The 66,082-nt window shown below is 36.7% G+C and overlaps 2 protein-coding genes across 2 annotated transcripts; both read left to right on the top strand.

The window, feature by feature from the left end:
- The first annotated feature begins 7,769 nt into the window (after nt 1-7,769).
- LOC143584239 (tobamovirus multiplication protein 1-like) lies at nt 7,770-15,577 on the top strand. Its single transcript, XM_077066330.1, has 12 exons — nt 7,770-7,949; nt 9,218-9,308; nt 9,405-9,457; nt 9,553-9,645; nt 9,727-9,798; nt 10,111-10,183; nt 11,851-11,896; nt 12,000-12,063; nt 12,195-12,248; nt 12,332-12,409; nt 12,481-12,576; nt 15,523-15,577. Exons 1-11 carry the CDS (start codon nt 7,794-7,796, stop codon nt 12,571-12,573), a joined length of 873 nt encoding a protein of 290 aa, XP_076922445.1. The 5' UTR covers nt 7,770-7,793; the 3' UTR covers nt 12,574-12,576; nt 15,523-15,577.
- On the top strand, nt 13,008-43,400 carry LOC143584241 (tobamovirus multiplication protein 1-like). The gene is made up of 13 exons (XM_077066331.1): nt 13,008-13,100; nt 13,390-13,480; nt 13,558-13,610; nt 13,721-13,813; nt 13,906-13,977; nt 14,429-14,501; nt 14,625-14,670; nt 14,755-14,818; nt 14,937-14,990; nt 15,272-15,349; nt 15,437-15,499; nt 23,457-23,510; nt 42,912-43,400. Exons 1-13 carry the CDS (start codon nt 13,008-13,010, stop codon nt 43,398-43,400), a joined length of 1,323 nt encoding a protein of 440 aa, XP_076922446.1.
- Nucleotides 43,401-66,082: the final 22,682 nt, after the last annotated feature.

Below are 66,082 nucleotides of genomic sequence, written 5' to 3'. Positions count from 1 at the left end.
TCGATGTTATGAAGGACTTTGGTTGGTTTGTTTGCCACTTAGCCTTACAAGTGATATATAAAACTAACAAAATCTACAGCGTTGGAGTATGTTATCTCCCCCTAATAAAAGCGTTTAAAAAGAGTAAAAAGGGGACGTGAAACTCACTGTTTGCGAAGATAACCAAAAAGATCCGAGAAAGGTGTGCGTAACAGAAAATCCTCACTAGTGTTCTAAAAACAAAAACAAGATTTTCTAAGTATTGAACTACGAGTGAGTCCCTAGACTCAACACATACAACTTATGCATGAGATGCGTTTCGTGTTTCGTTTGTGAAATAAGTGCGACTCGACAAACACATTGGTGATAAGTGACACATGTGAACAAGTACTTAAGTGTCAAGTATTAACATCGTTCATTACTAGAAAATATCCCCCACAAGGGCAATTTAGTCAAAACATAGCAAACATCAATCAGTTATGCACTTTTCATGATAATTCAAGTAATTCAGCAGTTAAATTGTCCGGGCAGATTTTCACTCGACAAGATTACTCTATTTAATAAATCCTAACATGTCAAATAAATCACCAAAAATCATCACAGAAGCACACGTGAGTTAGGTTTCTAAAAATATTTTTTTTTATATTTTCATCATATACGTTTTTATCACAATGATTAAATCATCACAGCAAACACACAACAATCATTATCATGCGTAACAGAATGTTATTTGTTACTACCGATTCATGACAAATTCAATTAATGAAAGACCAATTGGGTTAGATTCCTAACTCAAAATATTAACTTCCAGAAGTGGAACCAACCCATTTGGTCTGGTAGTTTATGAGATATACTAATTTCAAAGCAGCCTAACAGCAGGTCTCCCGAATCAGCCTTGCACAACAGTTTTGTAAAATAATAAAAACAAACTTTTACACGTCCAAAATTTACAAACTCAGACTTTTTAGAAACTAGACTCTACCTAGTATATTATAGAATCAACAATAACTTCAAAACATATAATAATCAACGATTTACAGTCGTTTCAACATGAAGTTAAGAATCTGTCCAGCATCAGTTTTCATTAAAACTCAACAAACTAATAACCTTTGCACTAACAATCATGCATGTAACCCTAATTCATCAACAAACAACATATTTAGCACTTAGGGTTTATGATTTACAGGTTAAATCATGTAATTAATTGATAGAATGGATTAGATATGGTGTTTATTTTACCTAATTAGCTTCTTAACTCTTCGATCAAACTTGAAACCGACTTGTATACGTGTGTGTGTGCCTTGTGGCTCGGTCGACGAGAGAGGAGAGGGGAGGGGGGCTGCCGTCAGGTGAGAGGAGAGGGAGAGAGGGGATTAGGGTTAATGTTAATGTTGTTTATATATTAAGATAATATATCATATGTTACAACTAGCACCCTCAAGTTTAATTTAGTTAAATTCTAATACAAACTAATCTTTTTCATCCATAACATGATATTATACATACAAGCACAATTTACACATATAAACGCAACCCGTAATTATACCAAGTACTTGTTTGTAATATTCATCGTTTGTTCACCAACGGTTTGAGTCGACTCGTGTGTGTTTCGGTGAAAGTCCGAAAGACTTCTTGTGTAGTGATTGTCAAGTGTTATTTAAAACCCTAACTTAAATGTAATGAGATATGTGTTACAGTTCGTGTGATCTTAAGTTTGAATTAACGGAGTTCGGATTAACGGAGTTAACCTGAAATTGACGAGTGTCACACTTTTCTGCCCCCAAACCTTTTTGTTTCGTTAATGCTATTCTTTGTTAAACAAAAAATATCATCAATTTACATTGTAATTATCAAAAATATATGTTTTAACGTATATTTTAGTTCATAAATAACATATGTTCTATCTTTATTCTATCAAAACAACTTAATTTTCACCCTCATCAATTTTACAATATAATCAATGTTGTAAAAGTAGGTCTACAAGGCCGAGTACTCTCCGAGTACTCGCTACAAGGTATGGTGCCGAGGGGAGTTTCTTTAACATCTAGTTGGTAACATAATTCGTATTTCTATAATATTAAAGAACGAATATCATTATTTTTAATTAATGATTAACATTTTTTAGAATAATTTAGTGCTTAAAAATGTATTTCTCTTATTTATATTGATATTCATTTATTTTGTTATAAATATTAGTAAACTTATGATATTTGAAATATATATATTACCCAAAATCTAATTTTCTTTATATTTATCATGTCCGAGTACCCCCTGAGTACTCCCTCCATGGGGATCGGCCGCCTAGGGACCGCCTAGCGACTTTTGCAACATTGAATGTAATTATCAAAAACATTTTATACTAGACAAGATCTTTTTTTTTACCTAAAAGCCTATTTTTCTTCAACTTCCGTTTCCCACCTCTCTTAGTATTGATTCTTGGATGATTCATTTCTTCAGATCCCTGTTCTTCACTTCCTGGTAAATCTGCTCCAAACGAATACTCCATTTTTTATTTACTTCACATATCACATAAAATAAAGGTTTACTCATAACGAAGTCCTTACTTATAACATATAACTTATACCTGATTTCGAATCTTCTTCCCGTTGTTTTTGTTTCTGCCCCTTCCAAATATTTGGTGTAGTATCCTCTTCGTACTCCCTCCCATCAGAATTTGTTCATGCAATAATACATTTATATTCTATAATTTTTGAATACCAGAATTTTTATGCATTCTTGTTTTCCTCTTCTCATTTCCCTTTCTTTTTAAAGCTTCCTTGCTTCTCAACTTAGCATCGCCCAAATTGTCTTCGCTTTCTTCAGACTCTGTATTTAATAATAATCCACCCAATAGCTTTTTAGCATGAATATCATTTTTAATCTTATACATGCTACTTTTTAACTTAAAAGTACCTGTTTCTTTTTGTTCATATTTTATTTTCTTCTGACTCTTCTTCTTGTCGGTTGACTCTAAGAAGATCGGATTTCTAATTGTGTTTCTAAACCGTTTTTTTGCAGTTTCTGATTTAATACAACAAAACAAAGTTAAACTATGATTTACCTAAATTGTAAGTACCCAAAAATAAATGTAACTTATTGTAACCTTAAATTTTTCATTTACCTTTTGTTCCCATCTCAGCTCTGCCACATTCCCTCTTCTTTGAGCTTTTCACATATATTGGGTTACTTAATGTGTTTTCAAGTTCTTTTTTTGTTTTTTTAGAGATGCTTCTACTCCTTCTGTCAATAATAAAGTACTTCTTCTTCGATGTGCTTTCTTTCATTTTCTACAAGTAATCCAAAAAAGTATTCAATATATGTGTTCGCTTCAATACATAGAATAAAATCAAAAGCTATTTCTTACATTAACTGTGTGAGGCCAGTTTATACTTGACTAAAAAAACCCTAATAATTCTTTACAGACATTTTTATGTTATTTTATTTTTCTGTTTAATCATTTTTTAAACTGGTTACACATTCACATTATGTAACTTATTAAAAATGTTCAAAACTCTCATACTTTTAAACGTAAACCTCATACTTAAATAGCTTTTTAGCATTAAAAATGTTCAAAACTTATAAAAAAATGTGTTTTCAAGTTAAAAACATTCACATTCACATTATGTAACTTACTTCATGTGTTTTGAAGTTAAAAATGTAAGTTATTAAAAATGTTCAAACATAAAGCTCATACTTTTAAACTTTAATGAAACTCATCTACGTTTTCTTTAACTTTAATATTCTTAAAATTGTAAAAACCCTAAAACTTAAATCGCTATATAAAGATGACCCAAAAATGTTAACAACCAGATGAGCGGAAAATGTTAAAAACCAGATGACTCAACAGATCAACGGAAAATGTTAAAAACATAAACCTAAAGTTGTTATTAACATCTGTTCAACCAAGAGATACTTTTTGTAACTTCAGTTACGCATATGAAAGAAAGTAAACGTACCGATAATTTAGTCGACGTCAATGGAATAGCCTGATATCTCTCAGTCTTCAATCGATTTTTTATTGTTCATCACCTGTGGAAGAGGAAGGAGATGAAGCGGTGATGATAACTTTGTGTTGGAATATATTTTTGTTTTTAGATTGTTGGTGTGGAGGTTGGTGGTTGATTAGACATAAAGTAATGGTATGTGAAATGTCTTTATTACCCTTTTGCAATTATAATATGTTTTTTTAACATAAATAATGTATTAATAATGCACATTTAATCTCAGTCATCCATTATAAGAAATCAATGGTTTAGAGAGGGTTTACATGGTTTTCTTAACTGGAGTGGGTTTTTATTTTAACATTTCCCTATATATATATATATATATAAACGAAGACATAAAAATCCTACGTGTCGCGATGTGGTCGCTCCCCCTTTTTTTGGAGTCACCAGATTTGCTTGATTTTTAGATGGAGGCTTCTCATGCATTTGACCTGAATTAATGGGTATGGGTCTTACCAAACCCAGATATTCCTTAAACGGGTTATAACATCTCATTAAATTAAAAATTGTTCTCACCAAATTATTGATGTAAAAATCCTATAAAATAGGATATAATAAAAATTAATATCTTATCTATTTTAAAAAATATATATCAATCAATCAATCATGCCCAGTAAAATTCCACCGACAGCAAAGCTATAAGTAGGGTCTGGGGAATTTTAAAAAATATATATATACTATTTAAATTAAAAAAACTTATTTTATAGTAAAAAAAATAAACGGGTCTTGGGTCTCATCAAACCATAAGTATATTATTAACTTTCATAAATATTATTTATAATTAAAAAAACCAATTTTTTAGTATAAAAAAATAAACGGGTCTCCGGTCGCATCAAAACAATATAGCTTTTAAACCGGGTTATAACATCTCATTTATTTGTGAAACGATTTATTATCAAACCATAAGTATATTATTAACTTTCATAAAATAAAAAAAATATAAATTCAAAAAATAAATAAATATTAGAACAAACAATATAAAACAACCCCCGTAATACGGGGGATAAAAACTAGTATGTATATATATATATATATATATATATATAAACGAAAACCAAAAATCCTAGGTGTCGCGATGTGGTCGCTCCCCCTTTCTTTGGAGTCACCAGCCTTGCTTGATTTTTAAATGGAGCATTCTCATGCATTTGACCCGAATTCACGGGTATGGGTCTTACCAAACCCATATATTAATTAAACGGGTTATAACATCTCATTAAATTAAAAATTATTCTCACCAAATTATTGATGTGAAAATCCTATAAAATAGGATATACTAAAAATTATTATATAAGTTTTTTTTAAATATTATCTATAATTAAAAAACAATTTTATAGTAAAAAGGTAAGCAGATCTTAGGTGTTACCAAATCCAGATAACTTTTAAATTGGGTTATAACATCTTAGTTATTTGTGAAACCTTTTTATCATCAAACTCTAAGTATATTATAAATTTCATTACAATAAATAAAATTAAACCAAAAATTTAAACTCTACTACTCAAAAAAATAGAGTACCTCATATATATATATTGAATTCAAAATAAGTATATAAGTATTAAAAACGAGTAATGCAAAACAGCCCCCGTAATATGGGGGATAAAAACTAATATATATATATATATATATATATTTGGTATATGGTGACTTAATTAAACCATACATCCTTAAATAACCAATGAGACGAGACTCACTGCCTACATGACAGTAACGTGACATGACATGACGTTTTGTTTTATTTTTTTTGTCATATAACAACCCATTGTCTTCGTAACTTAGTTACTATTACTAAGATAATAATAGAAACAGAAAGATGAGTTGTATGAACCTAGGACACAAACTAAAATTTAGATAGGTGAGTTAATATTTTACGTACAATATATTGCAAAGAAAAGAGTTAGAAGAGATCCTAGGACGGTAAGACCTAGTGAGTGAACATCATGAAATGTATATAACCATTGTAAAAGCTAGAAATCAATTAGAACGTGTTCGTTTCACAGAATGAAATAAAATTGGAATTGGAATTGGAATTTGCATATGATTGGAATTGGAAGGAATCGGATTTGGAATTTGAACATTCCAATAGGAATTGGAATTAAAAGGAATTGAGATTCCAATTACAATTCCAATTCTATGAACCGAACACACCAAAATGGAATTAAGATTCCAATTCCAACGAAACGAACACGCCATGTCATGGGATTTTAATTCCAATTCCTTTGAATTCCATGAATTCTGTGAAACGAATACGCCCTTAATGTTTTGATGCGAAGTTATAAATGATCTAACAAGCCGGCTACCAAACAAGAAATCCATCAGACAACATAAAGAAAGAAAATGTTAATAACTACTATAGTCACATAATATACTTGTATTTCTTTCTTTTAAGTGTTATAAACTGATGATTATATAACCGCTCACTCATTTATCTCACTAAGTTATTAATGTACACCTGTCTTATGCAGTTTTTAATATAAAACTTTTTTTATGGAACGACCAACTAGGTAACGTCGAGTTCTTTGTATGCGGCCCTCATTGGCTAAAGGTAGCCCGAGCCGGCCACGAGTCTAGACGGACAGAGCCCATAGCGGTTAACCTATTGAGGGATTCCCCGGATAAAACCCGACTCCCATGCCCGTCAAACGGCACGACAACAAGGAGTCGGTAAAACCGAGTGAGATCAGGACTTGAACCCTGACAAGCCATGTTCATCCCTCATATCTCACATGTAAATTGACGGTAGCTATTTTTAAAAAGACTATGTCCCTAAAAAAGATAAAATAAAATAAGTATTAAGCATTAGTCACATGATTTATCTAACCATCCACATCTTTTAAAGACAAAAAAAAAGGTATTAAAAAACACACATATTTAAAAAAAGTATACTGTATCATTTATAATATTTGTAAGTAATGTATTTTTGTAAACTTTGTATTGATTTTGAGATTGATTTAACTATACTAATAAAAGAAAATAATAAAAATGATGAGCAATCTCACATTCATTTTTAGTCTAATCTTTTTTCTCATTCATTTGACTTATCCATGGTTAAGGAGCAAAACCATATTAACAAATGGGCTATAATTTCCTTTCCAATTCTCTAATCTCTCGTTTAATTTTACCTAACAATCCATGGGTCATGTATGGGTCAAGATAATTTTGGCAAATGAGTTATAATTTTATTTTTAATTATCTAATTTCTCATCTTATATATTCTAACAATCCATAGGTCTTGGGACAAAACAATTTTGAGAAATAAGTTATAATTTTCATTCTAATTTTCTAATTTTTATCTCATTCATCATAGTTATCCACGGGTAATTGGTCAAAATAATTTATGCAAATATTGTATATATAAATCGATTTTGTAAATTTGAGATTCTAGACTTCTTATTGTTTGTACTATGTATTTTACTTTTACCTTTGATTTTGTTCATTTCTTTCAAATAATGGATCTTTTTATTTTTATTATTTGACAATACCCGTGTAATACACAGGTACAAAGATAATATAAACTTAAGGGGATCTCATTGTCATTGTCATTGTCATTGTCATTTTCTTCCTTGCTCATTTATTTTATTATTTCCTTTGAATAAAGGTCGACATATCCAAAGAATCATACAAGTGTGTTGCAACAAAATATTATGTTGTAGGTGAAGAAGGAAGAAACAATCAATCAATCAATCAATCACACTATTGATTAGCCCCAAGTGTTAGACGAATGAATCCTTAATTTGATCCACAAAAACACGTGTGTAGTATTATTGAGCGTGTTTGTAATTAATCGTTGGATCGAGTAGGGTTTGTATTTTGTAATGAGGAGGCGAATGCTACTGAGCATACCGTCGCCGGAGGAATATTCTTCGATGTTGAGCAGCTGGTGGGATGAGGTTAATGAATCAAGCAAGTGGCAAGACGGAATATTCTTCACTCTCTGTGCCTTTTATGCCCTTGTTTCCATCATAGCTCTCGTACGTCATCTCTCTCTCTCGGGTTGTTTGGGTTTTCTTTCCTGGGAAAAAAAGTGACCCGAGGTGGGTCCACTTCGGCCTTTTTTGGTATTAACTATTTCGGGTCCAGGTTTTTCGGGTATACAAGTTAGGTGCCGTTTGTTTTTCCACAGAGGCACTTCTCCACCTTTTTTGTCTGCACTGAGAAGAGGGCGCGCCGACGTTGGGCTCTGCAGTGTGTTTGTTTTTTCGAAGACGTTTCATTAAAAAACGTATTCCATCAGAACTCCCAAACCCTAATCCCCTCCTCTCTCCACTGCCGCCCAACTCCCCCACCGAACCCCGTCGCTCCACTGCCGCCCTACTTCCCCACCGCTGCAACCCCGTCGCTTGCCGCCGCCTTTCTACCTCCTCTGGTGCATTCCGACTGTATTCATACAGTAAGGACCAAATAGAAACATATAATAATAATAATAATAATTGTTTCTTCCGGTGCTGAATTGGAAGAAGTCAACGTCATCTTCTTCTTCGTTGACTTACCGGAACACAGTACCTGATGGAGATTGAATGCTTATTAATTGATTTATAGTTTATGTATTGATTTGTTATTCTTTTGATTCAGATTGAAGTTGTTTAATAATGTTGTTGATCAATTAATATGTATGTTTCACTCATGCCATTGCTAATTTGCTAACAAAAGAGAAATTATTATTATCAGCTTATTTTAGCAATCTGCAGATGTTAAAAAACAAACAATCTTCTTGTTACAGACTGCAGAGTTTTGGTCCACCTCTTCTGCTACAGATGTTGGCAGATGTGGTTTCGCAGTCTTCTGACATTTTACCTCTGAAAAACAAACAGCACCTTAGTTGGGTATTAGGTTCGGGTTCGGGTTTTTCGGGTTTCGGTTAATCAGGTTAGGGTTTTTCGGGTATACAAGTTAATCAGGCGTCTATTAATTTGGGTTCAGGTTTTTCGGGTATTTAGTACTAATTCAGGTTCTGGTGGCTTTGGTTTCAGGCCGGGTTTCGGGTTTTGGTTATAAATGACAGCACTAGTTTAGGTTGGTCCAGGTTGGTCGGGTTCGGGTTTTTTCGGTATTCACTATTTTGGGTTCAGGTTAATCAGCTTCCAGTTTTTCGGGTATACAGGTTAATCGGGCATCTACTAATTTGTTGACAAAACAGAATTTGCATCTTAATGTTATGTTTGAAGGTTTAATTCGTGTTTGGAACTGTACAACTGATGAACTAGTACTGATTGTTTTGAGTTTGTGTTTGTGATTACAGATTCAGTTAATTAGGATTGAAATCCGGGTGCCGGAATACGGTTGGACAACACAGAAGGTTTTTCACCTCATGAATTTCATTGTAAATGGAGGTAGGTATAAATATAATCTGAAGAGTTCATCAAACTATTATCTTTGAAGATTATCATCTGCATCGTGTAATATGTATGTGATTATTCTTTCTGCAGTGCGCGCCATTGTTTTCGGATTTCATATGCAAGTGTTCAATTTACATCCACATGTGAGCATGCTGAATCAGATTCCAGCTTCAAAGAAAGCGAATCATTAGTTTATTCAAACATTGATAACTGATTATTTACAAATTTTTGTTGTTAGGTTTCCATATGGGTGCTACTCGAAGTTCCGGGACTACTATTCTTCTCAACGTATACTCTCCTTGTCCTATTTTGGGCTGAAATATATCACCAGGCATGTGAAAATCTGAATTTGTATCATCCTTTTTAATCTTAAATATATAATTTTTTGATATGATCTTTTTATGATAATCAGGCTAGAAGTTTGCCAACAGATAAACTCAGGACTACTTACGTGTGTGTTAATGTGGGAGTTTATGTCATTCAGGTTAGTTGCATGTACATTTTACACATTCATGTTTTATTTGCGGTGCAATTGTGATCCATTTACGTATTAATCAGTTGATTTGGTTATGTTTTACTTTAAAGAGTCAAAACAGGTAAAAGAATAGCTCAAAAAGGAAATAAAAACTTTTTTTTCACTTTAAATCACTTAATTCAGGAAATTAGATACTTGAAATAATATAAAAAAAATTCAACAAAATGTGTTTCTTGTAAAACCACCTCTAGAAAAGACCGTTTGATGTATCATTTCGGTTTATATGTAACTATTTATACCTAACATACTTGTTTGTATCAGGCTTGTATTTGGATATACCTCTGGATAGATGACAACAGCACGGTTCAATTTGTGGGAAAAATATTTATTGCAGGTTCGTTTGTTTTAGCTATTGTATAATATCTCAAGCTTGTGTTTTAAAGATCTAAACTTGACCCTTTTCCCTTTCCTTGAGCTTATAAAAAACTGAGTTAGTTTAATGAATAAATTACACTTTTCGTCCTTTAGGTATATAGGAAGTTACACACACCTTTCTTTCTTAATCTTCATTAATCACACGAATCATCCTTTTTGTATAGGGTTTGTCGCACATTTCTTCCTTTCTAGTTCCCACTAACTGACGTTAAATTCTCTTGGTTAGTATAACGTCAAATGACCAATGTACCCTTTCTAATAAGTACACTTTTGACCTCTCAAATTTTACACATTTTTATTTTTATTCACATGGACCATTTATGTAGTTTACTAACATATAGAATAAAATAAAAACCTTAATATTTGTTTTACTAAATATGTTAACATAAATAAAATAAATTTGTATGCTTTTTGCTTGTTATTTCTTTAAAACGTTACTATCAGCCGCAAATTCATTCCAGTTTGTCTAAAAACACATATTTTCCGGTGTGCTTCGTGTGCCAAGTCTTCAACCATAGTTGTTTCTCGTGCATTTGTAACAACGGATCCACCACTCTAACCTCAATACCATCTTTAATGTCATCAATAACTTGTCAAGAACTCATGCAATGTTAATCTTATATGGTTTATTGATGGACTTAAAGATGGTATTAGGCTAGAGTGGTGAGTTTGATGTTTCATGTGTGTGAGCGACCACTATGGTTAAAGACGTGGCACATGAAATACACCGACAAGTATGTGTTGACGACTAATTGGAATGACTTTGTGGATGGTAATAAGGTTTTGAAGAAATACACAATGAATTTTAATCTTCTTCACCTTCAATGATTTTTTTTTTTCTAGATTTCAACACCAATAGAAAATCAAACCCAAGTTGCGATTAGAGAAAAATAAAATGTTGATCGAAACCCATTTATCCAAAAAGGTGAGGGTGGTTTTGGTCCGAACTTATTTGTATTTATGTAAGCATACTTATCTTACTTTGTAATTGAAATATTAAGGGTTTTATTTTATTTTATTATTTTTAATATATTACATAATGGTTTTAACACCAGTTACTGGAAAGGACGAAACACGTGACAAACACTGTACATAAAGGATGCTTCGTGTAAAATGAGAGATTAAGGATAATATGCGCAATTTCTTATATACTTGTAGGACGAAAATGTGTAATTTATTCTTATTTTTTAAAGTAACTTAGATCAAACTTAACGGTTTCCAATGAATTTTTAACTGTTGCCAAACTTTAACATCCCAAAACTGAATGAGTTTGATACTTGTAGCCACAATAATCAGTTTTCAAGATTTGGATGAACAATTTTGCTTCTGATTATCTCATTATTTACGGGTCAAATAATGAGTTTCCATACCAAGCTGCAACAAAACTATAAAATATTTTACTCTTTGCACAGAAAATGTCCTGTTTGGTTATCTTATTAGTTAATTCCTTAAATAATTAGAATTTGCCAAATACTAACATATGATAATTACAATTTCAAACAACACAAACACATCCAAACACTATTAACATGTATTATTATCACATTATCACTTTCAAAACAATCATCCAACCGCCCATCGTAGTCTCGTTATGTGGTTTTAACTCATTCATACTGTGTTCTGCAGTTGTATCATTTATGGCAGCATTGGGATTCTTGATTTATGGAGGAAGGTAAATCTTATAGGCTCATATAAACAAACATTATTAATAAATCCATTCTGATTTTATTTTCTTGTTAACCTCATGAATTGTTTTTTTATATTCAACGAGTTAGATTATTTTTCATGCTGAGACGTTTTCCCATTGAATCAAAAGGAAGAAGAAAGAAACTTCATGAGGTCGGTGCTTTGCTTATACACGTTTATTCCTTATATAAATGTTTTCCACGTATGTATGCGTTGAATGTTGTATCTATTTGCATAATCACCAACTGTTTTTAACTTCATTATGAATTATGCTCATTTCGCAGGTTGGTTCCGTGACAGCAATATGCTTTACCTGTTTCGTTGTAAGATGCTTTGTGGTAAGTTTCTATTGTTTTTCCTCATCTATAAAAATAACGTATCAATTGATAATCATGATTAAACTTAATACTGTTAACTGCAGGATGTTTTATCAGCTTTTGATGCTGAGGTGTCACTAGATGTTCTTGATCATCCTGTTCTTAACTTGATCTTTTACATGGTAAGACTGACACCATAACTTACACGTTTCCCGTTTGACTTTTGTGACTTTGACATTTTTTTGGTCAACAGCTAACGGAGATCTTACCGTCGGCTCTGGTGCTGTTCATTCTAAGGAAGTTGCCACCCAAGAGAGTTTCGGCACAATATCACCCGATTCGTTAGGCAGCATGTTCTTTGTATAATACATGAACATGCAGACATAAGTTATTTGGATTTGGGGTTGCAGGAAACCTTTGTTTGTTGTAATATTTTTGTGGGAAGAACAAAAGAACAACATTATTGTTTTGCACTTGATTGGTTGATTTTTTTCATGGATAACTTAATAATTTTGGGGACATTTTCTGTGTTCATTTGGTTAGCTGGCAATTTGCTATTGTTGAACAAGATAAAATAATTAAAAATGCAATATGTTTGTTTTTAATTGGTGCAGTTAACAAATTAGTTGACTTATACCTTAGATTAGTAAAATAACATTGGTATACAAATGTCCTCTTTCCTCTGCTCCATATCATTCCTACTGCTAGTTTACTCATCATAAACAAGATTAAAAATCCAGATTTCAATCCTAAAATTATATTTTTATGCGTTCGTCGAAGATGTTGGATGGGTGGTTGTCTTCAAGTTGGTCGGAAGATGGGATCTTCTTCACTCTGTGTTGTTTTTATGCCCTTATATCTGCCATAGCTCTTGTAAGCTTTCTCTTTGTGTTTCTGTAATGGTGTATGCCCTGTGGGGTTTGTTTTTAGGTATTCCAAATTGTTGAAGGTATAAGCTAATCTGAGGTAGCAGAAGACTGATTTCAGTCTTTTGATAATTAAAAACCGGTGATGTTCGACCTTTACAAAATGTTTTTGGCATCCTAACCGAGACTTGTTCATCCTATCATAGACTCTATAAACCATATTTGCTATATGCAAAGTGAGAACACTAGGAGAAGGCTTTAGTAATGATTTTTTGTATTCATCTCTGTCATCACAGATTCAGTTAACTAGAATAGAAATCAGATTGCCCGAGTATGGTTGGACAACACAGAAGGTTTTCCACCTCATGCATTTCATTGTACACGGAGGTATAAAATAAAGAATTCATCGAACTATTGTCATCATTGTATTTGAGTAATATGTTTTGACACTGCTATTTCTGCAGCACGCGCCATTGTTTTCGGATTTCATATGCAAGTGTTCAACTTGCATCCCAAGGTGAAAAATGAAAATGGATCATTAGTTTATTCAAACATCAAAAACTGATTATTGCTAGTAGAAGGAAGTCCCAAACATTAAAAATAATAATTACAAAATTTTGTTGTTAGGTTTTTGTCTGGGTTCTTTTAGAAATTCATGGACTCCTTTTCTTTTCAACTTATGCTCCCCTTCTCCTACATTGGGCTGAGATATATTACCAGGCATGTGAAATCTGTAATTTACCATTTTTTTTCCCTTTTAATCTTGTATATGTAAATTTTATGTAATTTTTTTATTTTCTTATAATAAGCAGGCTAGAAGTTGGCCAGCAGATAAACTCAAGTTTACTTACTCTCGTATTAATGTGGGAGTTTATGTCATTCAGGTTAGCAAATTTGATCCATGTACTTATTAATTGGTTATGGTTTACTTTAATGGGTCAAACATCATTTGACTTTTCTTGTTTTTAGTTAAGAAATTGTTTTAGTCGACCAGACTCTTCCACATGACACCCTAACCACACAACGTATTTCCGTCTACATAGGAGAATTAATTTATTAATCTACTTAAAAAGTAGAGAATGGATTTGTTGTGTCAAGTGCCAACATTGAAATATGTTGCGCCAAGGGACACTTGTCACACACCGGTTGTTTTGAAAAAAATAAAAAATTAAAGTCAAGGCTATGTTGTGAAACTTACTTATCAGGAAGGCAATTTAGGTGATTTTCTCTAATAGCTTATAAGGAATTGGGTTCAAATGCTGATTGGGAATTTTTTTTAGGTACTATTTTGATTCGAATTTTATTATTTATATCTAGCGTACTTGTTTATATCAGGTATGTATCTGGATATACCTCTGGGTAGATGACAGCAGCATGGTTCATTTTGTGGGAAAACTATATATTGCAGGTTAGTTTAGTTCTAGTTACGGTTAATATCACAAACTTTTGTTTTAAAAATCGAAACTTGACCCTTTTTTCAAGCTCATAAAACCAAGTTAGTTTAATAAATAATTTGTGCTATATTCTGCAGTTGTATCATTCATGACAGCATTAGGATTCTTGTTTAATGGAGGAAGGTGAATGTTGAAAATCTTATAGGCCTATATTAACATGTATTATTTATTTATTAATCCGTTATGATTTTCTTTCAACCCATTTAGATTATATCACACGCTGCTACGCTTTCCTGTTGAATCTGAAGGGAGGAAGAGGAAACTTCATGAGGTATGTTGTATTATGAATATTGTTATATACTTATATGAACAATGGAAAAACAAATTGTTTTTAGTACAGTTAGTTATCTAAATATTTAATTTCATTATAAATTGTGCTAATTTTGTAGGTTGGATCTTTGACAACAATATGTTTTACCTTCTTCCTAGTAAGATGCTTTGTGGTAAGTTTCTGCAGACCTTCGTCTCCTTTTAACATTTAAAAATGAAAATTATGAATTTTGTAAATAATTAGTGTCAAATACAATAATATTATTTCAATAATACCCTAGTTTCTTTATCAAAAGATTATATTTAAGAGGATATATGTATTGAAAATTTACTTTTAGTTACCTTAACCCGTTTAGCCAAATATAACCTGAGCGCGTCCATTTAAAATAAAGCACGTCGAAACTGTCACCTCTTTAATAGCCATGTCAAATGATAAATCATTTGGTAACTGCAGGGTGTTTCATCAGCTTTTGATTCAGAAATGTCATTTGATGTTTTTGATCATCCGGTTCTTAACTTGGTCTTTTACATGGTAAGAGTGTAAGACACCACAATTCATATATTACAGGTTTCCCATTTGACCTTTTGCTTTTAACGTATTCTCTTTTTCGGTCAACAGCTAACGGAGATCCTCCCTTCGGCTATGGTGCTGTTCATTCTAAGGAAGCTGCCGCGCAAGAAAGTTTCAACGCATATTCATTAGGCATCATATTCTTTGTATAATACATGGACATGGAAACTTAAGTTATTTTGTTTGGGGATATGTCCAAGGTCGACTCCTCGACTGTCGTGAGACCGTTCCCCCTGATGGAATCCGTAAACCCTCGCCCCGTGTCGGGTTCGAACCCGTGACTAGTAGTTTTTAATTTTATTTTATCTCAGCCACATTGATGGATGTTTATATTAATTTATCTTTCAAAACGATTACAATGAAGTGGTGGCAGATAAGCAGACAACAAGCCGTGCCACAAGTAAAAAAATAAAACTGTACGCCTCAATAGTCACTATTGGTTATGCCCATTGGGCTCAGGCCTACTAATGCTTGATAGTTGATACTGCAAACGCCAACCCCCCCCCCCCCCCCCCCCCCCTTCTCTCTCAAAATGTTCACTTATTTCTTAAAACATTTTTTATATTAATTAACTTAAATAAATAAAAACTAAAGTAAATTTATTTTTAAAGAGAAAGAAACACATATAATGAGTATGCATGCCCTTTGATTCATTGAATGCACCCACCCACCCTCTGTGTCATGCATCTTTGCATATCTTTATATTTCTATATATTTTTATAACAAACGAACACAACACAAACACCAAAGACATTGTATGTAGTGGTTGAGGTTTAACCTTTATATTTTCATTTTTAGAACGGCAAACAAACACCAGTGATATAAGAGGGTTTGCAAATTAATAATGAACCCGTTTGACCTCTTTTCCTTTTAAATCTTACATGTTTCACCCGTTAGTAAAACTTAAATGCATCCAATCCATTAAATGGGTCGAAAACTCGAAATTGACACCTCTATGTTCCATTGATTGATAATCAATATTAATCTTAATTTTGTAACAGCAGCATATTTCGAGCATGCTTGGGATTGCTTCTTGAAATTGCTTATGGCTTTTTGGAGAGGCAAAATGTTCAAAATGCCCCTCCAAAAGCACCTAAAAGCAGCTTTTAGGTGCTTTTGGAGGGGCATTTTGAACATTTTGCCTCTCCAAAAAGCCATAAGCATTTTGAACATTTTGCCTCTCCAAAAAGCCATAAGCAACTTCATCAGCTTTTGATGTCATCTGATGTTTTGGATCATCCAGTTCTTAACTTGATCTTTTACATGGCAAGACCCCATGATTCCATAAGCTATAGGTTTCCCTTCGGTCAATAGCTAACGAGATCCTTGATCCCTTCGTCTATGGTTTTGTTCATTATTAAGAAGCTGCCACCCGAGAATGTTTCCACGCATATTCATTTGGCATCATATTTTTTGTATACTACTTGGACAGGGACAAAGCAAGCCAAATGGTACCAGGTACTCGTGCCGACTGCCGAATACATGTTCAGATTCGGTACCAACTTTTTGATGTTTCAAGAGGATCGGTACGGTACCGTACCCAACACAATTATGTATCTGTTTGATACACTCAAACAGGTAAATACCGGTACCAGTACTGAACCGGGCATTTTCTGAAAACATGGACAGGCATGACCAAATGGTACCGGGTACTTGTACCGAACCGGTAACGTTTCAATACCAATGATTTGATGTTTCAAGATCAGCACAGTACCGTTACTAGCACAATCCGGTTCGTTTCGGTACCGGTGCCTAGTTTTCAAAAAAATCAGGATCACAAAATTTGGTGTCGGTACCAAGCACATCCCTAAAACAAGTTATTATGTTTGGTGACTTGAAAATCAGAAACCTTTGTTCACTTGTAATATTTCATGGATAACTAAAATTACACAAGACAATTGCAACAATATTTTTGACAAACCAAAAGGCTGTTAAACCTTTGCACATGGATGAAACTTATATAAAATTGTAAATCTATACTACTTGTTAGTAACATAAACATCCTACGTAGTTGATGTCTTAAACCATACTCATAATATGTGCATACTTAAGCTTCATGACAATAATAGAACTATTACTATTTAGTCACGCCTCATTTCATCGATGGCTGGGGCAGCAAATCTCACTTCTGCAGCCCGTGCCACCACGACTGGTTCATCAGCGAAAAGAGACTTGATAAATGACGGGGTTTTTAGAGGTCGCCTACCCGTCATTTTTGGATAAACGTCTTCAAGAAAATAGTAAACATGTCCCGCTACCATTCCCTGTCACATCAAATACTTTTTAATACATATAGAATTATATAGACGAGTGTGTTTGTGTGTGTGTGATAATTAGAGAATTGCTGGAAACACATAACTACTTATCGCTTACAAAGTTAATAGGCTTGTAAACATACCGAGCATTCAGTGAACCGTGTGACAGTGTTAGGATTAAACGCACACACGAAACCGAACACGACACGAAAGCAATAAACGAACACGAGGATTTAACGTGGTTCGGTCTAAACTGACCTACGTCCACGGGTGGCAACTAGGTATATCTTTATTGAGTGACCAATATTACAAGTACATAATGTTGTTTATATAGAGACTGAACTAGGGTTAGTAAATTATTATGCAAGAAATCTAAACCGGGCCGGGCTTGGGCCCGACCGCCCACACCCGTCTCCTCTTTTGACTTCATATAATAAACCGGGCCAACAAGGCCTACGAACCCAACAATCTCCCACTCGGAGGCCTTGAGTACTCTCGTCTGCACTCCTGATTGTACTTCTGTAATCTGAACATTAAACTTCTTCTAGTTGCCACCGCCTTCTCATCAATTAACCTGAAGGCCCGTTGAAGCTCCCCGGAGCTCCAACACGTCAGTCACGGCTGAAACTGCCCCTGACCCATTCTCTGTCCCTACCGGCTCCCACTGTAACGAACTACCGGATCCTGAGATAACCTGAGAACAAACACTCTCCATATTCAGCAAGTAATTCATTGGAGAGACTTTTACAGCTGGAATACTGGTTTTCTTAATCCACTGTCGACCTGGAACTGTAACTGAAACACGACCTGTGCTCCCACTGTCACGATATCCCCTAACTGATTTAACCTTCCTAGCTCGTTCATCCTGAGTCTTCACTTTGGCTCTGGGTTTGTTACTTGCAAAACGAACCTTCTTCTGCCCACGAGATTCTGTGAACCGGATTTTGTCTTTTACCAAAACTGGATCCACTCCTTTCGGTGACATATCGACCATATACAACGAACCCATTTTCTTGCCACGAGCAACCACGAGATTCCCTTTGACTACTTTCCACTGCCCATTCCCGAACTTAACATCGTGCCCTTGGTCATCCAACTGCCCAACTGAAATCAAACGTTTCTTCAAACTTGGAATAACCCTCACGTCTTGTTAGGATTAAACTCACACACGAAACCGAACACACACACGAAAGCAGTAAACGAACACGAGGATTTAACGTGGTTCGGTCTAAACTGACCTACGTCCACGGGTGGCAACTAGGTATATCTTTATTGAGTGACCAATATTACAAGTACATAATATTGTTTATATAGAGACTGAACTAGGGTTAGTAAATTAGTATGCAAGAAATCTAAACCGGGCCGGGCTTGGGCCCGACCGCCCACACCCGTCTCCTCTTTTGACTTCATATAATAAACCGGGCCAACAAGGCCTACGAACCCAACAATCTCCCACTCGGAGGCCTTGAGTACTCTCGTCTGCACTCCTGATTGTACTTCTGTAATCTGAACATTAAACTTCTTCTAGTTGCCACCGCCTTCTCATCAATTAACCTGAAGGCCCGTTGAAGATCCCCGGAGCTCCAACACGTCAGTCACGGCTGAAACTGCCCCTGACCCATTCTCTGTCCCTACCGGCTCCCACTGTAAAGAACTACCGGATCCTGAGATAACCTGAGAACAAACACTCTCCATATTCAGCAAGTAATTCATTGGAGAGACTTTTACAGCTGGAATACTGGTTTTCTTAATCCACTGTCGACCTGGAACTGTAACTGAAACACGACCTGTGCTCCCACTGTCACGATGTCCTCCAACTGATTTAACCTTCCTAGCTCGTTCATCCTGAATCTTCACTTTGGCTCTGGGTTTGTTACTTGCAAAACGAACCTTCTTCTGCCCACGAGATTCTGTGAACCGGACTTTGTCTTTCACCAAAACTGGATCCACTCCTTTCGGTGACATGCCGACCATATACAATGAACCCATTTTCTTTCCACGAGCAACAACGAGATTCCCTTTGACTACTTTCCACTGCCCATTCCCGAACTTAACATCGTGCCCTTGATCATCCAACTGCCCAACTGAAATCAAACGTTTCTTCAAACTTGGAATAACCCTCACGTCTTTCAAAGTCCAAGAAGTACCGGCTGAAGTTATCAAATCAACGTCTCCCATACCCGTAACCTCTAAAATATCATCATTCGCTAGTCGAACCTTTCCAAAATCCCCAAATTTAAGATTCTTCATCGTTTCACTACAGTGAGTGGCATGAAACGATGCACCAGAATCCATCACCCAAGCATCAACGCTACTCTCAACACTACAAACCAAAGCCTCATCACTACTGACCCCGTCATCTGTGTCGTCTTCTGTAACGTTCACCTCTTTCTTACCATTCGGACACTGATTCCTGAAGTGTCCTTTCTCTTTACAACCCCAACATTCAATATCCTTACGAGTCTTAGACTGACTCCTCTTCCTGCTCCCACTGCCTCGCTGTTTTCCCCTACCTCTACCTTCTGTGACTAGCATATTGCCTGATGATTCACCTGAACTTCTGCGTCTTGAATCTTCTCCCAGAATCAGATCTCGAATCCCATCGAAAGTAATATTTGTAGACGAACTACAAACTGCAGTCACTGTTTGCGACCAACTGTCGGGCAAAGAGGATAATAACAAGAGGCCTTGAACTTCATCATCAAACTTAATGTCAACTGACACTAAGCGGGACAAGATCGAATTAAGATTATTGATATGAGTTGTAACTGACCCACCCTCTTTCATTCTTGTTGTCACTAGCTCTCGGATAAGATAGACTTTATTCGCTGCCGAAGGCTTCTCATACATGTTGGATAGCGCCTCCATCATACCACGTGCTGTGGTTTCTTTCATGATGTTAAACGCCACATCTTCCGACAACGACAATGTAATACAAGCCCTAGCTTTCTTGTCTAACTTCTTCCAATCTGCTTCTGACGACTTTTCTGGTTTTTCATCCTCGAACACTACATCCAAGTCTTTCTGACAAAGTAGTGCCTCAATCTGCATCTTCCACCAACCGAACTTCTGTCCGTCAAACTTCTGTATCGAAACCTTTCCGTCTTCTGCCATGGCAATGACTAAAACGAAAAACTGGATAAAACAGAGACAGCAACACGAGCCTGAACTTAACGATTGTTCTACTGAACTCTGTTAAAAAATCAACCTATTTATACGCAGCGGAATATCGAACTGAAAATCAGAAACTGAAACTTTAAACTGAAACGATAAAACCTGACAAACGCGGTTGGCACTGGTTCTCCGTTTCTTTAACGCTTCTTCTGACTTAAAACTGTTCTTCAACGAAAAATAGGATCTTGATTCAACTATTCTTGACTCATACTTTGCAAAATAGAATCTCGACCCTTGCTTAAATGGATCTCGGGCCCAACAAAATAAACAAGCTAGACCATCTCAAAAAATTAAACAATCTGGATAAAGTTGGTGGCCATTGAACTCCCTTGTCAACAAAATAATATTGTTTTTCCTTGTCTTTTCCTAGTCTGGCATGAATCTCAAGAGAAAAATAATAATACAAACCCTTCTTTTCTTCTCTGTTCAAACGCCACTAGCGGAAACAAAAGAGACAACCTGGAATCGAACAATACGATGCTTACAGCTTTCAAACGGAACCAACAAAAAAACGCAGATCGCGCGGGCTGGGTTTAGTAGCGGCGAAACGACGGCGGAAACCCTAACGGCGATCGGAAAACCGTAGGCGGCGGCGGAACCCTAGCGCAGTAGGGTGGCGGCGGCTGAATGGTTTGGCGGCGACTCGGCTGGTTCAACGTGTTCTTCGCGTGATCCGAACCTAAGCTCTAGATACCACTTGTTAGGATTAAACTCACACACGAAACCGAACACACACACGAAAGCAGTAAACGAACACGAGGATTTAACGTGGTTTGGTCTAAACTGACCTACGTCCACGGGTGGCAACTAGGTATATCTTTATTGAGTGACCAATATTACAAGTACATAATGTTGTTTATATAGAGACTGAACTAGGGTTAGTAAATTATTATGCAAGAAATCTAAACCGGGCCGGGCTTGGGACCGACCGCCCACACCCGTCTCCTCTTTTGACTTCATATAATAAACCGGGCCAACAAGGCCTACGAACCCAACACGTCTTTCAAAGTCCAAGAAGTACCGGCTGAAGTTATCAAATCAACGTCTCCCATACCCGTAACCTCTAAAATATCATCATTCGCTAGTCGAACCTTTCCAAAATCCCCAAATTTAAGATTCTTCATCGTTTCACTACAGTGAGTGGCATGAAACGATGCACCAGAATCCATCACCCAAGCATCAACGCTACTCTCAACACTACAAACCAAAGCCTCATCACTACTGACCCCGTCATCTGTGTCGTCTTCTGTAACGTTCACCTCTTTCTTACCATTCGGACACTGATTCCTGAAGTGTCCTTTCTCTTTACAACCCCAACATTCAATATCCTTACGAGTCTTAGACTGACTCCTCTTCCTGCTCCCACTGCCTCGCTGTTTTCCCCTACCTCTACCTTCTGTGACTAGCATATTGCCTGATGATTCACCTGAACTTCTGCGTCTTGAATCTTCTCCCAGAATCAGATCTCGAATCCCATCGAAAGTAATATTTGTAGACGAACTACAAACTGCAGTCACTGTTTGCGACCAACTGTCGGGCAAAGAGGATAATAACAAGAGGCCTTGAACTTCATCATCAAACTTAATGTCAACTGACACTAAGCGGGACAAGATCGAATTAAGATTATTGATATGAGTTGTAACTGACCCACCCTCTTTCATTCTTGTTGTCACTAGCTCTCGGATAAGATAGACTTTATTCGCTGCCGAAGGCTTCTCATACATGTTGGATAGCGCCTCCATCATACCACGTGCTGTGGTTTCTTTCATGATGTTAAACGCCACATCTTCCGACAACGACAATGTAATACAAGCCCTAGCTTTCTTGTCTAACTTCTTCCAATCTGCTTCTGACAACTTTTCTGGTTTTTCATCCTCGAACACTACATCCAAGTCTTTCTGACAAAGTAGTGCCTCAATCTGCATCTTCCACCAACCGAACTTCTGTCCGTCAAACTTCTGTATCGAAACCTTTCCGTCTTCTGCCATGGCAATGACTAAAACGAAAAACTGGATAAAACAGAGACAGCAACACGAGCCTGAACTTAACGATTGTTCTACTGAACTCTGTTAAAAAATCAACCTATTTATACGCAGCGGAATATCGAACTGAAAATCAGAAACTGAAACTTTAAACTGAAACGATAAAACCTGACAAACGCGGTTGGCACTGGTTCTCCGTTTCTTTAACGCTTCTTCTGACTTAAAACTGTTCTTCAACGAAAAATAGGATCTTGATTCAACTATTCTTGACTCATACTTTGCAAAATAGAATCTCGACCCTTGCTTAAATGGATCTCGGGCCCAACAAAATAAACAAGCTAGACCCTCTCAAAAAATTAAACAATCTGGATAAAGTTGGTGGCCATTGAACTCCCTTGTCAACAAAATAATATTGTTTTTCCTTGTCTTTTCCTAGTCTGGCATGAATCTCAAGAGAAAAATAATAATACAAACCCTTCTTTTCTTCTCTGTTCAAACGCCACTAGCGGAAACAAAAGAGACAACCTGGAATCGAACAATACGATGCTTACAGCTTTCAAACGGAAACAAATTAGGTATTGTTATTTCCTTGTAGATATATTACGAATTAACAATATAATATGTATAACTAATATCACAATTTTTAATTCATCTCAGGTGCAGGTGAAGGTGAAGGTGAAGGTGAAGGTGAAGGTGAAGGTCCAGGTGCAGGTGTACGTGAGGCAGATTTTTGACAAACGAACCCGAACACACGAATGAAATTGTACATAAATAAATGAACAAAACTTGCCATTTTCATTTTGTAAGTGCATTTAGATGCTATTAGCTGTTTGATATGAAACATTGTGTTTAGCTGTTACAAAATATTCTACTAATTGAGTTACTTCAAAAACCCATAAACTTGCAAACCTTGCTATAGATAGAATGTTTAAAGATGCACCATGGCACGCGCCATTAAATATTTAAATAAGCATATAAAACTTAAAAATGGAAACTTATATAAAATAAAAAAAATGGAAACTGTTTAGGCCATGCTTAACGAGCAGAGCCGGGCCAGGCCGGGCCAGTTATGGCTCATCAAGCCGGCTCATTAATTTTTAAAAAATTATTTTCAAACATATATTGACAAATGTAAGTGAAGAAACACAAATCCACCCCTCAAGGTCTAACACGTTAGTCCGAGGGTTATGGTTAAGTATTCCCCACGATGGGTTATTGAAGGAACATGAGATCTCACCCCTCCTGGGTTAGATGGATGTTCTCTTTGGTTTTGGTACACATGCGAACTCGCATCTCGATCTTCTTCTCTGGTTGCTTGAGACCTGCCATGGAAAGAACAGGGGGGGTGGAGGTGACTGCTAAGAGTAAACTCTTTTTACAGATATAAAAATATTGGTGGAGGCCAAGAGTACGTCCAAGAAAGGATCTTTCAAATGAGATATGAAGGTCCTTATATAGGAGACTCCATGACAACCATCATGAACCCTAACCTTAATGGGCCAAGCCCGGTTGGGGGTTACCTCCACAATCCCCGGCCCATTGAGCCTTAGGTAGTAACCAAATAATAACATAACAAATATAACATCTTATGTAATAAGTAAATGGTCGTACTGGGGGTTTGGGACCCTACCTCTACAGTAAGAAAACAAAAGGTGATATATAAGATACACATAATTTATAATAAATAAACTACAAAGATTATAATTTATACACATTAAAACTTGGGTCACAATTTACAATTATTAAAATTTTAGCTTTTCTCTAAACGAGAAGACAAGCGAGTCAGCAAGCCATATGGCTAAAGGAAGCACCAACTGTCAACTTATCACAACGCTTATTCACAACCGTCTATTACTCTTAGCTGCGTTCTGTTGAATTTTTGGTATTGCTTCATAAGATGAGATGGTCAACAAGATTTCACTCATGCTAAAAATTCTTTCTAAAGAGTAAGTATAATTTATAACTGACTTGATACCACTACCTTTAATATTTTTATTGTTATGTCACTGTTTATTTTCTGCAATTATAGTTTAGGAATACCACTTGCTGAAAAAATTCATCATAACCTTCGTCAGGTAATTTCATTATTATATCAACTCAACTTATGTTATATTGTTTGTTTATTAAGTACATATGATTTATGGTTATATATATTCTTTGACAAATAAATTATAATAGAATGCACTAAAACATAAACAAATGGTTGAAATTGTTTACATTGAGTGCAAAGAGAGAGTAGCCATTAATGGTTGAGGATTTAAGAGAGTTTGACAGAAAACACGATTAGATCTTGAAGAGGGTGGCGGGTCGCAAGAGAAAAATTCAACATTTAACTTTAGTGTGTTTGCTTCAAGCAAAATAATACAAACTAGATCCATTTTGGATTAAAGAAGGCATATTATGTTAACTTTTCAAACTAGAAACTTGAGTTTTAAAAGTCAAAAATTGACTTTTTTTTTTTAGGATTGTAACAAATGTAGATAATAAAGACGATGAGGAACATTATTTCAGTTTCAGTCAGCGTATCACGAAAAACATTATTTCAGTTTCAGTCAACGTATCACGAAAAACTTGAGTTCAATAATCTGCTTGTATATTTAAAGGCTATAAACAAGTTGCAACCTAACTATACACACCAACATGATTTGACTAATGTAAAAGTCAACACTTGATATTATGAGAATTCATAATAATAGAAAATGTGTGTAATATTATTATTGTGATTCATAATAATAGAAAATGTTTGTAATTATATGAAATATTAAATTTTATTATTTATGTTTGAATACTAAGAAGGTATTAAAAGAGCTTGTAAATGCTATTTGCAAGTTACAATGGTGTCACTAACACTTGTTATGGTGGTTCATGTGATGATAATTTGAGACACATGGTCAACTGGTGTAGCCTTAGAATAACGCAGTTGATGATCAGAGAATGGAGAACCGAAGTTTTTGGAAAGTCGGAGCGTTTGATATTTGGTCCCAACAAAAGGGAAGCCTTAGTTTGCATTTAGGACCAAGGTTTACCATCAAACCCTATACCAGAAACACACACATATATATATAAACAAACACTGAATTATTGTGAATTTAAAAAATAAAAATTAAAGCAGCTAATTATGTAACAACTGGACTGACTAAAAGATCGGTTAATTTGGAACATTTCACTACTAGAAAACTGAGCATTTGCAACCGCCTTTCCGGTCGCAAATGCTCTTTTGCGACCGTTTTGCGACCGATTTTGGCGGTTGGTTAAACCTTGGTCGGTAATTATTTTGCGACCAACCAAATATTTCTAACCGATTTTGCGACTGTAGTTTTAGTTGCAAATTTAGTGACCGAATTTGCGACTGGATTGTTTTGCGACCGATTTTGTGACCGAACTTTTAGCAACTGACATTGCGACTGAATTTTTTTTCGACCGAAATCGCAACCGAATCCTTTCGTGACCAATTTTGCAACCAAATTGTTAGCAACCGAAATTGCAACCAAACCTTCTCATGACCAATTTTCTGACTGAATTGCTTAGCAACCAAAATTGCAATTGAAATCACTTACAACCAATTTGCGACCAAGTTTTTTACCACCACATGATGTTAAAACTTACCACCAGCTTTTTAACCATCATTTAGGTTGCCAAAGCATTTTACAAAATTTACCGAATTATTATTTTTTGTTCCGTTATTTATAAATTAATATTATTGCCATAATCAAATAGTTCAAAATTCACAAAGCTGAATTGACTTACAAAACTAATAATTCATTCAAAACTAAATATGAAAAACTTATTCAAATACAAGTACGATTAAAAAAACAAACATAGGTACATTAACAAATATCCGAATTAAACTTGTTTACTAAAAGATCGCTACTTAACTGGTTAAATATATTTTTCGGTATGTTCTTCAAATTGAAATGAACTTGCTCTTTCATTTCTTTGTTTGCCTATTTCATTTCAGAATTCGCCTCTCTAATGTCCACACTAGTTTCATCTGATGAGTCTCTTCACTCTTTCTTTTTTTTTTTCACCAGTAAATAATTCTCACTTGTTGCAGCAGTGCAGACATGTTTTCTTTTTCAGTTTTTGTGCCTGTAAGTAATATAGCACGTTAAAACCAAATAATACTCGTTATGGCCCATTAGAATCAAACATAACTCAGTTTGATTATGAACCATTACAAACAATAAACACCAAGTACATGCATATATTATTATTTTTTATACGGTGTTTTTAATGGGCCTACGCACTTACACACTATCTTCATTTTCACATCTAAATGAATGACTTTTGGCTATGGAAACAAATTTATGCCTTTTGGCAGAAAAAAAGATTTGAATATCCTGGCCACTTACTAAACACCATTTTTAATTACCGAAGTAAAGTCATAATCAAGAACTTATCTTTTAATCCATAAAACATTTTACATAAACTATGATAGAGATAACATGATTACGGTTACAATTACAATAATGTTAGCAAATAAAAACAAAGAAGCAAGATTTATCATATAGCACCTTTGACACATGTACAATTGCTCATTACAAAAAACATTGGTATTTGAGACTGAAAATTTGGTCTCTAATACTCACCATTCAGTATCTAATGGTTATTGAGGACTGATTTGTCAGTCCCTAGCCAGTAACAGATGCTTAGTCCTAGATAGTTATTTTAGTAACTAAAAATCAGTCCCTGTTGTATGGCATCAACAAGGACTGAAGGTCAGTCAGTCTTCAATACAATAAAAACCCAGTCTTTAATTTGTTCCACGATACGACGTCATTTCAGTCCCCAAATCAACTTTTTAGTGATCGGAAATCAGTCTTCGATTTTATTATATTTTAGTCTCTAATGTATAACTTTAAGGACCGGAAATCAATTTTCTAAACAAGACTCCTTAGTCACTAATACTTTTATTAGGTTTGGTATTTCATATCAAGTCAGTCTCCAATAAATTGTTTTAAAGATTGAGAATTAGTTTTTGATACCACTTACTTCAGTCTTTAATATGACTCATTTAGAGACTGAAAATTCACAAAATTAGTCTCTAATAACAAAATTCCAGTATTATACACGCTTCCAGAAAAAAAAATAGTATTCAGCCAACTTCAATTTTATATATATATATATATATATATATATATATATATATATAGGATTGATTTCTTTTGAGAACCACTTTGAGTTTTAAGAACTCGAAATAACTCAACCTAACAATTTTTTTTTCGAATTTTTTTACACATGTGTAATACGTAAGTGTAAGTAATGTACAAAAAATTACAATAATTTTTTACACACCGAATCGACTTTTTACAAATGTGTAACTAACGTTTAAACTTGTGTAATTATCAAAAATACTTATTCTCTCTCCTGCTTCATTTTTTACTTAAATTTAATCTCAGTCATATATTTCATATCATTTAATTAAATGTGTGGTTCAAAATTAAGTTCTTAAAGTTGTTAAAACTCATCATGGTTTATATATATATATATATATATATATATATATATTCACAAGTTTATGTTGTCTCTCATTTTAATATTGTTCTTCTCCTACACATTTTTAAGCGTAAGTTGCAAGTACATAAAAGCACATCTTGCCGGCTGTTGTTAGCTGTCACTACCTTTTACTCATCTCACTTGTCTTTCTCATCTTCAACTTGAAGCTTCTCTCTGTTTCTATCGGCGACTCCATAGATGATTGATTATAGGTAGCAGCGGGTCTGTGGCTGTCTATCTAGAGAGAGGGACAAAGGCTGGGTTCTATACAGAAAAACAAACAGACGAGCGTTGTTACGGGCTGGCGATTGACGGATTCCAGTCGGCAAAACGAAGAAGGAAACGATATTTAGGTGGAATGGCGTAGATTACAGGTAAATCATTTATGTATGTTGATTTAAGGTTTGCTTACATTTTGTGCTTCTTGCTTTTCGAATTAGGGCTCCCAAGGGTTATTGATTGCGTTGATTTTTCATATTTATTTCGTGGAGTTAACATGCTGTCCTAGGTAATGGTTTCCAACTTTTTTACTCATATGAATTCAATTGTTAGATTTTGGTTTTTGAATCATGGCTCATGTGGGTGTTGAATGTTGATTTCTTAGATTATGGGTTCAAAAAATTATCTTAGTAAGTTAACAAAGACATTTGGTTTTCAACATATAAAATCGTCGTCTATTTACAAATCTGTGGGTATGTGGTTTTTTGTTGTATAGATATTTTCCAACACCACTCGTTTTTTAAATCCGTAAGCCCAAAATTTGACTTACAAAACAAAATACATGAATGATACTACTATAACTATTTATGAAAATGTAAATATACATTTCTGGTCATTGCAATACAACATTGTTCACTTCAATCTTAAAAAAACAAAAGACAACATTATCACCCAAAAACAAATTAAGGGCATACTGTTGCACCGATTAATATAGAATATATGTTTGTGAAGAAACAATAAGTGACCCCGACAGATTAAGGATAATCTTAGGGTTAAGTAGATGTTTCCCACGAGGGTTAGGTCCGGCAAAGATGGTTATTCTTCTCAACCTGCAAAACAGACACCATAAGCTCGTCGCTGAGAAGGGGGGGGGGGGGGTTCCTCCATGTGACCACCCTCCGGCGTGAGAATCAGACTAGGTTGCTCTGAATATAAGTGTATATAGAGAGAAATAGCTAGAGAGAAGATGATGATACCGTTCCAAGGTGTTGGAGTATTTATAGCCGAAGGTAGGTTTCCAAGCAGGTACGGCCAGCTGTATATAATATTCCTTTTCCACCAACTATGGGCTACGTTCGTGCCACGATGGGAGTTGGTGGGTAGGCAGCGGCTGATAGTGACATTTTGTACTTGAGCGTGCTCCTCCTCGTACTATTGTCAGTGAGCTGTCACCCTGTGATTGGTTCATGGGTTGCTTTTGTCAGATCTTGTCTATTTGTCCATACCTTGGTAGGTATAGTACAAAAGATCTTCTAGAAGCGTACGGACTGGCTCTTTTGGGCGGGAATATTCCTGCCCTGCTCATTCCTTCTTCAGGTGACATTGCTGAAGTATAAGAGTTAGTGCCTTATGCGTGTAGCCTTACTGTTAGTGCGGGTAGCCTTCCTTCTTGGCTTGTACCCACAGCTGCGGGAACAGGCAGGGTACTGTACCAAGGGAGGCTTTCCTGCGGGGACAGCTGGCTTACTGCGTGTAAGGTCTTCATCTCTGAGCATGGTGGGTCCTGCGGATCCAGTTGGTCTTTGCGCAGACGTACCTCTTCAAGGTGAGTCTTGCGGGTCCAACTGGGCTTTGCGGGGACCTACCTCTTCAAGTCCCCCCAGTCCATTGTTCTTCTCATGAATTGTTAATAAGTGAGGGGAACTTCTGGACTTTAAGCAAGGGGCTTTAAAGAGGGGTTTTCGTTTTTTAAGGTTCTCCGTGGGGATTCTTCCCGCGGTTTTCCTAATGTCACTTGCAGAAAATTCCCGACTTTTCTGCCTGATCTTTGGGTACGATGCGGGTAGATGTGTAACCTCTTCGCAAGTCGGGAGCGTTGAGTTTCACTTGTGTAGATTCTCCACGAGGTTTTGGTAGTTTTAGACATAGTGATTAGTTATGTTAAACAACTAATTCCACCTTGAAGCTTCAAACAATCTAGTTCTCAACGTTCCCGCCATGCGGGGGTGTTATTTCTCTTTCCGCAAGCATGGCCCATAAGATCGATCTTCTTGGTTTCAATTCCCTGCAAGTGCTAAGTATGTGAAAGGTTTCGCCTTGACACTGTACCCGCACTTGTCTTATGGTTTCTTGCTTTCCAATGTAAGGGGGTATATTCCCTCTTATTTTTGAATCCTTTTGAATCTTTTTGAAATTCGGAGAGTTGGTGAAAGGATAAGGACAGTCCAAACGGTTGAAGGGACGTTGGCGTCTTCTGACGGTTTCAGGATGTGCAGGAAGTTATGACGACGTGACAGCATGTGGTCAATCAGGACGCTTTTTCAGGCGCGTGGGCGCGAGTTTCATGACACGCGCCATTCCGACATCTGTTGCCAGCTTGCTTTATCCACACGTGTCGCCGTGTCATTGCGCCTGCGCTTTCTCTCTCATCCGCATTAAATTCTTCGCATTCATTGCGATTAGTATATAAGGGGGAGAGGGTGTATTTCGTCCATTATCTTCACTTTACTCTCCTTTTCCTTTTAAGCGATTTCCGGCGAATACTCATCTTTTCCGGCGAGCATTCTCCTGAAACCGCTTTCTTTCCTCAACATTAAAAAATGTCTTCTTCTCATGACCCAGAGGTTAACGTCGAGGAGTCCGACGTTTACCCCGAGAATCCGACGTCCACGTCCGATAAGGACGATAAGAGTACAGTTGGCGAGTGTCAGTGTACTCTTTCTGTCGATGTATACCATTACATCGTCAAGAAATTCATGTTGGAGCCCTATGAGCCGGAGTTTCTGGAGGCCAACCAGACGGTGTACGATGCCCCTAAGGGCAAGATAGGGGTTTACGCTTCGTTCTTCCTATATGGGAATCTAAGATTCCCATTAACGAAGTTTGTATACCGTGTTTTGGAGAAACACGGTGTTCATTTGACGGAGGTGCACCCAATGGCAATTGCTAAAGTTCGCCATTTCGAATGGGTGTGCCGTATTTTGGATATCGAGCCTCGAGTCGACCGCCTGATGACCTTCTATACCTAGAGGTGCGTCCAGGGTTGGTATACCCTTGTCACTCGGATCAAGGGTTTGAAGATCTGTGCTACTGAGCGCAGTCTTCGTTCTTGGAAACGCGAGTTTTTCTTCATTTCCGCTTGTGTCGTTCCCATCGCGATGACGTTCAAGAATGGGAGGGTACTCCCTAACCTTCCGGCTTCCAATTACCAGGAGACGGAGTGGTTCACCAAGATTTCCCAGATTCAGACTCCTGTATATCGCTTCGCGGAGTCTGGGACGGTCATGCTTGGGATGAGTCGCGTGTGGAAGGACGCCGGGTCTGGGACGCCGCAAATACCCATCGTTCTTGAATACGGTTTGAACTATCTTCCTTTTGGTACGCCCCGTCTTTTGTGTTGGTTTAGGGTTTTCCTTCTAACATTTTTATCGTTTTTATTTCAGAAGGGAACAACTTACAGTCGCTCTTGCACCCGCGGGAGACTGGTGGTCCAGCGCGGTTGGGTACTCGTGATCTTGATGAGAACGAGTTGCCCATTTTGGAGAGGAATGCAGATAGGTTCGTAGAGGTCTACCCGCCAGGCCATGACATTTTAAGCGCCACTCGGCCAGGTAAGGAGTTCTTTAATCCTCATCCTCTTCATGCTCAAACTTCTGTTGGAATTCCTCTGATCTTGTCATCTTCTGATGAGGGATCTGCAGATGGGCCTTTTATTGTGAGGAAAAAGAAGGCGGCTGGCGTGAAGGGCAAAACGAAGGTTGCTACCTTCGTTGACCTGGGGAATCACTCTGATTCCGAGACTGAAAGTGAGGAGGCGGCGGGGAACCTTGATGGTGGTGACGAGACCATTGTCTCAGAGGTTGAGACAACGGCTGTCAATATCGAGCCGCCAAGCGTTGCGAAGGTGACTGGCATGAAGAGGCCAGTTTCATCGGGTCCATCTCCCCCTGTCAGGGCTTTCAAGATCAAGAAAACCAGTAAATATATTTTTTGTGTACCTTTTCCGCATTTCCTTCCGCCTTTGTTTTTATATCTTTGGTTTTTCTTTATGCAGGAGTGGACTTATCTGTTTTTGAGGAGAGCGGTGCGGGAGGAAGTGGTTCGGGACCCACGACGATAGGTTTGGTCAACCTATCCGAGGCGATGACCCAGGCGGCTGCGCCTGTTTCTGGTACTGGTTCAGTTGCTTATACTGTTGAAGCAACTGTTCCGGTTATGACGTCGTCTGTCATGGCTGCTGCGCCGACGATGGCGTCTACTTTCGTTGCTGCGTTGGGCAGTTCTACTTTGCCGCCGGACGTCAGTGCCATATTTACTACATCATTCACCGGACCGGCGGTGACTTTTTCCGTGAGCTCATCTGCAGCGGCTGCCACGGTTATGAGTTCATCTCAAATGAGTTCATCTCCGATGGTCTCTACCTCTGTGGCTTCTACGGTGTCACGTTCGGCGTCAACGACTACTTCGTCCTTGGCCGGTTCTTCAGGTATGTTTAGAGTTGGGACCTCTAGACTTACCTCTGTTGATGAGGGGGTCCAATCTTTGCCTCCTTCTCATCTCGTTGACCTCTTGGATGGATATCCTTTAGGTTCGGGTGATGGGTTTAGCGGCTATCGGCCTGTTATCGACCCTACAGGTGCGTGGGGTTACTTTGGCCTGTTATCCATCCTTGTCAATTTTTCCTAACTGTTTTCTGTTTTCACAGTTTCGGATTCCAATGAGGTTTACGCTCCAAGGTGGAATATCCGCCGAGGAACAACTCTCAGGACGGCCGCATACTGCGTCGACTGGGCGCGCCATGCCGCTCCAAGTGGCGCATTGGGGGAGGCAATGGAACCAGGAAGGGAGGTTGTCCACCGAGCTCCGAATTCTACTTGCCCGGATGCAGCCGCGTGTCGAATTACTTTGTCGTGAAAACGATAAGTTAAGGACTACGTGTGGCTTGGAGGGGGCTCAGGTGCGGTCGCTTAGGGAAGAGAACAAGAAGCTTGCCGCCACCGCTGCAGAGAAAGAGAAGGCCTTCAAGGATCTTGAGGCCGAAATGCAAGCTAAGCATGAGGCCCGTTCCAAGGCTACTCAAGTTGTTAACGAACAGCTTAGGTTGGCCAAGGAAGCTACGCGCAATGCGACTGAAAGGGCCTCAAAAGCTGAAGCTGTTGCTGAGCCTCTACGCGCTGAAAATGAAGAACTGAAAGCTAAACTAGAGAAGCTTCAGCAGGCTCATGAGGCTTTGGCTCTGGAAGACGCCAAGAAGTTACAGGAGCTCTTGGACCAGAAGGGTGTGCCTGATCGCACTGAGCGTAAGCTTAAAGGCGTTGAGGAGGCTGCTGCCAAGGAAGTGTTGCTTGCCAACCTAAACAAGAATGAGGCCGAACGCGCCCGCGATCAAGCTCAAGCTACCCTTCAGGAGGCTCTGTCCAATAAGGATTGGCTTCTACGAGAAGCGTTGCCGCAGGTACGCATAGCTCCATTATTCTTTGCTTTTTGCTCGTTTTGCTTTTTATATTTAGAAAAGTTTTTTTTTTGTAGGTTGTGCATCAGATTTTCGTGAACACATCCTATGATGATGCCATGAGCGCAGCCCTCAACGCTTCTCATGAGGATGGAGAGAAAGCTGGTTTCTTACTTGGTCTAGGATTTGCAAAGAAAGGCATCTCGCCTTCCAAATTTCCTCTACACGATGTTGACACTGAGGCTGCCTATGACCAAGCTGTGAACCAGTATGCTGCTTTCTCTCATCCGGTCGTGGAAAAGGTTAATGAAGTTGCTGCTGCTGATGACGGGCTAGCTGTTCTCAAAGCTTTCCTCGAACCGCCGCAGCCGACTGATGGTGCGGGTTCAAGTGGGTTTAGAAGAAGTGGTCCCGAAGCCTGAATCTTCAGAATCCTCTAAGTTGTTAGGATAGATTTGCACTCTTTGTAGGCGGGTAGATACTTAGCCATTTTGTAATGTTTGAACAGCTTTTATCGTGAATATAAATGTTTTGTTAATGCCTTGCCTTGTAAACATTATATGATTTGCTCATGCATATTTTAGTTTAACTTAGCAATTTTCTAAGTGTTTTGAATAAGTTATCCTTTCGACGCGTGTCAGATAATAGGTTAATGTTCTGTTTCCTCTATCATGATTGTGCGGGTAGGATCGTCACTTTCACTTAGTAGGATGACCAAACTTCATCTATATCTGACCTGCGCGAAGGTTTTCCTCATCTTCCCCTTAGAAATTTTTACTGTTTTAGTGTTTATGCGGGTTGTGCCGCTTTCCACACGCAACGACTTACTTCCTCCCTCGCTTATTTATGCGGTGAATACCGGCATATCAGTGTGGTCAGTTCATAAGTATAAAGGTAAGGCTATCAACATCAATGTGATAAGGAGAATCATTTCCATTAGAAGTGGCTCTAGGCCTGTTCGTTACAAGTTTGGAATTTATCTACATGTAGCATCTGCGTAATTGAGCCACATTCCATGTTCTTGGGATGGGGGTGCCATCGAGCCTTTCGAGCCGGTATGCGCCCTTTCCCAGAACTTCTTTAATAATGTATGGCCCTTCCCAGACCGGGGCCAGCTTTCCTGGGCGTTCCTGGTTCGAAGCCTCGTTGTTACACAGTATGTAGTCTCCGACATTGAAGTTGCAGAGTTTCACCCGCGTGTTGTAGTACTTTTGCATTTGTCGCTTGTAGTTCTCTTCACGCGCTGCGGCTAAGTCTCTGCGCTCTTCGGTTAGCATAAGGTCTAACCGTCTTTCCGCATCATTGTCTTCTGGTTGAGTTATGACTCTTGGTGAGGGTAGACCAATCTCGATTGGAACCATGGCTTCAGTGCCATAGGTGAGGCTGAACGGGGTTTCATCCGTGCTTGCTTTTTTCAGCGTTCTGTTTGCCCAAAGGACATGTGGAACTTCGTCCACCCAGCCGGATCTATGCTCCAAGAGTCTTTTCTTTATGCCGTCGACGATGCTCTTGTTTGCTCTTTCCACCATTACCCTGCGGGTGTGCCACTGAGGTAAAGGTGTGGGTGATTTGAAGCTCTTTCAGCCACTTTTGTAGCTTCTGGTCAGCAAAGTTGGTGCCGTTATCACTCACCAAATTCTGTGGAAGTCCAAAACAACAAATAATAAATTCCCAAATAAATTTTTTGATATGTTTTGCGGTTGTTTGGGCTAGGGGTTTTGCTTCTATCCACTAGGTGAAGTAGTCGATGGCTACCACTAGGAACTGAACGTTCCCTGCTGCTGTGGGAAATGGGCCTGTCACATCGATGGCCCACTTCTGGAATGGCCATGAAGAAGTGACTGGAACAAGTTCGTTCTTCGGGCGATGCGTGTTGGGTGCGTAGAGCTGGCAGGACCTACATTTTCTGATGTAGGCCAGCGCATCCGTGTGCATCCTCGGCCAAAAGTATCCCACGTTGTTTAGCTTAGCTACAACTGCGCGTGGACCTGCGTGTACTCCACAGATGCCTTCGTGTACTTCCCTTAGGAGGTAGTCGGCATCTTGGTCGTCAACGCATCTGAGGAGTGGGCCAAGAAAATTACGCCTGTAAAGTATGTCATCAACAAGTTGATAGTTCAGTGATTTACAGCGTATCTTTCTTGCCTATGTCTTTGACTCTGGTAATACACCCGTCGCAAGGTAATTTATGATTGGCGTCATCCATGTTTCCGTGCCGGTTTGGATGACACAAATTTCCTTGTGCGGGACTGATGGTGCTCCAAGAAGTTCAACGCGAATGTCCTTTCCCAAGTGGGTGAAGGCTAACGATGCAAGCTTGCTTAACGCATCCGCAGATTTGTTTTCGCTTCGCTTGATGTGCACAACTTTGCAATCGTTGAAATCGCGCATAAGGGTTTTTGCTTGTGCGAGGTACAGGGCCATTGTGTCGTTCACGGCCGTGTACGTCCCGTTTATCTGGTTGGCTACTAGCATGGAGTCCACGTGGGCTTCCAAGTTTTTCACCCCCATCTTACGCGCAATTCTTAATCCGGCCAAGAATGCTTCGTACTCCGCTTCATTATTCGTACTTGGGAAATCCAGCCGAATAGCGTAAGTGTACTCTTGGCCTGCTGGGTTAGTTAGTTTCAACCCTGCGCCTGAACCTTCGTTGTTGGCTGCTCCATCAGTATAGAGTCGCCAGACATCGTTAATGTCTTGTGCTGGAGAGGGTTGAGCCTCTTCCTGGCACTCTTTTTCCCGCGAAGCGGGGACTTCTGCAATAAAGTCGGCCAAGACCTGGCCTTTTATGGATGGTCTTGGCTTGTACTTTATCGCGTATTCTCCCAACTCAATTGCCCATTTGGCTAGGCGCCCTGACAACTCGGGTTTGCCAAGAACGTTTGCAAGTTTGAAGTTGGTAAGAATGGTGATTGGGTGTCCTTGGAAATATCGTCTTAGCCTGCGTGAAGCCTGTACAAGCGCTAAGACTAATTTTTCCAGGGTGGAGTACCGGGTTTCCACGTCTGTTAAGACGCGGCTTACATAGTAGATGGGCATCTGGATGCCCTTTCGTTCTACTAGTAGGACTGCCTCGGTTGCTTTGTCTGTGGCGGAGAGGTAGAGAATTAATTTCTCCCCCACTTCTGGTGCTGTGAGTGTTGGGAGTTCGACCAAGCGTGACCGAATCTCTTGAAAAGCTGCTTCTGCTTCTGGTGTCCAGCGGAAGTGCGTTTTCTTCAAACAATTTCTTAATGTTGACACGAATGGGAACGACCTATCCGCATGGTTTGCCAAAAAGCGGTTGAGTGCGACTAGTCGTCCATTCAGTGTCTGAGCCTGTTTGATGGTAGTAGGTGATTCCATTTTCATAATGGCTTCGACCTTGTCAGGGTTCGCTCTGAAGCCATCTTTGGTAACGATGACTCCTAAGAACTTCCCATCTTCCATCCCAAAGGAACACTTGCTCGGGTTGAGCTTTATGTTTATCTTTCTGAGCGTGTTGAAAGTTTCTTCGATGTCTTTCAACATTGCTTTTGGCTCGAGGCTTTTGATGACCAAGTCATCCATGTAAACTTCCAAGTTCCTCCCGATTTGGGTATGAAACTCTTTGTCCATCAGGCGTTGGTATGTGGATCCGGCGTTCTTTAGTCCGAATGGCATCATTTGGTAACAAAATGTGCCATCGGGCGTCCGAAATGCGGTTTTATCCTGATCGTCAACAGCCATGTGGATTTGATGGTACCCTTTATACGCATCAAGGAAGCATTTAAGGCGAAACGGTGCTAATGAATCTACCTTAAAGTCAATTTCGGGTAACGGGTAACAATCCTTGGGGCATGCTTTGTTTAAGTCTTTAAAATCTATGCACATGCGCCATTGTTTGTTGGATTTTGGTACCATGACGGGATTTGCAACCCATGTTTGATATTTACTAACGCGTACGATGCCTGCGTCAAGGAGTTCCTTGACTTGGGTTCTACACGCGTTAGCCTGCTCAGCACCCATTACGCGACGCTTTTGTATGACCGGCGCAAACGCCGGGTCACACTTGAGTTTATGCTCAGCCTTACTTCGGGGTACACCAGTCATGTCAGCTGGTGTCCACGCGAAGATGTCAGCATTTTTTTGCAACAAGCGTTTGAGTAAGGTGCGTGTGGGATTAGTGATCGTTGGGCCAATGGTAACGGCCTGGTCAGGGTATTTGCCATTGAAGGCCCATTCTTCTGGCTCAGAGGTGGTTGATTTAGCCATTTTTGGTTTGGGTTTAGATGAGACAGATGCGATGCATACCTGGGGAATGCCCGTGATCATAGCAAAGCCCTCAGCTGTTGGCCATCCCATCATACCATGGACCGAAGACACCACGGCATTAAATCTTGCCATCCTATCCCTCCCAAAGAGAATGTCGTATGTGTGGTGTGGCTTCCTCATTACAACGAAGTCCACGTCTTCTGTGCGGGAGTACTTCCCGTCCGTGAGAGTGACGGGGAAAGATAGGATTCCCAAGGGGGTGTTTGTGCTGCCGTCGAACCCTTCCATCGAGGCGTAAACTGTCTCTAGGCGTTCTTTGTCTTCGTCGTCTAGCTTGTCGAAGAACTACCTATACATGATCGTTGATGAAGCGCCATTATCAGCAAGGGTGCGGGAGGTGATGTAGTGCCCCAGCTGGCTTTTGATGACTATGAGGCCTTCTTTGTTGGGCCCCCCTGGCATACGCGAGAAGCGCACTTCTGCTTCCTTCCACACACTTGGCTCTGTTGTTCGTCGTTTTCTTTCTCTGATGTTGCCGTGAACCATGTGAATGCTGATGTCAACGGGCTTCCGTCCATTGCCCTTGTACCGATTGTCTTTCCTCCCTCCGTTCCTATTTGACGCCACGAGGTGTGTGAGTTTCTCATCTTTGACGAATGTTTCGACGACATCCTTCAAGGATGTGCATTCCTCCGTCGTGTGGCCTTTTGTTCCGTGGAAGTCACAGGATTTGCTCTGATCAGCGTTATGACGCTGTCGGATTATTGGAGCCTTTGGCCATGGGAGTTTCTTGGTGGCAAATATCTCGGTGACGCTTTTGGTGAGTGGCGTCCATCTGGGATTCCGGTTCAACGACTGCATGTTGTCCCTTCCGCCTAAGAGAGGGCGAGAGCTGGATGAGGTGTCAAAGTTAACCCTTGACTGCCAAATACCAAGCTTCCTCTTTTTGTTATGTCGGGCGGTACGGACGTTATTTTCTCTTGTTCTCTGCGTGTAGAGGTTTGTGCTCTGGGGAAGATTTCTACCCAGTTGCTTCTCCGTTTCGGCAAAGCGTTTAGCTGCCGTCATGATGGCATCCCACGTGGATGGCATGCCGTTTTTACCTGTCAACGTGCGGATGAGCTCTGGGTACTCAGCGCCCAGGATGAAAGCGGCGCGAACAAGATCTTCGCTAATGGTGCCCAGACTTAGCTTCTTTGAGTTGAAGCGAGTGATGAAGTCTAGCAAAGATTCGTCTTCCTCTCGGATGCAGTTGAGGATCGTCCATTGCTCTTCAGTATATTTTCTTTGTTGACTGAAGTGCTGGCTAAACTTGTGCTGGAAGTCTGCCCAATCGTAGATGTGGTGGACCGGCAGACGATCAAACCACGCTCTGGCTGCCCCGACGAGCGTCATTTGGAACATGTAACACCATGTGGGTTTCGTCCAATTACTGACGGTTGCCCCCACTATAAATCTGTTCATATGATCGTCCGGGTCAGATATGCCATCGTAAGTGCCTATGTTGGACATCTGTTTGGCACTATTTGGAGCGATTGCTTCTGCAATGTCCCTTGCAAATTTGGACGTTCCCGCGTTCGCAACAGTTGGTCTGAAAGTTTTGGAGAAGTCACGTGGGTTACCCCCCGTGTTCTTTGGTTCGAAGGTTTCATCGAAATTTCTTCTCGAGTGGAAGTCTGTTTCTTTACGCTTCCCTTTCGACTTATGAAGTGGGTTTGCGTCACTGTCAGATTCTTCCCAATCTTCATCCACATACTCGCAATCATTGCTCATGTTGAGCTGTTGTCGAGTGCTTCCGAATTGGTCATTGGCCTGTTGGAGTGAACGTAAACGTTCGTCCAACTCGGCTTGGAATTCTTTCTGACGTGCTTCCGCCCAAGCTTTAACTTGTTCTGGTGTTGTCGGGGAAGTCTCGTCTGTTGTCTCCCCAATTGGGTATCAATGAGTCCCAGGAGAGGATTGTTTACTGCACTTGCCCCGGCTTGGGTAACCGGGGTAGTGTTCGTAACAATCGTGTATTCACCGGTGTTCCCCCCAGTAGCTGGGGTTGTGGTTACCAGAGTTTCTTAGTTACACGGTGGCTTTGGCATCTGAGTAACTTTAACCATCTTTCCAGAAGTTTGAAAAAAAACTGAGAAAAAGAAGAATAAGTTCTAGCTTAATGCACGGATGGCGCCAATGAAGAAACACTAAGTGACCCCGACAAATTAAGGATAATCTTAGGGTTAAGTAGATGTTTCCCACGAGGGTTAGGTCCGGCAAAGATGGTTATTCTTCTCAACCTGCAAAACAGACACCGTAAGCTCGTCACTGAGAAGGGGGGGGGGGTTCCTCCTTCTGACCACCCTCCGGCGTGAGAATCAGACTAGGTTGCTCTGAATATAAGTGTATATAGAGAGAAATAGCTAGAGAGAAGATGATGATACCGTTCCAAGGTGTTGGAGTATTTATAGCCGAAGGTAGGTTTCCAAGCAGGTACGGCCAGCTGTATATAATATTCCTTTTCCACCAACTATGGGCTATGTTCGTGCCACGATGGGAGTTGGTGGGTAGGCAGCGGCTGATAGTGACATTTTGTACTGGAGCGTGCTCCTCCTCGTACTATTGTCAGTGAGTTGTCACCCTGTGATTGGTCATGGGTTGCTTTTGTCAGATCTTGTCCATACCTTGGTAGGTATAGTACAAAAGATCTTCTAGAAGCGTACGGACTGGCTCTTTTGGGCGGGAATATTCCCGCCCTGCTCATTCCTTCTTCAGGTGACATTGCTGAAGTATAAGAGTTAGTGCCTTATGCGTGTAGCCTTACTGTTAGTGCGGGTAGCCTTCCTTCTTGGCTTGTACCCACAGCTGCGGGAACAGGCAGGGTACTGTACCAAGGGAGGCTTTCCTGCGGGGACAGCTGGCTTACTGCGTGTAAGGTTTTCATCTCTGAGCATGGTGGGTCCTGCGGATCCAGTTGGTCTTTGCGCAGACGTATCTCTTCAAGGTGAGTCTTGCGGGTCCAACTGGGCTTTGCGGGGACCTACCTCTTCAGTTTGTGATAAGGAGCTGATAATTTTAACAATTGCAAGTTTGCAACCACCGTAGCTTTCAGATGCCATTATGAGTTCTTTCAAGTTCATCATTTTTGAACTGCGATTGTATTGAAAACAAGACAACAAATTCATTCATGGCTGCCGCGGAGGATTATAGGCAGCATTGGATCCGCGACTGTCTATCAAGAGAGAGAGACCAAGGCTGGGTTCTAGAGAGAGAACCAAAGAGATGGTCATTGCCCCACCAGCAACGACGACGCCGGAATGTGCGGCGCTTTATGTTCTCCGTTTCTCACTTTAAACCTTTTACTTCAACTCGATGGTGAGAATCCGACGGGGTGTTGCAAGCAGCTCCGGCTACCATCTTTCTAAGTTGATGATGATAATTTATCTATGTTCAAGGCCATGATGATACATTGGAGTTATCTGAGCCTACTTAGCCACGATAACTCAGTGATGATGAGCCTAGGTTCGTCTAAGAGGTGTGTTTCTTAAACAAGAGTGTATTTGTTTTTCGTTCTTTCCTGAGTTTTGATTTGTTTCTTTGAAATTTTTTTGTTTTGAGTTTATTTGATGTTAATATATAGTGGCAGTGTTTATCTACATGTTTGTGAAAGGTGTTTGATTTGTACCGTTGTTTTGGGTTTTATGCTGCATGTTAGTTTGGATTAAGATCACCAAGGTTAAATATGACCAGATATTTCACTATAGTTTTGAAGGGACACGAGCCTGACTTTTAAACGGTTATGGGCGATTGATATACTTGACATATACGTTGTTAACAAAACGTGCTCTCGCCGCATTGATATACTTGACATATACGTTGTTAACAAAACGTGCTCTCGCCACATTGATATACTTAACATATACGTTGTTTGTTGGAGTTAATTCCCGAACCGAGTTATGGGTCGGGAAGGTGGGGCCCGTTCGAGCTAATGGATCGATCTCATTAATTATTTAATTATTGCAATTAGAGATAATTATCTATTTTATTTATTAGATAGAGATGGAATTTTATTTAATAGATAAATAGGAGTTTGTGTTTTACTCTAATTGTAATCGAGCCTCTATATAACCCCAAAGAATTCATGTAAGGGTTAAGAGAGAATTAGATCAAGTTTTGAGTTATTTTCTTGATTAATAAAATTGGTGAGTTGTGCCAAATATATTCTCGTGTTTAATTCGATCCGGGCCATTAATTGGCATCAGAGCAAGGATTGAATAACCTCAAGATCGCAAGGGGAGCAGACCAAGAACAACAAGGTTTGTGTTCGAGCGGCGAGACTAGGGGTGCAGTGTTGCTGATCGAACAGAAGGAAGTGTTCGGTTCAAATTCAACTGAACAAGATAAGCAGGAGGGTGATTCAAAGGGACCGAGTATACCTTCTGTTAAACGTGTTCAGAAAGTTCAAAAACTCAACCCGCCTTCGTTGATCGTCGTTGTCGTCATCGGGGTTCTCATCACGTGTTCTGCTTGGTGATTAAACAAGAAACTGGTTTAGTCCTGTTACTGAACAAAGAGAACGTGAACAAGGAAGGAGAGTGGTTTGTTTTCTTTTTGGAATTGTTTTGCAATTAAAGGAGAAAAGAAGTTCTCTTTTGTGACTGGTTGTTAGGTGATAAAGTCAAAAGATATTTGATTTGTTTTTGGATAATTCAAGTTTACACAGGTTACGAAAAATACATAATATTTTGTTGCAAATATATTTTTTGCACAATTTTTGTTTTTTCTTCAAGTGGTATTGTGATTGGGGTGTTTGCGAGCAAACGAGTTCAGTTTTGAAAAGTGGTTTGGGACTGATTTGTTTGTGTTTGTTCCAACGGACTGGAGCAAGGGAGTTCGACACCGTTAAGTGTTTACCAACGGAAGAGAAAAAAGACATCAATGGCGGATGCCGAAGAAAGACTGATAATCCCACCCAAAGCGAACGGGGGATATCAGTGCAGGTTACAAAGCTGAACGAAACAAATTACATCACATGGGCGATTGTGGTGGAAGCGATTTTGGACGATCAAGGATTATGGGAAGTCGTTCAACCGGAAGAGGGCGCGGCTATTGATGCGAAGAAGAATAAAACGGCAAAATCGTTTTTGTTCCAAGTTATGGAAGGTAATATTCTTCTTCAGGTTGCTCAATACAAGAATGCTCGAGAAATATGGGCGGCTTTGAAGGCACAGTTTGTTGGGGCCGAGCGAGTCCAAAAGGCTCGACTCCTAACGTTGTAAAGTGAATTTGAGAAACTCAAGATGGCGGAAGACGAGACTGTTGATCAGTTTGCGGGAAAAATAACCGGTATGGTTTCAAAGGCAACGGGTCTTGGTCACGTATTCGAGCAAGATGTTTTGGTGAAGAAGTTACTCGACGCAGTTCCAGACAAATACTTCAACCTGGTAGCCTCAATCGAGCAAACTGTTGATCTCGATAGTATGAGGTTTGAAGATGCTGTAGGAAGACTTAAGGCGTTTGAGGAACGTTTACGAGGAAGAGAGCGCGCTGCTTCGAAGTCTCAAAGTCAGTAACTTTTCAATCGATCGGAAGGTAGTTACAAAGGTAAATCGTATGATCAGTCCGGTAACCGAGGTAAAGGTGGGTCGAGTTCATGGGAACGTGGAAGAGGCCGGGATACCGGAGGACAAGGATCGTACCAAACCGAGGACGGGTAAGAGAAAGGAAAGACCGCTCCCAGATTAAATGTTTTCGGTGTGACGAGATGGGACACTTTGCGTCCTCGTGTCCGGAACGAAGACGAGAAAATCAGGAAGCAAATCTCACTCAAACGAATGATCTGACAGGTTATTTTAATCTTCATGAGATGGTTTACTTAAACGAAGAACGAGTTAACCCGAAAAGGTTTGAAGCCGAGAAAGTGGAAAATGACACTTGGTATCTCGACAACGGAGCGTCGAACCACATGACAGGTAACCAGTCGTATTTTTCCGAACTCAACAAAAATATAACGGGTAAGGTAAAATTCGGGGACGGGTCCTATGTTGATATATGCGGTAAAGGAAATATTTTGTTAAAATCAAAAAGCGGAGGTGATCGGGTTTTATCCGATGTTTATTTTATACCAAGTTTGAAAGATAGTATAATAAGTCTCGGTCAAGCAACGGAGAACGGGTGTAATGTTCATATGAAGGAAGATTATTTGCTCTTGTACGATGACGAGGGTAAACTTATGATGAAGGTGTTTCGAACAAGAAGCCGGGTTATACACGATTAAATTAACCGTGGGAGTTCTGGGTTATGTTAAGAAATCCACGCCGATTCAAATTAAGTTAAACGATTCGGGAACAAAAGAGGAAAAAGGAAAACTGTTGTTCGCGTGATTTGATGACAAGAATCGCAACCAAAGGAGTGGTTATGCGAGTTCATGCAGCCGAGAGAATGGTCGGGGACAAGGTCATAAAGGAGGTCGAGTTCGGAAGAGTCGAAAGAACAAAGTCATGGATCAAGAGAAGTTCCAAGAAGTGAGGACCAAGATGATGAGGACCAATATGGTTGAGAAAGCCGAGAATGTCAAGATTGTGGGTCAACTTAAACAGAACAAAAGAGACATGTTCGAGGTTAAAGGTCCGTCTATTCCGGTTCGGAAATTAAGGGGGTGATTGTTGGAGTTAATTCCCGAACCGAGTTATGGGTCGGGGAGGTGGGCCGGTTCGAGCTAATGGATCGATCTTATTAATTATTTAATTATTGCAATTAGAGATAATTATCTATTTTATTTATTAGATAGAGATGAAATTTTATTTAATAGATAAATAGGAGTTTGTGTTTTACTCTAATTGTAATTGAGCCTCTATATAACCCCAAAGAATTCATGTAAGGATTAAGAGAGAATTAGATCAAGTTTTGAGTTATTTTCTTGATTAATAAAATTGGTGAGTTGTGCCAAATATATTCTCGTGTTTAATTCGATCTGGGCCATTATTGTTAACAAAACGTGCTCTCGCCGCATTGATATACTTAACATATACGTTGTTAACAAAACGTGCTCTCGCCACAACGCGCGAGGGTCAGTATTCTAGTTTCAATTAAATCAATTGCAAATATACAATTACAAATCTGTTTTAATTTTCTAAAAGCACAATACAAAACCAATATATACAAACACAAATCAAACTCAAAAAATTCTACTAATTTGGCAAGTTCCCATCTAGCAATAAACTATCTGCAACTTTGATTAACATTAGCTCCTCCAAAATATGGAACGTGGGTGATATCTTTAACCTATCACAAAAGAATTTGATTTCAATAGATTAAAAGTCATAATATTGAAGTGGTTAGTTTGGGGTATGTGTGTAAACAAACCAAGTCACTCGTGAGCTACCTGAGATCGACTCACTAAAAAAATCAAATCAATTCGAGCTTAAACGAGCTCGAGCTTTTATTGGCTCATTTATTTAATAAGCAAGCTTGAGCTTCACATATTAAGCTTGAGATGACTCGCAAGCCTAAACGAGCATATATAATTAAAAACATATAAACAAGCCGAACCCGAGCCAAGCTTGATCTTGACAACCTACTTATGAGCCGAGCTCAAGTTAAGAAATAGTTTATAAAGCCAAGATCGAGCCCTCTCAAATTAAAACTTGGACATAAACGAGCTCGGTCTCAGCTCGTTTTCCCCTTATGTTGGTGGGTTTTCAAGTAGTTGAAATTTTAACCAAAGTTTTTACCATGAGCAGACCTTAAGTTTTAAGTTCTACGACTATAACAATTATGTGGCTAAAATCTGTTAATCCAAATAAATTACAAGAATCTCACCTCATGAGCATGACCAATTTGTATAATAACTGTTGAACCAATTATCCAACAATCAAAGTTGTAATGAGAGACAAATCTTTCATTTTGTTTGACATGTTGCTAACCAATTGCAAACACCACTATTAAAATCACATAATTAAATAAATAAGCATCAACATGGTCAAACTGGGTCAGTTGCATCATAAGAAAAAACCTGAATGTTTATAACCCCTGTTGGATGACCATGTTGAGAACTCAAATTATTATTCACAAGAATATTAAAAAAATGAGATTGATCACAACTGAATGAAACATAATTTGGATTTGAAATGAAATTCAAGTATAAATATAGTGATCACACATTAAAAGGAGACTGAGACTAAAACTGAAATCTTACATATTCATCATATAAAACTTCACAATGAGCATCAAAGGCTTGATCCTTTATTTAGCTTTCATAAAACTCCCAACAAATAAGCATCACCTTCATTCATATAAAAATATAAAACTAGGTATAAAAAGTGAAGAGCTCAAACACCAAATTTAAACTCGGTATTGGGAAGACACGGGCGTTGTCGATCCCGGGCATTGAAGTGGCGAGACTATGCAAATTCGGTCGGCTCCCATCATGTTCTTTACGGTACCGTAATTAAACAAAAACAAAACTGGCATTCGGTCGGTTTTTTCATTATGGTATAATAATTAAAATAAAATGTTATGAGTCTAAGAAAAGTCCGTTGGTCTCCGTCACGATGGTTATGATACCGAAACTAATAAAAAAAAAACAAAAAGAAAATTGGCATTCAATCTGTTTCGTTACAGTATCGGAGGTAAAATGAAGCAAAAATAAAAAGCGTGAACGGATACTGTGTCACCAAATGGCCCAATGGGCACTTCGCGACACCAAAACTCTTAAATGTTATATATAGTAATAATTTGGCATGATACATGTACGGTTGGTAAGTTAACCTGGTTACCCAAATATGCATGTCACGTTTACATGACGATATATACCCAACGGGTAATTTGTAAAAACCTAATGGGCGAGTAACTTGTAACAATCTAATGGCCATACTCATTTCCAATACTAAGAGACATTCAAGCTTGAATACTAGTCCCTAATTCGACATGTTTTAAATGCAATAAGAACTGATATTCAGTCCTTAACACGTTCCCTCAAAATTATTGATTGAAAATTAGTCTTGAGGAAATTTTTCCCGTTTTTCCATTATAGAGGAATATATTTGAGACCGGTATTTAGTCTCAAATATGATGTCTAAATATTAGCAACTGATTATTAGTCACTATTTTATGTCTCAAAGAAATGAGTCCATAATACTACCGACAAATAAAAAATCAGTCCTAAATACCAAGTATCTGATACTGCAACATCAGTTCCTCATGCTTTACTCACAGTCTTTAATATGTTTCTTTTATTTTAGAGACTCACAATCAATCACAATGCATTTGAGTAAATTTTCGTTACATATTCAGGACTAAAGTTCAGTTGCCAATAAGTTTCCACCAAAATCTTATATTTCTTAAACACATCCGGGACTGAAATTTGGTCTCAAATAAGGTATCACTGTATTAGAGATTGATTATGAGTCACTAAAATTAGTCATACAAAAACCAGTCCCTAATATTGTTAGTGACTGATAAATCAGTCCTAGATACTATGTATTCGAGACTAATGGATCAGTCCTTGATAATTTAGTGTCAAATGTTCACTTTTTTTGTAGTGGCTTTTAAGTAGCATGTGAAGATTATAAGTAAAAAATCTCGTAGATCTGTACACGTTAAAGCAAACAGGTGGTGGGCATTGGCACGTATAAACCAGAAATAAAAATAAAATCAACACACAAAAAAACGGAATCAGTAAACAAACACCGAAACACAAAATTTAGTTGTAGCATAGTGACAATCTTAGATCTGAACAAAATTTGGAAAAATAAATCAACATCCTTACATCAATCTCAGCAATTACCAAGTAAGAAAATGAAAGGCTTCAAATTACGGTGCGGTGGCGATGATGAGCGGTGACCAGTGTGGTAGTGATGATGACCAGAGTTTGGGTTGTGCGATGGGCATAGAGAGACGCGGTGTTGGTGGTGGTGCCATCTTAGAATATTTTCTTGGGAACTGATTTGGGTAAAAATACAGGGAAATACAAGAGCATCACAAAAACCAACTCATACAAACCGCCACATCATATTTCAAACTTTTCTTAAAATTTTCATTTTCTTCCACAACAACAAACCAACATATCATCACATACTACTTCATATTTAATCAAATATATTGGGGGTGTGCAGAATTTGGGTCGAACGGAAAAAACCCGAAACTAGGACCGAAAATTACCCGAAACCGAACCGATGCTATGTAAACAGGTCGGACTTCGGTTCCTGTATTCCCCAAAGATCGGGTTCGGGTCGGTCCTCAGGTCTGGACCGAGGGTAACCGATATGCAGCTCAAGACAATATAAGAAATATCCATAAACTTCAAAACATACTATAGAAGTATAGAAGTAGAACCTTTAAACCTACAAAGCTTGGTTGTATGCAGCTTTCATTTTTATGGAGAAGGTGTTCCAGGAAGAAGAAGAAGAAGAAGAAGAAGAAGAAGAAGATGATGATGCATAAAGATGATTTTGACTGAATATATATTAAAAGTCTACTTTAATAAAAGTAAGAAACTCTACCCAATCATGGTTTTTATCATTGTTTCTACCTACCAAACTTTAAAACAAACATTTTCAAATATCAAAACTCGATAATATCTTAACTCTCTAAGCGACTTATTTAAATTGTTATAATATTATAATTATTTTTCTTTTTAAATAAATAAAATTTAACAGATTATTATAAATGGTCATGTTAATATTTATTTATTATAATTTTAAATGATAATATAAAGACATAATTTATGTACTTATATAAACTTATGTTGTTAAGAAATACAATTAATCACCGATTAAATTTATTTTTTTAAGTCACTCAATGAATTTTAGATGCTATGAAATTTTGATTTAATAGTCAGTAAAAAGTCTTTCAAAATAAAATAAAGAAAAAAAAGGTTAGTAAAAAAGAAGATTTAATTTAATAGATTTAAGTGCATTGGGAATGTAAACCTGACCGCTAACTTGGGAAGATAAAACAAGAATATTAAACTAGTGGATCTTTTATTTCATCCCTCATCATCCTCATTTTACTCTTCTTTTACTTAAACTCTAGCTGCAAATATGTCCACTGCAAGTACAAGTTCATGGAAATTCAAGAAAAATGTATTTCAAATATCTGTCTCGGTCTTATGCCCCTAACCAAGGAACCGAAACCGATCGAGATCGAAACCCGAAATGCTCAAACAGGTCTGGCTCTCGGTTATGTATTTCATGCATGTGTCGGGCTCAGTTCGGGTCGGGTTTTTCTCGGTTAGGTCCGGTTTCACATCATTGCACACCCCTGAAATATATATAATACTTTTACAACATTTTTATTTTTATAGTTAATCAATTAATATTAATCTTATATTATACCCACAAACCACAGTGCAGTGTGCATCACTCCCGGTTTACTATATTTTTTGATCTGAACCATTTTCCAATAGCATCCCCTTCTATCAAAAAAACAAAATCATCACTTCTCGCTAGAGCTTCAAATTAATGGATGCAAACAGTTGCCAAAGAACAGAAATTGATCTCCCCATAAATCGAATCATGGTGGAGACTGTTTAGTTACCACAGTCACCGCAACCATTCGAAGATGAACGCTCTAAAACTTCATATCGATTAGATCTGAAACCATGGCGGTTGATATAGATTTTGGTGTGGTTTCCGTCGATCAATGGTAAGAAATCAAGATATTTTTTTTTATTTTATTAGATCTAAAGGGCCCACTCTACTTGTTTGTATCAAGTTTGCAGAACCAGACTTTTTCATCAAACTTATGCGCCACAATGGTAAAGTCCGCCGAATCTTCGTCTGCCCCCGGCCACCTGGATTCGGACCTCGGGCAACCCACCCCGTTGTGGATGCTCTAAAATAGGAGGGAAACATAGGAAGGAAATTGTTTTTTCTGAAAATTTAGAGGTGAAAATGGAGGGAACTAGTTTTGTTAAGGAGTTGTATTTTTAGATTTTAATAAATAAGAAAAATATATTTTATAAAATAACTTTACATGTATAAGTTTTTATGAGGTATGAAAAGTACTTTTTATTGGCTGTTCAAAAAAAGGTAGGAAAACATACAACAATCGTTTATCACACATTATGTATACGATCTTTTTGAGTGTTGATTACATATTTGTAAGTAACTTGAATCTAAAACGGTCTATTTCATCGATTACAAATAATTACGTTCAAGCTATTTATCACACTTTATTTGCAAATGGAAATTATAGTAAATCCAATTGTGAAGTGATTTAGGATATTTTCGTAGGCCATTTTAGAATTCATGTTTGATTTGATAAGTTATAAATCGAACTGATTCATGTATACGGTTGATTATGATGAAAACAGAATTGAATGAATTTACAGTTTTGCCACAACGTGTTTGTTGAAATTAGAGGTGTAGGTTGTCTCATACATAATATGCAATAAGTCGTTATTCTATTTTATTGTTTATCAATAAGTTTATATGAATAAGTGTGTTTTTAATCTGTTTGTAAAAAATAACAAAAAAAATTGAGTATGTTAATTAAAAGTATTAAAAAAACTACTAATATTATTCTATGTTTGGGGTCAACGATCATTTGCACATTAAATCACTAACTTGAATAAAAGTTTGGGTCTTAAATGTTTGTAGTATTATGTCATAGACTCATAATGTATCATAATGGATAACAATGGATTATACATGTCTTAATCAATCATAATAGACCTATTATTGAGTCTTAATATATTAGATAAGTTTTATTTAATGTTAATTAGAAGCCACTTAAAGTTCAATAAGATTAGTTAACGGGCTTGTCAACCTAAAATAAGTTTTAATTACTCGTACATGTCTTAACAGTCATCATTAGACTCTTAATAGTCAGGATAACTACTATTATCCAATGATAGGCTTCATTAAGTTAATATTAAACAATATAAAGGGTAGATTAAGTTGTAATGAGACATATTATGTCATAACAAGCTATAATGACTCATATATGTCTTAGTGTGGAGTATTAGGTCTTAATAGTCATATTAGATCATAATCTATATCTATACTATATATAAAGGAGGAGTGAAGGACCTCTTAAATTTTAAAAGGTCTAAATTATTATGCAACTTGTACAATTTTGAATGCATATAATTTTAAATTTTTTAGGTCATTTTGGTATTACATAATATTCACCAACCGTTGTTTCATTTTCATTCTATACTTACAATTATTACCCTTTTGATAATTACAATAATTGTCCTTAAACTTTAAATAATTTTTGTAATATTTAAGAATAGTTACACATTGAACCCCTCATCTTTATCCAAAAAATTGGCAAATTGATTTATTTGTTTGTTTTTGTCTATATCTTTAAATATAATGTGTCTTTTTAAAAACCGAACCTGCCATTACGACGTGCTTATTTTTGTTGACGTTTTGATATAAAAAATTTTCAAAACGAATGTTTAGATTATAATGTACAAATCAATAAAGCATTAAAGTACAACTTATTTATGCAACTATATAAATACATTTTCATTCTCATTCTATATTTACAATAATTACCCTTAAACTTTAGATAACTTTTGTAATATTAAATAATTGTTACTCATTTAACCTCTCATCTTTACAAAAATATGACAAATTTATTATTATTTTTTGTTTCCTGTATATCTTTAAATACATTATGTTTTTAAGAAACCGAACTTACAATTATGACGTGCTTATTTTTGTCGACGTTTGGATATAAAAAAAATTTCAAGCCCGATGTGTAGATTATAATGTATAAGTCAATAATAAAACATTTTTGTACAACCCTATATACATGTATCAACCGAACCAATTAAATAATTAACGTAATAAACTTTTGTAAAGTATTACACAATTAAGAAAACTAACATACGTATAAGTACTGTACAATATATCACCAGATGATTGATAAACAAACATAAACAAGTATCGCATTGAAAATTGTTGTTGCCGCAACATCGCGCGGATTTCATACTAGTGAGGAATAATATATATAACAACATATTCATGTAAAATATACTCCTTACAACCATTATCGTTCATGACTTAATGGACTTTCTTGGGCATATTTGGTCTGAAGGGTTTAACATCCATACTAGATTATAATGATTAATAACATACCATAATCATACATATCTTAACTGCTCATAACTAACCATTATTAACCAATATTGACCCGAACTAGCAACGATCAACCAATATGAACCACGACTAGCCATCATTATTTTCCTTAGTCAATCATAATTGATGCATGACACTTTTTTACCCTGATTAATCAAGTTCCATCAGTAAATCTGCTACCGTTTTTTCAACCATATTAATATTATTTTTATTACTCTTTATATTTTTATTAGTTTTTGCAACTGAAACAATTTATGTTGCTAAATTGTAACCGAGTGACGACCCAAACAATTCGGTTGCTAAATTTGCGATTGATTTAGTTTTGGCTGCCAATTTTGCGACCGATTTTGTTTTGGTTGCTAATTTTCCGATCGAACAATTTTGGTCGGTTAATTTGTATCATCATTTTTGCAACCGAAACAATTCAGTAGCTATATTTACGACCGAAAAAGTTTGGTTGCTAATTTCATGACCCATTTTGGTTTCATTCCTAAATTTAATTTCGGTCGGTAAATTCGCAACCGTTTTTTGCGACCAAATTAATTTTTAGTTTCTCTATTTTTAATACTAGCAACCGTTTTTGACACCCAAATAATTTTGGTCGCTAAATTTTCGACCGAGTAGCGACCGAAATAATTTGGTTGCAAAATTTGCAACCGATTTCGTGTTGGTCGCTAGTTTTGCGACCGATTTTGCTTTGGTCGCAAATTTTGCAACCATTTTGATTTCGGTCACAAATACGGTCGCTAATTTTGTGACCGTTTTGGTTGGTCGCAAGTTTTGGTCGCTTTTGCCCATTTATGTAGTATTGTTTACAATTATCATACAATTGATTTTCTTGCGGTTGCGCATAGAAAAGGTCATCATTAGTTTTACTAAACACTTCCAAAGTTAGTGATTATTCTCCTTTATAGCATATCCAAACCACCCTAAGACACATTAATATTGAAGGCATGAAGAATAAGATATAAAGAATCAATATCTATCAATCTTATTGGGATCAATGAAATAGACACATTTACGAACCAAATATCCAATCAAATCTATATGTGAATACAAATTTATCAATTCACTTAAATAATAACATAACATAGAAATATACCATGCAATTAAAGCGTGGAAAAAGAATTTAGGGGCGGAAGGAGGGGCAAGGGGTCAGTTAAATATGGGGTACGGGTTTAAATCCAAACGGGTCATTTAAAAAAAAATCTATAAATCGTATTCCGATCTAATTGTGTTTGGGTAAAAACAGATCATTTTAGGTGCTAATTCTCTTCATTTCCAACTTTTGCATAGTGTCCTCTCTACCAAAAAAAATATAGCAGTCACTAAAGCTAATAATTACTAATTATATGGAGCACATGAAAATTTAAGCTAATGCCATAATTTCATGCAAGTATCAATAGGTGAAATCAGTGGGGTTACCTTTTTAATAAAACTCATAGGTAAGTAAAAGCGGGAAAACCACCCTTTAATGTTGAAATTGTTTTTACCTCATTAATGATCTTATAATATCTCCTGTTTCTTTACCTTAATAACGCTTCCTAACCTAATTTGGCCTAACCTTCCCCAAATCATCTTCAGCAAGTCTAATGGTCAAAACTATCTCTATGTCTGCCAAAAACTGATTCATGAAAACCATTGTCTCATTGAGAATAAAGGGTTAAATAAAAAGAATAGGTTTAATCGAATTTGTAGATTAAATCTGTATAGTCGAACGGAATATTACTAATACCTTTAAAGTTGAAGGCGATGAACGATTCTGTTGATTGAAAAACATCTAATTGTAAAAGCCAAATTTGATGCAGTCTATTCAGATTACAAACACTAACCAGAAACTGAAATTTTGTTTTTCACCTTGCGTGTTGTTGGGTCAATTAACTGGGGCAGTGATTCTTTCTTCCAGGCATAGTCATTGTTGTGTAACATCCTACTTTTGATTATGAATTAATAAAATAAATTTCGTTTATTTTATAATGTGTCGTGTATCGATTTAAATAATAAACTATAAGATGGTGGGCTTGGACTTTAGAACATGGAATAAGAAATGGAGTGGGCCTTAGGTCCATGGGCTTAAGGGAGTATAAATACCCCTTAAACCCTAAACCTTTCCATTTTTATCTCTACACCATAGCCTACACCATCAAAAACAAACACAAACACTATCCTATAACCCGAGTCAAGATCCGAAGGCGAAAACCCGAGATTATTGGTGCTAGAACGTTGAAACGAACCAAAACAACATCAAAGACCAGCTCGTGTTCGTATACCGACTCGTTTAAGGTACGTTTATGACCTGAACTTGTTCGTTTAAGTTCGGATTTCGTCTAGAAATCATAGATCTAGGTGTATATGGTAGAAACGAATCCAAAACAACAAACCTCACTGAAATTGGTTAAGATTTGATGGGTTAATCGATTGATAAACGAGCCGTACCTGTATATGTTCAAATCGCACCCTTTAAACGCAAATGTTTGTCCGATTTGATGAGTAGGGTTTGCGGTACTAATTGCAGATCTGGATAAGTTTGACTGCAGATGTTCTTATCAAGTCAAAGATCTGGATAAGAACTGTTGGTAGTTCGTTAGGGATGACCAATTCGTTACGCGTACATAATGAATGGGACTCATTCGTGTAAATGGATAACGAATCAATCCATTCGTTATACTAAGATAACGAACTAGACAACGAACCAGAATCGCGAATCAGCTAATGAACCAGATAACGAATCAGGTGATTCGTTACTCGCCAATTCGTTAAGAATAAGGTAACGAATTAGGGCTTGTACAGATAACGAATTGGAATAACGAATTAGATGATGATCTGATGACGAATCAGTTAGCGAACTAGATTAGGAAAGTAACGCATTAGTTAACGAATCAGGTTTAATTCGTTAAAGCGAATGAGTTAACGAATTGAATTATAATTTGAAATTCTAATGAAAAATGTGTTAAGACAGTTAATGGAAATAAAATTTTTCCAAGCTGACCTGGCAGCTCGACCCCAGCCAGGGGCTCTGCCCCCGGACCCCGTTTGTTGAGGGTAATAATTAAACTAGAAAGACGGTATGGTAGTGATAGTAATTGATATGTGTAATTGTTATACAGTTAGCCATGCACAGCAAAGGAAATGGATTACCATTAACGGTGAACGTAACCGCATTCAAGTGAGTTTCTAGCCCCATTTCCTTGTTATGTTTTCGGGGCTGTGTGCATACTCGATGTGATTGTTAATACACTTAACTTAAATGGTAAGTGTATGCCATGTATGATTTATATGTTAATTATGTATATCTTGAATGTGAACGAAAGCTTGTCGGTACGTGAACGATCTTCGGATATTGCACGGGTTGACAAGGGAGGTATGTAATTAATAGATGAATGTGTATGATAGATATATGTACAACATATGAATGAGCAAATAATGTTTATGTATGTTACGGGTATGTAAAGACAGAATGTACGAAGAGGAAGAAGTAAGGGATCAGACCTTAATAATATCTGAGATAGAGAAGAATGGGATCAGACCCTAATAATATCTGAGATAGAGAAGTAAAGAGGGATCAGACCCTAATAATATCTGAGATAGACAAGAAAGGGATCAGACCCTAATAATATCTGAGATAGACAAAGGAAAGAGGAATCAGACCCTAATAATATCTGAGATAGAAAAGGAAGGGATCAGACTAAGATAGAATGGACAGTAACTATATAGTGTGAAAGTAATAAAGTATGTATGAAGTTATGAATGAAAGTAAAATAGTAAAGTAATTATTATGTATCTTCGGATGCATAATTGAAGGTAAGTGTACGTATTGTATGATATGTGATTAACTAGAACTCACTCAGCGTAGCTGACTTTTAGTATGCACGCAGGTGAGTAGAATGAGACAGTTGGCTTGAGTGGGGACACATGGCGGAAGAATAAAGAAGCTGGCATCTGAAGTTTTATTTGTTAATGTTTAAGCTAAAAGACATGTTTTAAGTTATGTTTTAAAGACAAGCTATGAATGTTTGTAATGACTACTGATGTTTTATGTTATTTCGCGAAAGTTTTAATTAACTCTGATATTTAGAACTATGTTTTTGAGTAAATCCAACGCTAAAATAGGACACCGGGATCAGGGCCTTACATGTTGGCAGCTGCTAGCTATGAAAGAAGAAACATAAATCAAAATCCAATACACAAATCACACAACATACAAGCTTTCAGTTTTAGAAAGAAATTTAACTCATCGAAATATAAGAAAAAATAAATAATTAAAACAATAGATTATCACTTATTATCTCTTTGTGTACACCATATGAATTAACAATTACAATAAACTACAAAAATGATCATCAGAATCCTAACGAACACGCAAACAATATACGAACATCAATTCAGATTCAACGATCACTGAATCACTTGATTCATCTCACAATATATTGAAATTGAAAAATATAAACTACCCCTGTAATACAGAACAAAAACTAGTAAAATATAAAACTCTCTCACAAAAATTTATAAGATAAGTTGAAAATGCTCGGTTAATAGTTTATTACATTGAAACCTTTTGGAACAAATATTTTCAAAGTTTCACATATGATTATCAAGATTTCCCTTCAAGTTATAAGTCGGATAACTAGGTATGTTTATGAGAAGAATGGGTGCTTAGCGTTGTTTCGTCTTATAGCCGACCTAACACCTTTCCAATATTACAATACTAATAAACAAAAATAATGATGTCTAGGTGTCCTAACCACATTCATTCCTAGATTAAAATTCCATACTAATCTTCTAATCTCTCTTCTCCTTAATCCATGGGTTATTGGTGAAAATGGTTTGACCCATGAGTTACATCTCAAGATATAATGCATATATTAATGGCTATTTACAATAATATAAAACCTAAAATATAATTTTGCTCAATGTATATATTACTTTTTATTAAAAATGTCAACACTTGTTTTAACAATAAGGACTCATTAATTCAGTTTGAATTATACGAGACTTCTCACTTCATATATATAAAATTATAATTATTTTGTTTAATTTAAATTTCTAATTAATGTGATTATTAATTTTGTATCTTTAATTTAATATTCTAAAAGTAGTCATACTAAAAAAATTAAGCATTAAAACAATGATCAGTTATACCTAAAGAAATTTGGAATCATGTAGTTGTAATTCAGATTTTTTTCTAAAACAAAACAAATTCTTTGTTTTTTGAAAACTGTAAAATTTTGTTTTTTTATTTCATAAATATTTATTACATAATCAATTTCAACAAAACAAATCTTATATTACTCTACTAATAAAAAAAATGTTGATGCTTAGGTGTCAAGCCTACATTCACTCATAGCTTAATTTTTAATCATAATTCCTAATATCTCATCTCATTTATTCTAATTATCCATAGTCAAAACCATTTTATCAATTGGGTTATAGCATAGTTAAATGGATTTTATTAACTTTTTAAATGTGTATAAATGTCACGTTTATAATCATCATTCAAGAAGAATTGATGCTAAATATAATCAATTATTGGGTTGGTTGTAGTTTTTCAACATCATCACATACAGTATATATTTAGGTGTGCATATATGTAATCTGATGACATTATACGCAAGATTATTGTCTATATGCACATTGATCATCATCTTTTAAACATTGTTACACGAAAAATTACATTAAGTTCATATTATCCACCATGTGTAGTACACGTAGTGAAACATGAAAAAGATACATTTTATAAGTCATGAAATGTGAAAATTTTATAATTCATAAATTGTATACTTTGTCTAATACATTAATTTGCATGGTAAATGAGACCTTAAAGTGATTATTACAAATTCGAAAATACTTCTTTGTATACAGAATTTGTATCATATGTTGCGTTTAATATGAAGACACCTTTCGGGCATGCAATCCTATTACCAAATTGTGTTTGTCGCATTATAACTACAATTGTATCACATGTTTCGTTCTGATTTGACATGAGGCAATCATTGAATACGTATGGGTCATTTTAAAAAATGGCGACTTTGGTTCATTTCAAAACAACTTCAATAAAAACTAATACAGCCTCAAAGGCTTGTGGAGGACATTGCATTTAAAGCAACTCGATTTATCATCTTTAATGAATCTTTTAGATTTATTATATGGTATGTTAAACTACACGTAATATCAATCATGAGAAGTATTTTAAGAATCACAATTAAAATATCATACCTGATTTATTTAATTTATTTTTACATTGCATTTTGTTTATTTTTTTAAATAACATAATTTATTTATTTTTGTCATTTTGCAAATCCCGTGTAATACACGGATTTAAAAGCTAGTTGCATAAATATACAAAAAGCCATTAGTGAAGCTATGGTTTACTCCATAAAATGCGTTGAAGACTACAAGTTTACATACATTATAATTGTTTATTACTTCAAAACTCAACCAAAAGAACTCTAAAAAACACATTTACCTATCAGGTATGAGACATGCCATCTATTACATTTATGTTAATTATTAAAAAAAGGTTTTTATTTGTTTATACAAAAAGCATACAAATATTAAAAACTTTAATTTTCCTTTGTGACATTTATATAGAGAGGACCGATGGAGTATATTTAGCCTAACTGCTTTCTAATTCTTCATCCCTATTATACAATTGGACATTGTTTTTAAGTCCTAAACAAATTACTATTTTTGAGAACTTGATTATTAATTAATAGATATAAATAGTTTCAAAATTTAACGTATACTAGTTTGTCGATCGATTGATTATATACATAAAACCTTCTATTGCAAAGTTCTTTTAAATGCTTAATTAAATAACTAAACTCTAATAAACTAAACACTAAAAAACAGTACTTTACTGATCAGAATATATTATTTTGAGATAATATTAAATGAGTTAAACTAAAACAAATTGTATTATTATTTTAAAAATGTATCACTAATAGTAACATAATCATATATAAAGTTTAAAAAATTAAACATGTATCTTTCATTGTGTTAACGAGACCTACACATTGTATCATCACAACAAAGAAATGTTATACTTTATACAAGAAAACAATCCCTACTTTTAACGTTGTTCTGTGTATAAATGAAAGCTATTATCTCTATTTGCGCTAACCCCCCAATTATATTACACGGTTGAAGAACTTAAAGCAACCGTAAGCACCATTATGAATTTTAGATGATGTTTGCCATCCTTCGGTTTTTACGACATCCTTCATTTCTGGTCTCTTCTTCGGATTTGTGTCCCAACATTGTTTTATTAATTGAGCTAGTGATCTCGGACAATTAACAGGTACGCTCGGCCTCATTTCCTGTAATTACAATAAGACATTAGTTTACTGCATTATCAAATTCTACACATGACATGCATGGTACCAGAGTTAACATACATACGTTGTAAATATCTGCTGTGATGTTTTCTAAATCATATGTATACGCCATCTCGCAACAGTATATCTCCCATAAGCATATCCCAAAGCTATACACGTCACATTTATGTCCATATGGTTTTCTGCTTACAACCTACAAAAATCACAACATTTTTATAACGGAGTAGTCACTAATATATAAAGATTTGAGTACAAATGTAAGGCTATGGAAAAAAATCATACCTCGGGAGCCATATAACCTCGAGTCCCAATTTCATCACTCATGCATAATAACTCTAGTGGCTCATAAACCGACTCCCCAAAATCTGCGAGTTTCATCGTTTTTGATTGCCGATAAGTATATTTTCTGGCTTCACATCACGGTGAATTATCTTCTTTGAATGAAGGTAACTCAACCTAAAATCAATTAAAATCAAGTTCATGAGTGTTTCATTTATGACACAATCTAAGTTAAAGATTAAGAATTAATGTGCACATTACATACCCTTTTGCAATATCAAGGGCAAACTGAATGACGGTCTTCATGGGCAGCTTCTTGTTATGGTTCTTACACAAGTAAGATCTTAGCGAGCCTCCTTTTACAAACTCGGACACAATGCAAAAGTTACTTTCGGTTTTGCATTTCTTGTTCTTGTAGATTGAATTTGCCACAGACATGGTCGCTCCAATCATCTAAAAATTACATAATGATTAGATGATAATTAAGTAATCATTTAGTTGTACACGTGCATGCTAGTAGGGGGTGTTAATTGGGTTAACCTGGTTTGGGTTTCGGGTTAATCGAGGTCGGGTTAGTCCGGGTTAATCGGGTTTGTCTCTTTACGGGATACCCTATATTTTTAAGGGAATATATAGTGATTTCGAATGTTCAGATCATGTTTTCCCATCAATAATATATGTAAATATTTTACCTGAGGAAAACACACATACTAGTTCTTAAATGTTATGATTTTTCCACTTGAAAACGAACCCGAAAATTAACCCTAATATTAATTCGGGTTAACCCAAATAACCCGATTGATACTTTTGACCTTATTTAACCCGACCCTAATTAGCTTATTCGGGTTTGTGTCGCATCAGGTTAATTAATTGGGTTAGGGCATTTTGGAAACCCTACATGCAAGTAATTATCATAATATAGGTTTCATTATGATATATCATGTGTATAGAAGAACGTAAAAACCTTTGTGACATTAGGATGATCAAGATTTTGCCATAAACAAGCTTCTTTCATAAAGTCATTCTTCATGCACTCCATTAAGGCTTCTGTAACCCCCGTGTTGCCGAAATCAAGAATTTTCTCTACGTACAAGAACAGAAATACCAATCAAAACCCTTATAAAATCCACAATTAAGCAGAACATAGAAAATCAAATATATAGTTTGTTACACAAACAGCTAATTACCTGCCACTGTTTGGCCATCGTATGAACCCTTGCGAACCACGCCGAAAGACCCACGACCGATAACTTTGCCAAGAACAAGTTTAAGTGGATCGATAGTTTCCTGCCATTGTTGAATGAATGGATGCTCCGGTGGTGATCGGAGAGCGATTTGAAGGTTCATCCCATCGATTGCTTTCTGGAGTTCCTCCATGAACAAGTACTAGAAGTAGTTTAATTAATGTGCGTGCGTACATATATATATATATATATCACCATGCATGCATATCGCCGACATTTAAGGTATCTTGGATTTGTTTTAATTTGTGTAGTCCAATTAGTTTTAAATTTTTAATCTAGTCCGAGTAAAGGGCTATTTTGAATCAACAATGGATGATAATATAAGTAATTAATTAACATATCAGAACTTCCAATGCTACTAGCTTTCACTACTTTAAAAAACTTGGTCATATAAAAAGAAAAGAAAAGTATAATTCGATAGTACATAAATTGATTCCCGCGGTCAATTTATGAGAATATAACCGACTTCTATATATAGTTCATTATTATAAATTAAAAGTTTTAAAAGTTAATTTAAATTTATATACAAAAAAAAGTTAAATTTAAAAGTTAATTTAAATTTTTATATAGTTAATTTAAATTTAAAAGATAGAGTTCTATATATAATTCACTAGGTTAGTTACCCGTGTAGCACACGGGTTTGAATAAATAAATTTATTTAAAAAATAACAAAATGTCAAATACAAAAAATTATGTTCAACAAATATAAAGAAATATTATAGGTATAATAAATTACACATTACACAATATGAATATAAAAAGTCTTTTTTCATAATATTTGTAGTTTTATTTGTAAATTTACTTTTTATATCAAAACTTAGGGGCTGTTTGGTAAGTTCCGAGCCATTAAGTGCTGAACAATTAAAATGTCTGAATGGTTAATAGACTCTGAGCCAGTAAGTGCTGAACCAGTTAAGTCTGTTTGGTTGGACATATGAATAACTGTGCAAAATGACTATCTTACCCTTCTGAACTATTTCGTGCTGAATGAAATGTATCCTTTTGGTTTGAACTTTGAATGATAATAATTGCGGAAAAAAACACAAAACATCACAGAAAATCCCAATTACACATTATTATCGCAAAATCCACGGAAACATACTTAAAATCTAATTAGAAATTTATACTTTGCATACAATTTTAACTTTATTAATTTGAATTTAGCTGAGTTGTCATCTCGTCACGCAAAGTAGTCATATGCTCAATGCTTTACTTTCCAAGTTTCCAATAGATGGAGAATATCTTTAGAAAAGGAGAGGCGTTTGTAATATCCTCGTTTCCATTGCCGGTGATCTTTTACCGGACGCTAGCATTTGAATGTTCCCTCCCCGTTAAAAAATGTAGTATAAGTCATTCATGCTGCAAAACAACTAGCAAATGTATATTAGCAATGTCATAAAAAGGATAGTCATCAAAAAGGTTACCTAAGAATAGGGTTAGGATCCAAACCATATTTTGTATTCAATGACCAAATATATAACGATTGATGAAGGGGTGGCGGCGCAGCTTGTTGCCCGCCTACCTGCTATGTTGATGTAATATCTATGTTTCTATATAATGAGAAATAATTGTATATTAATTATATAAAAAAAATGACCAAATATAGTTACTTAAACAAATGAAGCCATGCTTTATAATGTGTAGTTACATTGCAGTTCTCTTAAAAATATCAAAGTGCACCTATTTTTTTTTAAACCAAATATAGCTAAATTATGTATTTGACTCCTATTCATTTAGGAAACTTTAATTTAATAAGTGCTTACAACAATTGATGAAGTTTATAACTAGTTTGAATCCAAAATCAAAACAGAACTAATTAAAAGAAAATCATCTGTAAACTAAGCTCTATTGGAAATCTGAGTAGGCTCATGTTGGATGCGAGCAAATAAGAACAAAAGGTAGCTGCATAATCTCTTGCAATCACAATTTGGTAATTTAACATTCAAATATAATAGAAAGCTTTAACATTACATCCATACGCATCAATAGTGAAAAGATTGATAAAACATTTAGATAACTATGCAACATCAAAACCATTACCTATGGACTGTGGATTAAAATAAAATAATACGTGATAAATAAAACTCATTTAAAGCAGTTAAGAATGAACCATCATGAATAGTCATTATTTAAAGCGATTTGAATAAAATGACTTATCTTATACAATGGTTAACTTAACTGGCCACCTTTTTGAAACACAACTTTTACCGTGGTCACTAAGAATTGTTGTATTTTCATAACTAATGAGGGGGTTCAAATTAAGGTGGAGCCTAAAACTGAATTTGAGGTTGAGCTGTCTAAACTCTAGAGGTAATACTGGTATTACTGAAAATCCCTAGTTTTGCAAGAGATAGGACAAGAAGAAACATTATACCTCCTTTGAGGTATAAGGATATATCTGCAGTGGCTTTTATCGTGGCCGCAGAAAATGAAAGTGAATGTGAACCTATAACATGAAAAACCCATTAGCTCAATTGGTGTCAAGCCATGGATGAAGAAATGGAATTGGTCGATAAGCCTAAAGATCAAGCACCAATATAAGTTGAGGAAGGTCTTAGATATAAAGAAATATTGGTGGCCAAAGGTTTCACTAAAAGAGCTAGGATTGACTACAATGAGATTATTAATGTTGGAGTTTGATATGAATGAATTGGAAGAGGCTAGAAAGATTTTAGGTACGAATATCATAAAGACAAAATTCTAAGGCAATTGAAGCTTTCTCAAAGTTCGTATTTGAAAAACGTATTGCATAATTATGGCATTAGGCTTTCTCGAGTTCACTTAGTAAGAGAAAAGAAAAGAAACGAAATTTTTTGTTTTCATTCTTTTCCTATTTTATTTTTCCTTTCTTTTCTTCCTATTTCTTTTTTAATTAGAAAGAAAACATATTCTTTCAACTTATTATTTACTTTTCATTGTATTCCTTCCATATGTTTTCTTTTCCTCTATTTGATGAACTCGGGAACACAATTTTCTTTACATTCCTTTCTTTTATTTCCTTAACAAAATCATCTGAAACACAAATATATTTTTCTTTCCTTCTGTTTCATTTCTTTTCCACCCTTAAATGAACTCGGGAACAGAGTGTAGGCTGCAAGCCTGTAAAAACTCCAATGGCAGCTCCTAATGCTAATGTAGTTGGCAGCTTTATGTACCTTATGGCCTGCATTAGACTTGACATTGGTTATGGCGTCCATCTTGTGAGCAGGTATTGAATTTGCTAATCCTAGTAAAAATCATTGGGAATGTGTAAAGTGTATCCTTAGATATTTCAATGGTAAAATCATTGGTTAGTTCACTCGTACGTTACATAGGCAGCTCATGCATAGTTGTAGTTTAAAAACATCCAGGAAATTGGGGGGGGGGGGGGGTTGTTATTTCGTATAGACGTTATAAGCGAGTGCTTCAACTTTGGCGAAAAGTGACTAGATGGAGAAACATGAGGGACTTCTTGTGCCTAGTTCAAACTTGAGGTTGTTGCTCGCTCGTTAAGTTCAGTTGGGAATTATGGTTTATATAAATAGCTGGGGTAAATTCAATTTAGGTGACTTGTTTAATTTTCAATTCCGTTTGTGATCATTTTCATTTATAGTTGGTTTATTTCGATTCTTTAAGCTAACATGTTTCATGCAACAATTCGTCTCACAAGGTTCTCTATAATCAACTTTTTTTATAAAGATCCATATCTTCAACACCAGATAATTAAATGAAATAAGATACATTTTTCTCATCCTTTATTAATTAGTACAAAAAAATAAACGAAACATTACAAAATATCAGTCTTGCTTTGAAACAAGATCATCTGCCACCAAATTAACCCCTTGATTTGGATCTTGTTTAACATCAATCTTGCTCACTTCACCTGTAACAAATCACCATATCATAATCAAAAACATCATGGACATGTATAAACACAATCAAACTATTGTGCTGATCACATACCTTCTTGTTTTTCACTTTTATCTCTTGGCTTTTCCATACCCTTCTCTACACAATTTACACACACCACGCCTTCTCCTTCTTGCTGTTTTCGCTTATCCGCTTCATGATCGACATCTTGGACAAGACGTGCACCAGAAGGAAGCGTTGGTAAACTCTCCGCCATTAGATCAGAATCAGATAACAAGTGATCATTTTTCAACCTATGGCCACAATCATTAATATTCTTTATTTGTTCTTCTACCATCTTGGAGACCTCAAAAACTTGCATAAGCTGATCATCTTGTCCCACCATCCTCAAACTCTCGGGTGGCGGCATAGCAGAACTACCACTTCCTCCGGCCATCATAGGGGTTGTTTGGTAATTTTGCTTGGCTACTTGTGGTGGTTCTTTCATGCATGCAACTTGAGGAATATCAAAGTTTTCTCTCCTTAACATATTTAGGTATGGAGTGACATCATTCGCGGGTGTAATTGGACAAAAATGCCCTTGTTGGAACACAAGGCCCCTGAGAATAGTATTGTTAGGAACTACACGGATGGAAATAAGATAGCCAGTGTCGAAAACGCCGTCTATCACACTGCTAACCACTTGTCCCACCATGTTATGGTTGTCGCCTATAGGAGTCATGGTGGCGGTTGGCGATGGCTGTGAGGGTGGTGGGATGTTTATGTATGCCTCTTTTTGTTTCTTGCCATGAACTGATCATCCTTCCTTGGACGACCACGTTTGCGCTTTACAAGAAGGTCTGGTCCGGTAGAACAAGGTGTCGTTGACATGTTTTGTTGATTCAAATCTCTTGATGTAATCAAACAAATTAATATGCTTGAAATCGTCGTTCTTCTTATGAAATGTTTCTTAAAAAAAGAACCAAAATTCAAATTCTAGATAAAGTTTATTAATTTAAACTCTGACCATTTATAAAACTAACTATATATGATCCAGTAGTTTTTAGCCCGCGTGTTACGCAGGTTACTTTTAAGTTATTATTTTTAGATGACTGTGAGTATATAACGATTAATAATCATGTAGATATAAACATCCAACATATTTAATTCTTACGCTGAATGT

The sequence above is a fragment of the Bidens hawaiensis genome, unplaced genomic scaffold (assembly GCF_021521415.1).
Source record: "Bidens hawaiensis isolate Kalapana, Puna unplaced genomic scaffold, B.hawaiensis_p1.1 tig00032856_1, whole genome shotgun sequence".
Lineage (NCBI taxonomy): Eukaryota > Viridiplantae > Streptophyta > Magnoliopsida > Asterales > Asteraceae > Bidens > Bidens hawaiensis.
Note: the sequence above shows the minus strand (reverse complement) of the source record. Positions and strands in the feature narration are given on the sequence as shown.

Excerpts from the sequence above, each read along its gene's own strand:
- LOC143584239 (XM_077066330.1), top strand. The coding sequence starts at position 7,794 with ATGAGGAGGCGAATGCTACTGAGCATACCGTCGCCGGAGGAATATTCT. Across the intron at positions 11,897-11,999 it reads TTCTTGATTTATGGAGGAAG|ATTATTTTTCATGCTGAGAC; the intron begins GTAAATCTTATA and ends TCAACGAGTTAG. Across the intron at positions 12,410-12,480 it reads TTAACTTGATCTTTTACATG|CTAACGGAGATCTTACCGTC; the intron begins GTAAGACTGACA and ends TTTGGTCAACAG.
- LOC143584241 (XM_077066331.1), top strand. The coding sequence starts at position 13,008 with ATGTTGGATGGGTGGTTGTCTTCAAGTTGGTCGGAAGATGGGATCTTC. Across the intron at positions 13,978-14,428 it reads TGGGAGTTTATGTCATTCAG|GTATGTATCTGGATATACCT; the intron begins GTTAGCAAATTT and ends TGTTTATATCAG. Across the intron at positions 14,819-14,936 it reads GGAAGAGGAAACTTCATGAG|GTTGGATCTTTGACAACAAT; the intron begins GTATGTTGTATT and ends CTAATTTTGTAG.